The sequence below is a fragment of the Castor canadensis genome, chromosome 10, assembly GCF_047511655.1.
Source record: "Castor canadensis chromosome 10, mCasCan1.hap1v2, whole genome shotgun sequence".
NCBI lineage: Eukaryota > Metazoa > Chordata > Mammalia > Rodentia > Castoridae > Castor > Castor canadensis.
Window position 1 is genome coordinate 82,660,486 of NC_133395.1, and position 60,948 is coordinate 82,721,433.

General features: G+C 43.0%; 1 protein-coding gene across 1 annotated transcript; it reads right to left on the reverse strand.

Annotated features, from left to right (window-relative positions):
• Positions 1-21,575: 21,575 nt before the first annotated feature.
• Positions 21,576-57,830, reverse strand: Fgf9 (fibroblast growth factor 9). Its single transcript, XM_020152445.2, has 3 exons — positions 56,860-57,830; positions 46,573-46,676; positions 21,576-23,270 (listed from the first exon to the last, which is right to left on the reverse strand). The coding sequence occupies exons 1-3, from the start codon at positions 57,134-57,136 to the stop codon at positions 23,025-23,027; spliced, it is 627 nt and encodes a 208-aa protein (XP_020008034.1). The 5' UTR covers positions 57,137-57,830; the 3' UTR covers positions 21,576-23,024.
• Between the last annotated feature and the right edge of the window lie 3,118 nt (positions 57,831-60,948).

Genomic DNA, 60,948 nt, shown 5'->3' on the forward strand with positions numbered 1-60,948 from the left:
CTGCCACTCTTAGCCGAACCTTATCCTCGCTAATGTAAATTCTCATCTAATATATCTGTCCCCGTGTCCTAACCATTTCTTAACCATTATTCAAACTAAGCCACATGTTGTTCCCCAAGATGGCTCTACTTTCCTGACTACCTTTACTCACACCAATCTGGATTGGTTTTCTCTCATTGAAATTCTACCTTTTAACCAAGATTCATATCAAATCTCATATTCAGTCCCATAAAATCAAAATCTTCATTCTCTCTCTCTTTTTCTTCTTCTCCATCAACCCTCTCCAACAGCATTTTCTGTTTCTCTTTTACTTCCCCTTGCTCATGTACACACAACAGCTTATGCCCCAACACGGCCCACCCTGTGCATATTGAACAGAGTGAGTCTGTGAGACTATTTGTTTAATGGAATTGAAAAAGATCACCCCCAGGAGAGTAAGTGGCTGAAGAGTGCACATGGAGGATGTTCCCCAGTGCCTTAGGATGGTTCAGGGCAAGGCTTTATCCACATCTGTGAGCCACGGTTATTGTTGATGGACACACCAGCCATTAAAGCCATCTCTATATCACTTCTTTGAATCATGTCCTTCCCAGATCATAGGAACAAACAGTCACATGGCATCACCACACCTTGCCCATGGATCTCCCCTTGCCATACTCCTGCCCACTGACACCTAAATGAGAACATCCCTGGTATTCACCACTTGACCAATGGGCTACTTTGACTTTATATTTGATCAAATGCACATTTCACAACTTTTGGCTTGGGCATAACCTCTGTTGCACCCAAGACCCATGCTTCCTTCCTGATTTTTCTTTTGGAACCTGCTTTGAATAACAATAAGAATAGCTTGGCTTGGCAGAGGGTCTGGTTAGGATTACATGACATATGGCCCTGTTGGACACAAGCCACACAGTCAAATTATCCAGGAGGCTAGTCTTAGTACCTGTGAGCGGCTTACCTAAGTGTCGTCAGTACCTCTTCTCACTAGAGACCTTTGACAAAAGATGACATTTGAGTAGAAACTGCAAAGAAAAGCATTTGGAGAGAAAGCAGACAGACCCTCTCCTCACCCCAGGCTACACTGGGGCTGAGCCTGCCAGGGAGTCAGATGATCACTTCACACGTATCCCCAAGTGACATATGTTATCCCAGGAGCTGCTTGACTCTTCAGCCAGCTGGGCTGGAGGTTAGTGCCATCGCTACACACAGAAACTTCTCAAACCTGCCTCTGTCCTCACTGCACACCTTCAGAGTTGCTAAACATGGGGTAGGGCTGATGGTGAAAGTGGATGAGAAGAAAGGACAGAGGGGCCTGTCACCTAAGTGAGCCTGCAGGAAGGGACAGAGCTCAGGAAGAGTACAAGGGGGAGGGGTTGATCTCCAGAGGTTAAAAAACAAGCCTCCCTAAAAGGCACTCAAGGTCAGGCTGCCTGTAGCTCCCGCTCTCTCTCCTCATAGCCTCTGATCTCGGCCATTGATCCTGCTGTCACCATAGACACAGAGAGCATTCTTCCAGACACTTTCAAAGCGATGAATTCAGACAAAGACCTTGGGTTAGACCTTGAGCTTATTGTTTTTATTATTTTTTGTGTTTTTCTTTTTATGTACTACTTTTTCATTTATTTTATCATTTACTTCTCTTGATTTTAATGAGGACAAGAAGTGATGGTTTAATGTGTCAAGCACCATATAATGGTGCCTCTAAGAGGCCTTAACTCAGAGCTCTGAACACTTTCTCTGTAAAAGTCTGCACTGGCTTTGCAGGCCACACAGTCTCCCTTGCAACTACCCTGTTGTCTCATGACAAAAGCAATCACAAACAAGACACAAGCCAATAAGTATGTCTGTGTTCCAATAAAACTTTATTTACAAAAACAAGCAGCCAGAAGATCGGCCTATGGGCTGTAGTTTGACAACCCTTGCCTTAGATCCTGAACCAACCCAGATATGAGGAACCTAAGTAAACAGCCAGAAAGCCAAGTGAAAGCACTCATCTTGTCACCCTTTCAAGCAGTCATTTGTCCCTATTCCCACCCTCCCAGGTCCTGATAGTAGGACCATAGAAACTCTTTGCTCACATCTTAGTCTCTTAGTAACTGTACATTTGGGTCTTCAGTAATCACCCAGAAACTCCCCCACCAGACCAGCAACCCATGCTCTGAGCTTTTTCTAAGATACTTTTCTCCCAAATTAAATACCCCGTTAAAAACTCCTGCCCATCAGGTCCACTCCTTCATCCAGCCTTCCCTCATTGTGGCCCACAGACCAGGACCTACACTGCTGCCTCCCAGTGATGGAGACTTTCATGACCCTCACCCTGTGAGTACAGCTGTCCCAAGGGGCTCCTTCTATATAAGTGACTGTGCCCCACATGACCAGATCTCCTGTCCAGAGTGACCAGATGAAGGTGGGCTCCTAACAGGCCAGTAGTCATCAGGCCTGAAGAACTGCCAGGTGAAAAAGCTCTGATGGAACAGAGATGAGCTGGTGCTGGACCAATGCCATTTCCTGTCTTGGAAATCTCTTCAGAGCAGGATGCAGAGCAGATCCTGGCAAGATCAGGTATGCAAACACCAACAAGTGTTGTATGTTGCCTAACAGTAGGGACCAAGAGCTGGAGTCAGGGATCCTGTTGGTAGCAGCCCCGAGACTACCCTGTTACTAGAGTGTCCTTGGATCAGGTACAGCTTCCCATGTCCAGTTTCCACAGGGCCAGGTCTAATTCACTTTCCATTATCCCTAAGAACTCTATCTATAGGACTGTTCCCTGCTCCTGGTTTTTTTTTTTGTTTGATTGTTTTTTGTTTTGTGGTTGGGGGATTGAACTCTATTCCTGGACTCTTGTGAAGTCTGTTACTGCCTCACAATCCAATTGCCATGCCTAGTCATCCAGAACACAAGGGAATTTGATTAGGAGTTAATTCAATAAAATAAAAAGGCCTAACACACACACGTACTCACCGTCCTCAGTCCTGTTACTTGAACACCTGCAGTGTGTTCAGCCTTAAATAAGCACTTTGATGTCTTCTAAAACTTTGCATATCCCTTAATTTTGCTTCCCTCCACATCATTTGCTTCCCCAGGACAGGGCCCATGCCCATTTCTTTTTCATCTTCCTTATCGCAATGACTGTGAATCAGTTATTTAGCCTCCCAAGCACCAACATTCTCATTTCAAAAGTAGAATCATAATGTCACTGCTTTTCAGGCTATTTGTGAAAAATAAATGAGAGCATGTGTATAAAGTGCTTGGCACAGTATCTGATACACAGAGAGTGCTCAGGAAATGCTGGTGATGGTGATGGTGGAGATGATGAGTATGGTGGGGGGTGCTAATGGGACGATAGTGATAACGATAGTAGGGGAAATAGTGACAGTGGTGGAGGGGCTGGCAATGACGACGGGAGGATGTCATGATGATGCTATGGGGTGGTGATGATGGGGGAGATGATAATGGTGGGAGGATGGTAGGGTGGTGGCTTACATCACACAGTTCAAAACACACCACAGGTAATTTAGAAATACTTTTTGACATATGAGTTGTTGGTGAACTTATACCACATGAGTTATAAAGGAAATTAGAGGTAGAAAGAAGTAGACATGAAAATCAAATTTGTGAGTCACCTGGATGGATTTTGAGTGTTGTATAGGGCATTATTTATACCTCATAATAATTCATTGGCAGAAAACCTAATTTAAAGATGAAAAGCTAGGATCCAATAAATTAAATGAGTTGCCTAATTTTACAAATCAAAGAGATAAAAACACGTGAGTTCAGATTCTGCACACCATCAGTGACGTGACCCTGTCCGCTGTGTGATGTGCACACAAGCCCATTGGAAGTTAGAGGGTAGAGAGGGGAAGTCCTGCCATGGGTCTTCAGTACAGAAGTGCTTTCAAGGTACTAAGTTTACTTTTTCTCTTAAGAGAGGCTTTGTCTCTCTTAAGAAAGATATTTGAATCCCCCATTTTCCCTTCATTTTCAGTATTCACCTGATAGAGGTTGCCATACGCTCTAAGGGTGACAAGGCTGAATTATTCTGTTTCAAGCTTGACATAAAAAGAGTAGGAGAGAGTTGGTGGAGAGACTCAATGGTAGAATACCTGCCTAGCAAGCGTGAAACCCTGAGTTCAAATCCCAGTACCACCAAAGAAAAGGAGACAAACAGTGAGGTGTCAAGAAAGTGGCCCTAGCAATGAGACTTGGCAAATAACAATCAAGTGGAAATGTCCTTGGGTACGCATTAGAAAACTCTCTTCCTCAAGTTTTAAATGTTTGAATTCTCTGTCTCTGCTCTGACAGGGTCTGTCTTGCTGAGTTTTGCATTTGCATTCTGGTTTCTGCAACTCCTAAAGCACATTTGCAGGCAGTGAACTTCATGGGGGGGTGGTACTAACATTGATGGATCACCCACTACTCCAGGGACTCACCTTCATTCACTTGTTTAAAAAGCTCAGTGGTCCTCTGAGGACTCACATTTTCTCAGGATGAGCAAATGGGGCCCACACAGTACTTGTCATATTCCTCTGACCAGATGCTGAAATGAAACTTCATTCCAGAGCTCCGTGCACCCTGTGCCACAGTGCTCACAGCACGACTACTTTATCTCTGCCTGCCTCTCAGGTCCCCTCATTAGAAGCACTGGTTCCAGAGAGCAAAGGCTTTGAGCCAAGCTGGCTTGGATTCACATCCATCAGTGCTACCTCTAGCTAAGTGTCTTCCAGAAACTTACCCAACATCTCTGATCCTCAGCCTGCTTGATAGAAATCTTAAAAGTATCAATGAGGAGAATCTATAGATGAGTCTCAGCATACATCCTAGCACATAGCATTTGACACATGTGGTTACTATCACTAATTATACTACTTGTTACCATTTGGATCTTGCACTCCCCTGAAAGGCCATCTTTTAAAGGCTTAGTTATCAGTCTGTGGCACTTTTGGCAAATGGTAAACCTTTAAGAAATGGGACCTAGTAGAAGGTAGTGGGGTCTTTGGGGCATACCCTTGAAGGGGATATTGAGACACCAGCTTTTCCTCTTCCTCTTTCTTTGCTTCTTGACTGTCATGAAGTGAGCAGCTTCCTCTGCCATGCACTCCCACCATGATGCACTGAGTTGCCACAGGCTCAAAGGCAATGGAACCAACCAACCATGGACTGAAACCTCTGAAACTCTGAGCCAGAGTAAACTTCTCTTCTTTTCAAGTTGTCTTGGATATCTGCTACAGAAGTAAAAGCTGACTGACAAAACTTGAACTATTCTATGGGTTTCCGTTCTCAATTTCTTTTTCTTCCTCTTGATGCTGAACCCTGACTAACACTTAAAAACTAGTAAAACACAATGGAGAAATCCCAAAGCCAGCTTATACATTGAGCAACCTCTCAGGCTGAATGAAAGAGCTGGTGAGGTGACAGTGAGAGAAGCATTAGATACGACTTGGTTAAGCTGATACAGCAACAAATAGCTAATGCAGTTTTGGGCTTTGTTCCCAACGGCTTCATCAGCAATGAACAGAGGTGAGTCTCCTTTTAATAGCCTTTCTCAAGCCCCACCTGGAAAATTACATTAAATTCTGGGCACTTCAATAGCATAAAGATGTAGGAAAGCTGAAGGGAGTTCAGGGAAGAGTAATAAAAATGATGGGAGGTTGGGAGACTTGATTTACTAGGAAAGATTAAAATAACTAACTATGTACAGCACGTCTGGTGGTGAGTGCTGCAAAGCAGCAGGGAAACCTAGCAGCCTATAAATAATGGGGACATATAAACACCCACAGGAAGAGTTACTCAGCATGGTACGAGGAGACACAACCCTGGGTAATGAGGGAAGATAGAGAAAAGGACAGCTTATGAGGAACATTGGGAAAATTGCATTGTTGGGAACCAAACAATTAAAAATACCAAGAGGTAATGTTCTATACGTCAGCAGAAGAAATCCTACCTTTCTAAATCCTGAGAGCTCCCAGTCTCTGCACCCCTCTCACCCCAACTCCTTCCCACAGATGATAAGTGCAGGGTGAGTGGAAATGATTTGGTTTTGGTCACTGCTAATGTCCAGCTCCTCTGAGCCCAGCTCATAAATACAGGCTAAAAGACAAACTAAATGGATGACCCGTTTTCAAAGAAATAGAGTGAAATAAAAGTATTTATTGCCAAAACTGATATGTAGCATTGATTGTTTTAAATCATTGGCAATACAGTATGTATTATCATTATGGGGTGTTGTAGGATATAGAAATTGAGGGCTAGATGAATACTATAAGGGGGTACACTTTTGCACACAATTTAAAGCACACGATGCATTTCTCACTTTTTCTTTCTACCATCAAATGTGTACCAGGTAGAGTCTTGTCCCTCATTTTCTCCCAATTTATTGTGTAGTACTAAAATAAACTCTTGCTTTAAAATTGTTAACAGTTGATGGCTAAATGGATAAAGATGATGTGGCATATGCATACAGTGGAGTACTATTTATCCTTCAATAAGGGCCATCCTGCCGTTTGTGACAACTAGATGATCCCAGAGGGCTTATGCTAAGTAAAATAGGCCAGACACAAAAAGACACACATGATCTCACCTATAACAGGGTGGGTTTGGGGAACTATTGCTCTTCAGCGATGCTGGGCAGAGGGAAAGGAAGGAGCAAATAACTGTGAAGAAGGCACCCTGAAGTGGCAGCTTGGAGATCAGATTGGAAGTTGCTGTGCAAGCCAAGGGCACCATGACAGCTCCTAAGCAGAGAGCAGCACAAGCCTGCAGGAATTTAATGAAGGATGCACAATTAAACCCCAAAAGGCTGAGGACATGAAGAACCCATTCTTAACAAATTTGGCAACACAATCAGACTCTATCTGACCTGCACTTCTCTGAAGCTATGTGTGCACTTTGCTTCTCTACTTACTGTGATAAGTTTTCCTGTGCAGGTGTTGGAACAACCTGCTTGGGTGCTCCTTAATATTTGGTATGCACATTAGGTCACCTTCCTAGAATCTGGGGCCTTCCAAACACAACAGGCCCAGTGACACAGGACTGCAGCTCTGTGCCACCTTGGCAGCTCTGTGAAGGATGGAGGGGAAGCCATGAGTGGAGCTGACAGTTTCAAGTAAAATAAGGAAGACCTAAACTGGGATGTGGCAGAAGGAATAGAGAGAAGGAAATGATTTTTTAAAAATAATTTGGAGACAAATCAGCAGGATTTGGTGATCGTCACTCGCAGGGCTGGGGCAGCAAGGAGAGACGAGGACTCACAAGTATTCTCTTGACTGCTGCAGTGGGAAGCAGTGCCTTCCTGGAGATGGTGCTCCCAGGAGCGGGAGCAGCTTCAGAGAGCAGCATTGTAGGTTCAGTTCCCAGCATACTGAATTGGACGAGACAATGTAACTTCCAGACTGAGCTGCCTGCACGGTTATGAGTGGCACAGCAGCTTGGGAGAGGTACTTGGCAATGCAGAATAGATTACAATTTCATAGATGAGATTCCCCCATGAGCAAAAGAAGGTGGAGAGGAGAGGTGTGTCAGAATTCCTTACCACTAGGCAAGAAGAGATGACAGAGAACCCTGGTCACACTCGCCAGAAAGTCCCCAGAGAAAGTCTGTCATGTCCAGGCCAGGCAGATGCCAGAAGTCAAAGAAGAAGCTCTTGAGTTGTCTGAATCTTCTGTCCCTCCATTCTGCCCGGTGCTGGCCTGCTCACATACAAAACTGCTTGCTCCTATCAAACCAGATTAGCACCCCATCACCTGTCCTTGTATCCTCCAACTACCTGGCAACAGCTGTCAACACCCTGCCTTCTTAGGTCAATTCCAAAGAGGCAAGTTATAGGGAGCAACATGACAGCAATTCTTGACTATTCTATGACAAGAAAAGTACTGACATTGTTGGTTTTTATGTTCTTTGAGTGTTGTTTTTTTTTTTAATTATAGAGGTGGAAGAGTATAGATTGATAAGGCATCACCTAGTGTCCTAAGCTGGCTTTGAACTAAGCATAGGTAGACTAATAAAAAAACAATTTTTTACCCTCCTGCCACCACACTTCCAGTGCTCTATTTCTTGTATGCAACCTTTTTTTTACTCTTCCGGGTACTCTGTGATTTCAAAACTCATTTAGAAAATGTGGACATGACCACTAGCATAAACCACTGAATTCCAAACACTGAATTCCATGACAGTTTGCCTAGCAAAGGTCCCTAACAAGCTAACTTCATTCAAAACTGTAACTTTAGCAAAGATTGAGAAGCCATTTTCCAGGAAACAAATTTTTCCCACACAATGAGCCCAGATGGGCATCACTGTTCATGCGCTTTTTTTTTTTTTTTTTTTTTGGTTTTGTGTTTAGAATTTGTTGTTCATTTAAAGTGGAAAATACTGGCTGGGGATGTAGCTCAGGGGGATGTGTGCAAGGCCTGGGTTGGATCCCTAGCATGATAGATAGATAGATGATAGATAGATAGATAGATAGATAGATAGATAGATGATAGATAGATAGATAGATAGATAGATAGATAGATAATTGATGATAGATAGAGAGATGATAGATGACAGATAGATAGATGATAGATAGACAGATGACAGATAGATAGATAGATAGATAGATGATAGATAGATGATAGATAGATAGATGATAGATAGATGGATAGATAGATAGATGATAGATAGATAGATAGATAGACAAAACTCTTGAGAAAGATTCTGCCAAAAGCTTCTAGAGATGGAGGACGTAAGGCCCTGTCTCAAGTAGGAAAAAGGCCACAATGAAATAAAAAGCCAGTAATCTCAATAATATGTACTTGCAGAGTGGAAGAGTTTTGTCTTTATTTTTTAATTTATAAATAAAACATTATGCATTTGTATGCATTGTGGAATGGCTAAATCGAGCTAGTTAACATATACAATATCTCACTTTTTTTTTTTTTTTTTTGCAAAAACAGGACAGCAGGAGGAGGAGGACAGGGAGACGCTGGGCCATTGTGCTAACTTAGGGGTTGTAGGGAAGGTGAGACAGTCCATCCACTACTTTGCATTCCAAGAGGGACCGTCACTTGCTAAGGACACTCTGGACCCCACATCTCACCTGCCAGTCACCATTAGGAGTCAGGAAAAACGCCATGCAGGACTTTCCTGAAAGTAGGAGCATTATGGGAGAGTGCCCCTCTAGCACTGCAACGCCGTAGAGAGGAGGACAGCTAAGGCGATGTCAGGAAACTGGGGTTCAAGTGCAGATGTAGTGTGAGCCAGCTAGTTCATTACCCATACAGCAGGGATGATCACAATCCTTCTTATGTTATTTTAAGGATTCAAACAAGAAAGTATTTAAGAACAACAAAGCTCTGATGAGTGCATACTGTATGCCAGGCACGATTCAAAATGCTTCACAAATCTTCACTTACTTAATTCTGATGACAACCCTACAAACACCGGGGTAGAGGACCAAGATAAGGCACAAAGGGGAAGTCACAAAGTTAGAAGAAATGGTGGAGATGAGATTTGAATTGAGGTGACCTGATTACTCCCATATCTTTGAACACTGCAAAACCACCTGATGGAGAATGGTGCTTAAACAAATGTGGAAGAATAACATTATAGTGTAACTTCCATGATTCTTCAAATATTGGTGTTGACCTTCTTCGGTCAACATCCCATCTGATTAATATTTTAATGGGCTTCATTCTCCTTTTTAAGCAGCACATTGGAACATATAATTAAGCCCAGTAGATTCCATTCCATGTTGGACACAACACTACATATTGCAAGGCACAAAATGGACCAATTTTTATCCAGATGAATCCTAGCCAATCTGTTTACTGCCCTCCAAATAAAGAGCTTTCATATCCAGTCATAGAAAGCAAAATTGAGACTGTGGACCTCCTCCCCTTTACACATAACTTGTTTTGGGGCCCCAAATCTATAACTTTAGCCTTGACCTTTGCGTCCTGTCTAAAATAACAAGTCCTCCAGTCCTAAGGACGGTTAAGTCACTGCACTGTGTGTTCTGTTCATTCTTCCCTCTCATTGCTCACCAGCCTCACAGCAAATGTCTCAATTCTTATATTTGCTTCAAATATTCAGCGCCTCAGAGAAACCAGTAACTAATCGAATAAGTTTATGATTTGTTCGTATCCTTGCCACATGGCCCTTAATATAGTTTCTGAGTGTGCTCTGAACCATCGAGTGTGGTTCCCAATTTAGCCTCCTGACAGTCACGTGTTTCTGAGATAAAAACAGCTAACCAGGAATTTTGATCTGAACTAAAAATACAGAGCTAATCATTACAAAGCACATAAAAGATGTTCTCTTTGATGCTGCATATATGACTTATTTTCTCAGTGTTTGTTTTGCTTGCACACACATCTCCTGAATTGCATTCTTTCTCCTATGAAGGGGTGGTTTCGCAGATGGAAGTTTGGATCAGAATCTGAGCAGAAGACTTTTTCATCTTCTCTGTCAGGAATTAGTCTCCCTTGCCTCCAGATTCACCGGCCTCCTTCTCTTAGAGCTCTCTGGTCCATAAAGCTGAATTTTAGGAAATGAAACTCCTAATGCGTTTCCCTTCCTCTGAGTCCTCCCTATGGTTACTGCTTGGCAAATCTGAGCAACTATTCCTAGACAGGAAACCATCAAAGTGCAGTTGTAAGAAAAAGGAGGTGGCAAGTGGATTCCCTAATGTGACAAGACCCCCCAAATGAATGTTCATTATGTCACCTACATGACAGCTCCGGAAGGTTGATACCTGGAAGGTTTGTGATCATTTCATATCATATTTTCTAATTTGTTATCAAGGTGTAATTGGCATCCAATAAACTACGTACAAGTTTTATAACTTGGTATATTTACACACCTGGCAATCAAGGCTGTTAACATTATCCATCACCTGCAGAAGTCTCCCAGTTCCCTGGAGGCCCTCTTCACCACTCTTGCCCCGCTCACCCCCAGGCAAATACTCATCTATCTAGACTCTTCATTAGCTGCAGTTTTCTAAAAGTATATTTAAAGGAAGCATACAGCATGTACTCTTCTTTTATCTTGCTTCTTTCATTCGGCACAGTAATTCAAGATTCATCCATATGTCAGAATGACTCAGTAAGTCATTCTTTGTCATTGCTGGGCAGTGTCACATTTTAGACATAGATATACCATAGCTTATTTATTCATTCACTTGTAGTGGACACTGGAGTTTTACACAGTTTTTGGATATTAGAAATAAAACCATGTATCTTTATACAAACTTACATTTTTAATTCTATGGGGTACATGTGTAAGAGTGCTATGGCTGGATCACTCGGAAGCTTTCAGAAACTCAAAATGTTTTCCAAAGAGGTTGTACAATTATATATACCCATCAGAGGTATGAGAGTTCCAGGTCCTCCAAATCCTTGTCAACTCTTAGTGCAGTCAACTTTTCAAATTTTAGCCCTCTTAATAGGTGTGTGATGCTAGCTCATCATGGTTTTATCTTGCATTTCCTTAATAAGCAATGGTATTGAGCATCTTTTTGTGTGCTTGTTTATCATTTGTATATTCTTTGGTGAAGTCTGTTCAAATTTTTGGCCCATTTTGGATTGTTTATTTTCTTGACTTTTGACAGCTCTTCATATGTTCTGGATGTAAGCCTTTATCGGACACATAATTTACAAATACCACACTGTTTTAATTACTACAGTTTTATAACTAATCTTGAATTCAGGTAGTACCAGTCCTCCAAGTTTGCTCCTTTTCTGAGTTGTTTTGGCTATTCCAGATCCTCTGCACTTCCATGTGAATTTCAGATCAGTTTGTTAATTTCTAAATAAAAAATGCTTGTGAGACAACAATGGGATTGGACTTTGAGCACATGATAAAAGCGAGAGCACACAAGGGAGGGGTGAGGATAGCTAAGACACCTAAAAAATTAGCTAGCATTTGTTGCCCTCAATGCAGAGAAACTAAAGCAGATACCTCAAAAGCAACTGAGGCCAATAGGAGAAGGGGACCAGGAACTAGAGAAAAGGGTAGATCAAAAAGAATTAACCTAGAAGGTAACACCCACGCACAGGAAATCAATGTGAGTCAATGCCCTGTATAGCTATCCTTATCTCAACTAGCAAAAACCCTTGTTCCTTCCTATTATTGCTTATACTCTCTCTACAACAAAATTAGAAATAAGGGCAAAATAGTTTCTGCTGGGTATTGAGGGGGTGAGGGGGAGAGGGAGGGGGTGGAGTGGGTGGTAAGGGAGGGGGTGGGGGCAGGGGGGAGAAATGACCCAAGCCTTGTATGCACATATGAATAACAAAAGAAAAAAAAATGCTTGTGAGAATTTGATTCAGATTGCCTTGGCTCTATATATCAATTTGTAGGAAACTGAGATCATAACACATCCAAACATTGTATGTCTAGTATATTAGTCTTGAACATTTTTGTCATTTTATCCATAAATATTTTATATTTTTAAACCTATTAAATGGTATTTTATGTCAATTTGCAGTTGTTTATTAATAAGATGTAGAAATGCAATTAATTTTGTATTTTGCTTTTGCATCCTGCAATCTTGCTAAGTTCACTTGTTTTTCTGCCCTATCTACATAGTATTGTGTACCTTTTGGAGGTAGGGCCATGAGAATATTGACCATTTATTTAAATTTTTTGTGGTACTGGGGTTTGAACTGAGGAGTGCTTCTACCACTTGAGCCACTCTGCCCGCCTTTTATTTGTTGGGTATTTTCAAGACAAGTTCTCATAAACTTATTTGTCTGGGGCTGGCTTTGAACCACAATACTCCTGATCTCTGTCTCTTGAGTAGCTAGGATTACAGGCATGAGCCACCAGCACTCAGCTCACTTTTTAGTTCCTCTAGCTTTGGTCAAGCTTTCTACCTAGATGATCACATTGTCTGCACCATGTCACTTTCCTGCGTGGATACCTTTATTTTCTCATGCCTTATTACACAGGATAGGAGGAGCTCCAGGACAATGTTAAATGGAAGCAGTGAGAATGGGTATTCTTGCCTTGTTCCTGAGTTTTGGACTACACACCCAAAGCTTCACAAATATGGCATTCACTATAGATTTCTCACAGACACCTTTTATGAGGATAAGGAAGTTCCTTTCTATTGCTAATTTGAGGAGTGTTATCAGGAATGATTTTGATTTTATCAAATGCTCTTTTGAGATGATAATATGATGTTTTGTTTTATAACAAAGTGAATTACACTGGTACTTTTACTTTGCTTTGGTTTTTGAGACAGGGTTTCACTATAGAGCAGTAGGCTGACCTGGAACTCTTGATCCTCCTGCCTCAGTGCTGGGGTTACAGGCATGGCCACCACACCTGGCACTGGTTGATTTTTGTTTTTTATTAAGTCAACTTTGTATTTTTTTGAGATAAACCTCACTTGGACATGATATATTTTCTTTTCAAAGTATTGTTGAATTCAACTTGCTAAAATTATGCTTAGAATTTTTGTATTCCTTAGGAATAATGATCCAGGTTTTTCCTTCTTTTAAGGTCTCTCTTTGATTTACTTTATGAGTTTATAAGTATTCCCTTCTCTTCAATTTTCTGAGCTTATCTTAAAAGAGAATTTATTTTTCTGCTCAAATCTTTATATTTCCTTTATTCTGCATACTTTAGGTTTAATTTTCTCTTTTTTTCTGATTTCTTAAGATAAAAGTTGGAATTACTGATTTGAGAATTTTCTTCTTTTTTAATGTGGGAATTATTGCTATAAATTTCCCCCCAAGTATTGATTTAGCAATGTTACAGAATTTATATACGTTGTGCTTTAATTTTTACTCAGTTCAAACTACTTTGTAATTTCACTTTTGATTTCTTCTTTGAACCATGAGTTAAGGTATGTTATTTAGTTTTCAGTATTTGGGAATTATCCATAGACCTTTTTACTATTTAAATTCCACACATCTAAGAGTATATTTGTCTGACTTGAAACTTTTTAAATTTATTTGTTTTATAGCTCAGAACTTGTGAACTTGGGAAAAGCATGTATTTTGCTGTCATGTTGGTTGATAGTGTTGTATAAATACTCTATACTCTTAATGATTTGCTCTCTATTTGTTCTAGCAACTATTGAGAGATGGTTATTGCAATCTTAAATTATAACTATGAATTTGTCTACTTGTCACATCCACTTTTGTGTACGTTGTGGTTAATATGCACAAGTATTTTGGACTGTTACATTCTTTTCACTATAACAGTTTATCATTTATCATTACAAAATAACCTTATTTATCGCTGGTAATTAGTTCACAGCAAAGGTGAAATCAAGCTTGTCCAATGTTATTATGGTAACCCCTTCTTTCTTTTGATTGATATTAGCATGATGTATACATTTTCATCCTTTTACTTATAACCTATCAGTGTTTATAAAGTGTATTTCTTGTACACAGCATATACTCTGCCATGTGAAGACCATTTATAATTGATAAGATTATTAGTATACTTTAGACCAGTTACGTTTAATGTGATTATTAATGGCTAAGTAGAAGCATATCATCTTTGGATGACAGACACTGTGCATTTATTAGTGCCTCCTGGGTGCTGGATTTTTTTTTCTATAAATATTACTGAGCTTTGTTCTGTGACAGTTAAGTAACTTGAAAACTTTTGGTTCTTTCTAGTGCTGCTTTTTAAAGTGAGATTGAAGCTGTGTGTAGTCTAGGGCTAATTATTCTCCACAATGGAGACAAAACCCTTCTTTGTTCTCTACCTAATGCTCTGTGAGTCTTGGGGGTTTTTTTAGCTTGTCCAGTAGGAACAGGCACTATTCCCGGATGGTGATGCTGACCCTATCCTCAGACAATTTCCTTATATTTCTGTGATAATCAGTGCAGAGTCCCTTTGTAGAAAGTAGTCACTAATCAAATGTATTTATAAATTACTCATACATTTGTCACGTTCTCCTTAATATAGTCCCTTGAGTGTACTCAGACCCATTGGGTGTGGTCCCCAAACAGAATAGCCTCATGACAAGATGTCACATGCTTCTGAGATAAAAACAGTCACACAGGAATTTTGAAACTTAAGTGTTACTCTGAACTAAAAATATAGAATTAATCATTTTTAAGCATGCCAGAAAGGTAAACTGCTCCGTATTGATTGTAGGTTTTATGTTTTAGGAACACTTTTCACTTCAAAGTCAAAACAAAAAGGAATACCATCCCAGACCCTTTCTCCAGGAAGAAGTAGTATTTTTCATAAAAGAGGCAGAGTAAAAACTCATGACAGTTACTTCACAACACTTTCACAAGAGGCAGGCATGAGCCAAATGGAAGAATCTGTATTTTATATGAAATCAGTATTAATAATTGTCTCTACTGTCCTGGAACATAGTACTTACCAGTAAGCTCTTGCTGAATAAAATAATGAGTTTCAGTGAAAAAGTCCCCTCACTTGAATTTTGGTCAGACCCATACATTGTGTGTTACAGATATGTTAAAAAAAAAAATCATGGGTTTATCTAAAAATAAAACTCAATTTTTGGCCAATTTTTGTATGTGTGGGGGTGGGGGCTGGGGTTTGATCTCAGGGCTTCACTCTTGCAAAGCAGGAACTCTACCGCTTGAGCCACACCTCTAGTTCATTTTGCTCTGGTTATTTTGGAAATGGCCTGGAGAACTGTTTACTCTGGCTGGCCTCGAACCTTATCCTCCCAATCTCAGCCTCTGAAGTAGCTAGGATTGCAGGAGTGAGCCAACAGCATCCAGCTAATTTTTGGCCAATTTTTAGAGGTATATTTTAAAACATCAAATATAATCCATGACTGAAAAAATAAATTTTATTGTCCAAGCTACAAGAAAAAATATGTTATTCATGTTTTATTTTTAACTTTCCTATAAACTGAAAGTCTGATGTTTGAAAAAAAAATTATACAACCCAAGTGTCTATTGAAACCAACTTGTTAGGACACAAAACAACTCATATGAATGTGATTTGGCCTTTACAAGGTACTTATGCATTTGAAACCTATTTGGGACCAGAATACAGAAATGGAATACAGAATGGGGCCAAAACACTGAAATCTATTTGGGACTCTGGATATGGACCAGACGGTATTTTCAAGCAGGTTAATTCCTGTACTTCATCAGGAAGCACTGTAAATACAACTCTCCCGTGAATAAACTGTATCTCAGTAGGAGTAAGCATTTTACATCTGGAACAAAACAAGGACTCTCAGATGAGAATGGTAGCATTTAGCCTGCTTGCATGGGAAAGATGCCAAGAGGAAGAAACAAGAAAAGTTTATATAGGGACATTCGAATCACCACAAAATTTTAAGTTGTTTCTTTGAAGCAGATCATCAGAAGAAATGGCTTGAATTTTAATTTCATACACACTCACCAGAGTCATTCCTAACTTTCATCCATCTCTAGATGGCACTTTGGAGGCTAGGGTACTGCATGGCCGCCTCATGGAAGTGTTTAGCCCATAGGCTTTACCCAGCCAGGCTGTCATGAAACATGACATTCTTGCCAATACATCCTTTTTTAAATACTGCTCTAATTAAATTAGCTCTCATTTCCAAAGCCAAATTTAAGATCATAAAACTCTTCTGGGGAAATTATAAAGACCATCCCTCACACTACACCAGTTCTACTAATTCTGCAACATACCCTTAAACATGTGTACTCTTCAAATGTGGGGTGGGGGTTACAGAAAAGAAAAGGAGAACAAGCCACAAGGAAGCCAGAAACCGACTGGTTACCAATTTGTAATCCTGCTAAAGACAAGCAAAATGAAGGGTTTTATCCCTCTAATCAAGGTGTACAGTTTTGCCTCTCTCCCATAATAAGCCCATGGTTAGATGCCCACTTCTGTTCAGTGAGCCAAGATGTAGCCAAGCCTCTTCAGTTCTTTAGTTCAGTAAGTGATGGCTCTCACACTGTCATAGGGCATCACAAATCCATACCTGATAAGGTTTGGGGGTTCAACTGCCTTTTGCCCTAGATCTCCACTTACAGTGTGGAGAACAGTTGGCTCCATCCCACTGATTTCTGAAAAGACTCATTTACTGGCAAGATGGTCAAATTTGAGGACATCCTCTTAAGCTACTGTCCTACTTAAAATAATAAGGCTGCTCCTGAGTTCTTATAAGTCAATGTAAATTAAAGACATTGTTAAAGGAAAGTGAAGTTTGTAGAAAATTACCCAAGTTGTCCTACTTTCCTTATCATGTGGTCATCCCAGTCTCACAATGCCTTCAGTGGTACCATGTGCCTCTATAATCCCTGAGGCTGACTCCAACTTGGTATTTAAAGATCAAAATGCTATCTGTTTTGCTTTTTTGTTCTTGTTTTTACTACCTTGTTCCTGGCACTGTTTAATGTCATACAGCAGTTACACATTTTCTTCAAGACCAAACTGGATACTTCAAAGATCACGTTATATTTTTACCTCTTTTATTTTCCCATGTTTTCGTGGTTATTATGCTGCAGATTTTGTCTGCGACATGAAATAACTGTGAGGTGGAAATTAAAGTGAGTAGTATTACCTAACGCTCAATGAGCCAGCTTCCTCTGGATAGGAACATATGAGAGCACCAAATGACATTCTGAAGGAGGCCATGGGTAAGTCCGGGCAGTGGAGCTGGTTTGACTCAAAGTCCACCTCCAGGAGCCAGTGGCCCTCAGCAAGGCCCAGGAAGCCCTGCAAGGCTGGAACTGGCTACTCAGCCTGCACCTCTTCATTATTCAGCTCAGCCAGTTATGTGACTAACATCAGGAAAAGATACAACGAGTGCAGATTTTCAAAGGACAAACACTTCGTTGGCTTATCTAGAATAGCAGTCTGTATGTAGCTCTCTTTTCTGTAGTTCTTGCTCATCCTTCACATACCCCATGGCCCTCCGAGGTATGGGTCGTGTCCACAGCCTAGACGCTTCCTTATCCCAGGATTCCTTACAATATGCCGAGCCATGGATTTGGTTAAACTCCGTGGATGGGCGCCTTCAGTGGTTTTGTCTGTCTTCTGTATCCTGCTGCCAGTTCCACGTAATGGATTGGAGGAAGGAGGGAAGGGACTGAGGGGGAAAAAAAATGACTGCAAGAGAAACCATGCAGTCAGCTGTGGAGTTTGGAGTCTCGCCTCCCTCTGAAAGAGCAGCTATAATTCCGCTATCCTCACAGTCTAGGAAAAGCAAGAAGCAAAAATCTCACAAAGCTGGCCCTGTCACTTACCAGCCCTGTGTGTACGCATATGCTAGAGGCCAGAGGCAGTGGCACGGTGGAGTTTATGGTGTTTCACAACCTCCCACAACAGTTAGGAAAAAGCTTGCCTGAGTGGAAGAATGAGCTTCACCAAGCTGGGCCGTGAGCATCACCAGTAACACCTGCCCTTCCCCTGTGGAAGGAAGGCAGCCCAATTGTTTAGCACTGGCCATTCCCCTTACACGACTTCTAAGTTATTCTTCGCTCCTGGTGTCGAGTCCTCCTGGCTAAGTCTGCGCGTGTCAAGAGGTATCAACCTGAACCACAGCATACGTGATAAGACCTTCTGAAGGGAGAGGGTAGAAAAACGAGGGCCAGGTCCACATGCAGCTCACCAAGGGCTTTTCGGACATCCAGTAAGCCTGTGAAATATTTTAACTAAAATCAAAATTCAAAAATGCTTTGCATGAAATAAGCAGAACTATAGTGGAAGAATAAACAAATTTTAAGTAAGAACTTCCTCTTTTACTGTTAACCAAGACAGCAAATAAACCTCCAACAGCCAGATGCTTGCCTAGCACCCTGATGACCATGGCTGGTGGAGGGGCAGCAAGGAGAAAGTATAGTAAAAGCATCATTTTCATTTTCTTTCCAAAGAAGATTATAGGAAAGTCTGTTTATTATTTTTACAAGTTTGGTTTTTTTTGGCAAAGAAAGGTTATATCAAAAATTTTTTTTGAAAGACTAAGGGCAACCATGGAGATACAATGTAAGTAAAAAGGTGAAAAATCAAACCTTTAAGACTTAAAAACTGATTAAAAAGAATAATTGCCTATGAAATTGGAATAGTAGGGAAACTGTCATCTTTGAATTATATACTGCAACTACAATAGAAAGAAAAAGTGTTGGAGTTGCCTAGATTCCTTTTTGCATACATTTTAAAAGCATTGTCTATATTGAAAAGGTATTGTTCTCAAAAATAAAAAAGAAATGCGCCCCTCCCTTCCATAGCACCCTAAAAAGGAAAAACTGTACAAGTTTTATGACTATGTAATACGAATACTAGTAATAATAATTAGAATTACAATATTAATATATAAAGAACTTCCATTGTCCAATATGGGGGGGAACCACACTTTGAAGCCTCTATTCACATGTTTTTAACCAAGCTTTCCATGACTGAGGTCCATTCTACAAACTTGTATTCCTGAGTTTTGGGCTGTGTACTAAAGGAGGTAGAGAAAATTTATTGCTCTAATTCCTTCCTAATCCAATTGTAAGAATAAAATGTCAATTTAAAATATGGACTATCTACAGATGCACATGGGTATTGTAGTAGTCTGTGGACCACACATGCATACCCCTTGAGATAGGCTCGGTGGCTAATTCATCTTTTGAATCCATCTGGCATATTACCCCACCCCCACCACTTCACTGCCTTTTCCTGCAAGTGACCACGAGCAGTGCATCTAAATTTGGCACATTTCAAGGCCAAGTGATGCAGCAAACAGAATTTGACCTCAAACAATGTGCCTTTGTCCCTTCACCCATCCACGTAAATGTATGAACGAACTGTGGCTGGCTTGCTGCAAGTTCAAAAATCTTCATCCCAGAAATGTATTCACTTCCTCATCGAATGTTTACAGACAAGAAAAGACATCTGGATGCATTTGTTCCTCCCTCCATCCCTCACCCCACCTTCAACCCATCAACACATATGCACAGCTGTTGAGAGCAGGAGAGTGAGTTTTAAATCCCATTGGTTCATATAGGCACAGAATCTGAAGCAGCTCCAAAAGGGACATCAAATAAAAAATACCAGTTTTCAAAAGTCTGTAATTATGTATTTACACAAATTACATAATCCTGTATGTATTTACACACGATTACAGATTACCAAGTAAATAACACAATGTTGTAGTGTTAATGAGATGAAATAGAATGAAAACACCATCAACTGAAGCCATTCCTTTATCTACAAAACAGGACCTGGCAGGGCAGGTTCCCCAACGCTGACCTGGCATGTCCTTCAACACTGCTTGGGACATTTGCGTGACAGATGGGAAGGTGGTTCAGTCCATGCCGGGTAAGTCTTTGACCGTGGTGCGAGTGTTGGCACGAACAACAAGAGACTGGTTTGGCTATCTGAGCATCTGTGGTGAAACTGGGACCACCCATTCCATAGTGGCTTGGGGCTGCCATCCAACTGGCTTTGGGATGCAAACCCAGACTGCACCCAACAGGACAATGCCCACACCCAAACCCTGAGCCATCTACTCTCCGCAATGCCTATTTACATAAATTGCATAAGTCAATATTTATTTATTTACAGACCATTACAATTTATTGTATCAGTTGCCAAAAGCATGTAACATTTTGCTTTTATTTTTTTAAAAAGTTATCAAAACAAAATAATTCCAAAAGTAGCCTTTAAAGTAGCATTTTCTAGGAATGCATAAAGGTTTTCACAATGCTTTCTCATTCGTTTAGGCTGATGATCTGGAGTCTCCTGCTACTTTAAGATTACTTTTGACTGTCTTCCAAAATCAATTTCCTCAGTGCTAAGTATTATATCTATGACATCCTGGAAATTTGCTGTGGTCAAGATCCCTGTGGTCAAATGTTCAATCTTTTTTCAGCCTTTTGGAAAAACTACAGCCTGACTATGTGCACATTTTAGCAGCAGCAAAAGGTTAAATAAAAAAATAGGAATACTACTTAGAATTAAATGAGCTTCTGTTTCCAAAGTTAAAGGAAAAAAATTCCCAAGAAAATAAATGATGAGGACATTCTGATCTTTATCATTAATCAGCTATTTTACAGTGCTTCTGTTCCCTCCCTCCAAGGTATTTCTCAATCCCAAATATTAGACTTAGTTTTTCCTTAACGTTCAGCAGCAGGAGAACAGTGCCATGGGCTCCAACTTGGACCACAGGAGGCTACGTGTCTTCACTCACAACAGTAAGTCATGCGCGTCTCACTTCTAACAGCTTGAACTTACTTGCCAGTGACACGCTTTTATTTTTCACAGAGAATGTGCATCCGAGCAAAACAAAGCTAGAATATTAAATTTTAAAAATAGTTACATAAATCCTGACACATTTGTAACTGTCACTTTCAATTTCCCAATGAAACTGGCTAGAAAGTGTTTTGTATGGATGAGAATTTGTTAGAAACTCCTTTTAAGTATTGCTTTAAGAATTTGGCTCTTTTCACCTTAGTATAGTAAGAAAAATAGTCTCCCTTGCCCAAGGGCAAGTTCCAAAATTATTGCTACCAAAGAAATATGTATTCTTTATGCTTTTCAGCATAAAATGTTATAAAAGTCTTGTAAAAGATATTCTATATAGTAACCTCCCCTCTAAAAAAAATTGAGTGCTTTAAAGATCATTTTTTAAAAACAACAAAACACAGCCAATGATTATAATACCTTCCCCCTCGATGTCATTATTGATAAAGATTTATTGGTTTCATGTTGCAAGGTTAACTTGAAGAGTGCTATTATCATGGAATTATGATGGTTCACACCAAAAGCAATTTTCTATAAAAGATGTTACAATGACCCCCAAGGAACTTGTATAATTTCAAATCTGATAGCCAAATGTACAAATAAAAAGTTTACAAGAATGGTCCTGTTAATCTGACTTTTGTCCCTTAAAAAAAAAAGTGTCCTATGTAAGCTTTTTATTTTTAATTCATTGTTTGTGAATTCTACATCAGCACAATGTTTGGTGTTATTCCTACTGTTCTGCAGATGGGCTACAATAAAACACAGTCATTGTTTAGCTTTGGTATATCCTGTGATAGATTTAAACAAGTAAGACATATACCAACCCTCGTATTTCCAACCATGAAGTTACAGAAATAGAGTCACTTAGGAGAGAGGAAAATTACAGACACAGAATAAAAGGTTGAGACCCAGTTTATCTTTAATCCTCTGGGGTAAGCTATGAAACAAGCAGTCTGAAGAGTGAAGACTCAGTGTCATGAGCAATGTGCATAAGTTTACAATAATACGGGCACAAAATAGATTGTCGCCTTTAGTACATTAGGGTCACTGGAATTTCTCATTAGGCCTACTTGCATGAAGTTACCACAGGTTCATAGCAGACATTGCCATTCAATGCTTACAGAGCCTAAAGCTTCCAAAATGCCTATCTGGCCTGTACATATTTCATTAAAAATAAACTCTATATAATAAATAAATATATAAAATAAATAAAATGTTGCCTTTGGAATTTCTATAAATAAATTTAACTTTTTTTCTTTTTTTTTCTTTTTTTTTCTTTTTTTTTTTACTTTTTTCTGGGGTTTTTTTTTGTGTTTTTTTTTTAACTAAGAGGTCTTTGTTTTAAGGTCACTGGAATGATACCAGTGAGAATTAACTGAAAACGTTTTTTTAAGTAAGCCTGCACCCTCCATGCCTTTGAAAATGCAGCCTACCCTTATGCAGGCCGCCAGCCAAATAGCCTGATGAGTCGAAGTATGGCAGCTGTGCTGATACAGGATGAAGTTCAATTGATCAAAAATGTAAAAGCGTGTCTATTTCCCAGCATGCATCAGGCTGTCGTCCTCTGCTCTCGGCTCACTGATTTCCCCTGCTGCTTGCCCATTCACACACTCACACTCTCTCATTCCCTCTCTCGCTCCCCTTCTTTCACAATAAATCAAGCAAGTGGCCGTAGGCAGCCCTCCAGGAGGACCAGCCTTTAAGTGCAGCACAAAATCAGCATGTTCCCATTCAAGCTTCCATCGTACACTATGCATGCGACAAAATTTGGCAACAGTGGAGCTGAGGTGATGACACAGTAATTGACAAGAACCCACCGCATGGAACCAGTTATAGTGGTTGCTTTTCTAAGGGCTCAAGTGAAGAAATTGTCTTTGTCAACTTTGGCTTAGAATATCCTTATATAGTTCAGGTACTTTGTCAGGGTCCACTGGTCTAGGTAAAAAATGTGTGAATTTCTGGTGCCTTTTAGTCCTGGTCCCTTCTCTTGGAGTTCCATCTTTATTCAATGCAACATAGTATCGCCTTCCAGTGTCCACGTGTTTATATAGGTTGGAAGAGTAGGTGTTATACCAGTTTTCTTCAAACTGTTCTCTGAATACACACTCTTGGGTTAGTTTTTCCTGTTTAAAAAAAACAGAGAGAAAAAAATTAGTATGTTGAAAAATTAGCTACTTTCTACATTAAAAGCCCTATTCCACTGTTACATAGGACAAGTCGAGCATTGCTTATTCAAAATGCTTAGGACCACAAGTGCTTTGGATTTGGAGGGTTTTTTTCCTTCAGATTTTGGAATATTTGCATATACATAATGAAATAGCTAAATACAAAATTCATTTATGTTTCAAATACAGCTTATCCACATAGCCTGAAGGCAAACTTATGTAATACCTTTTCATGAAAAAAAATGTTTCGTGCTACGGACATTTTCCACCTGTGGCCTCAGGTTGGTGCTGGAAACATTTTTGGATTCACTATGGAGTTCAGTTTTCCAGATTAGGGATGATCATCCTGCATGAGACTGAGAATATTCTGATTTCTTTAACCAACTTTAATGCATTCTGCTTCACCCTATCAATTCAATGACATTTTAATTTCTTATTCACAAATGCTAAACCACGAAAGAGCCTTCATATTTTCTAATGTGGTGAAACTCCTCCATCTGCCAACTATTATACTCAAAGGACCACTAACACATTGGGTTGTCCTTATCTACAGCAATTAGATGGTGACCGTTTCTGGAAGGGCTTTGCCAAAGCCAAAGGCCCAGAAAACCACCTCATCTTTAATGTACTTTTTAGAAAGTACTTGCTGTGTAGAACCACACTAGCAGCATGCCCAGAGTGACCTGCTGTTTTCTGCCCTGTAAGAGTCTGTGTATTACTCTCCAAGGCCATTTCCCAAGCTGCAATGTGCAGTGTTATCTCGAGACGCTTCTTCAAAATGCAGGTGTCTGAAGTACCAGTCTTCAAAATTCTGATCCAGAAATTCCCACAAGAACCATTTTTTGACAGGCCCCTGCGAGAATTCGAAGGCAGGTAAGCCTCAGTCCATATTTTAAGGTACACAGTCATTCCTTGGTATCCTCACAGGATTTGTTCCAATACCCTCTCAACGCCAAGGATAACAAAATCCACAGATGCTCAGAACCTTCCCCCATGCTCCTGTACACTTTAAATCATCTCTAGACTACTTACCATGCCTAACGCAATACAAGTGCTGGGGAAATATTTGTTATACTGTATTATTTAGGGCGTAGAGGCAAGAAAAATGTCTGTACATATTCAGGACAGATGGGACTTTTTTTTTTTTTTCAATCCAGGGCACAGTCTGTGGATATGCAGGGATCACTGCCAGGCTTTCGATCATGATTGAGTGAATCTTCCTGAATACAAAGATGTAAGAACAAATATTCTGTCCCTCCTAGCTCCCGAACTTAGCTGGCAGAAGAGCCTCCTGATTTACAAAGCCCAGTGCTCAGGCCAGCAGAAGCCAAGAGAAAAGCTGGGCTTATCCTTACATCCCCAGAGCCAAAGAGGTTCCCTGTCTTCTGAAATGTCTTCCAATTCCCCTCCACCTGAGCTGTGTGAAAGTGGTCCCATTTAACCCCACTGCCCCACTTGTGAGCAGTAAGGACTAGAAACAGCACAAACATCACATCCCAAAGTCACCAACACACTCCAGGCAGAACTGTGTGCCCTGAAGCAGGCCCCTGGAGAAGTAAGGCAATGAGGTGTGAGGCCTTTGTGCTCTTAACCTCACTCAATTGGAACTTTCTAAGACAATTCTATTAAATATAAACACTAAAACAACCTTTTAAAAATATTTACCTTGATCTTGTCCACCCAGCACCTTACTTAAATAAGAAAACATATATCTCATACCTGCGAGTTCTTTGTCCATGGATTTAATAATCACAAACTGGAAATGTTTGGAATGCAAGTTGCAACTGTACTGGACATGTACAGACTTTTTTCTTGTTGTTATCCCCTAAACAATATGGCCTAACAACTATTTATTGTATTAGGTACTAAAAGTCATGCAGAGAGGATATGCTTAGGTTCCACACAAACATTAAGTCATCCTATACCAGGGACTTCAGCAGATCTAGCATTTGAGGGGGCTTCTGGAACCAATCCCTAACAGAGATCAAGGGATGTCTGTAATCAAATACACATAAGGGTATGTGACATCCTTCTGTTTCTGTCATTCAGACCCAGAGGACAGAGAGCAAACATTATACATCAACAAAATACCAACGCCCTTTTTCACATCCCTATAGCTGAGACAGTGGTTTAATACAGTGAGTTCATAAATACTGGCTCGGTAGAATTATCTTCCATTGCTTGAAGAGAAAATCAAGGGAGCAGAGAATTTGTCAAAAGGGAAAGAATTTGACAAAACCAATCAATGGTCCAGCATGAGGCTGGCTTCTCTGTCTCTTCTTTAATCCACAGGCTTAAGACATACTCCAGGGCTCCTGCAGCCTCAAACTTCCTCATAAGCACTCTTCCAGGTGGCCAAGAGCACTGAGCAAGATGATGTTCTTTTATTTTGTTTTGTTCTGTTTCATTGTTTTGTTCTTGCGGAACTGAGCCCTGGGCCTTGTTCATGCTAGGCAAGTGCTCTACCAGTGAGCCACTCTTCCAAGTCCCCAGGTTTTTAACAAACATTATCTCATTGCACAAATCTTTGCTATGTGAATTGAAACACTAGAAAGCAAAAAGAAACAGTCGCATCCAGGCACAGTCAAAAAGGACAGTAAAATGTCAAACCACTAAGTCATAGGGTGAAACAAATGGCAGAAAGTAAGCAGCTATCCACAGCCCCACTGCTAGCTGGACTGCTGGTTCTGAGGCAGAAGGGTCGCCCTGCTCTTTCTGTGTGGATCTAGAAGGGCCTTCTTTGGGGGGAAAAGCAACCCACACACACTCTGCACACGGAAGAGCCTTGTCTGTACGTGATTATTTCTCTTCTCTCTCATCTCTATGAAACCCCATGAAACAAAAAAGTGTGGGAAAGCCATTAACAGTTATTTTAGTCTACTTCCATCAGCACAATAAATAGTATCCTAACAAGCAAGATTATTCCTGGCTAAAAATGGCTGGTTTTAGTTTGCTGTAATTAAATACATTTTCTAAACAAATTATGTGCATTCATTTGTTTTCATTAATAAAAAGGACCAAAGAATGGAACTGAATGCAGAGCCTTCAGTTCTATAAAGGACAAGAAGAAAAAAGTTTTTGAATTAAGTTTTCTTTTTCTCAGCAGGAAATCAGATCACCTGCCAAACTTTACAAAATTAATAGTTATTTTAAAAATGGAAAACAATTCCTCCTCCTTTTGGAGCCATGAGTGAAGCACTAGCTTGTATTTCCTTTGGTCCTCAGCATTCCTATAGCACAGTGGCCTTTCTTGGATCCTCACAGGAGATCTAGTTTGCATATGGGGCCAAGGCCTGGCTCTGCTGGGAAGCCTTGCCCCATCCCAGCTTCACCCCACTTGCTGGAGGATGTTTACAACTACTTACATCCATCTCCAAATCTCAGGATCTCATCTTTGAAACGGGTTAGTGCAAGGAGGGCATCCCTAAACCAAAATCCAAAATCCAAATGTGCCAAGTTCCAGAATTTTGGGGGTATCATGTTGGCACTCAAAAGGCTTCAGATTTTAAGACATGTTAGTTTTTAGATTTTTGGATTGGGGATGGTCAATTGATAAAGTCTATGCAAATATTCCCAAATCCAAAATACTCCAAAATCTGAAACACTCATGGTCCCAAGCATTTCGGCCTTAATAAGTATCCTGAGAAAGGGAGGTAACTCAGGCGCAGTTACAGAGTAGTGCTGGGCACGGAGGACGACCCGTAAACAACCTTACTGATATTATGTGAACATCATACCCCAACAAGCATAGGTCACTTTCATACCCAGAAAACAGCATAGGTCACTTTCCATTTAACATATGGGGCAGCCAGGCCTGGATGGGGGGATCCACCCTATCTGTGCCACAGAATCTTGTCATTCTAATCATGAAGCAAAAGTTCCCAAGGGACTCCAAGTTGCTGTCCCTTCCATTTCTCACTTTTCACTGACATGCCCTGTAGATCCTATTGCCCTGCTCATCCAGGGACCTAGGTGCTGCTTTCCAAAGGGCAGCACTGTGGGGAGCGGAGGGAACTTTGCAGGGGAAGGGCTGGGGTTCACAGTCTGCATTCAGGAATGGAGTATGGCAGCTTTTCTCAGAGTCATATGTGCTTCCTTTGGTCTTTACCCCAACATACGATTTTTAAAAAAAAAGCAGTATTCATTTTGCAAGAGGAAGAGTTAGAAAGGAAAAGAAAACAGAAAGCTGGAGCAAATTTCTACAGTGGCAGAGGTGTCAGCATCTATGAACAGAACTCGAATTTGCTCTCTGTTCCAGTGTACAGGATTCCCAATGTATACTTCATAGGATTTGAAAAACCTCCTTAAAAATAAAGTGAGAAAGCTGAGAAATGGAACTAACTTCTTCACTGTTCAGTTTAAATGCCTCTGTTTTCCCTCACTGGCTATTTTAGCATCATTTATACACACATAATATAACTTTCTAGAGAACCCAGAAAATAAACTGAATTATTTGATTATAAGCAGTATAGTCTACAGCCAGCATTTTTCGTCATTGTTAGGAACTCAAAGAGAGAGGTGCAACTTTGGTTAAGTGAAATTATGCTGACATTACATTGTAAAGCCACTGATAGATTTTGTTTCCTGAAATTATACCAATTATGCCACTGCATAGCATGAAAGTGTCAATTATCATTAAAAACTAAAGACCATGTGACTTTCCTACACCATGTATATATTTTAAATCACTTTATTCTTGTATTTGGGATTATGTCCATGTGTGATCTTTTTTTAAGACAGCATATCAAGATTTTCAATCACACTTCAGTTCTGAGTGATGAACTCTTTAGCTGAGGTGAATATATTTAAGTTACATTAATTCTATTCTAAGATTATTTTTTAATTAAAAATAAGTAGTGAATGCAAACTGGAACAGCAAAAAAAATGTATTGGCCTATATTCTTACATATGTGGGGGGTTGTCTGCCTCCAAATAAACTATATGCTTTAGAATTATAGAACTCAGATGTTTTAAAATTTACCACGTGTTTCCAATGCAGACAGTTTATAGAGTATTCCACTATAAAGTGATCAATTCTTGTTTTATTGTATTTCCATGTTTTAAATTTTTTAGATTATTTAACTATAGCTGTTTATGGCATTCCTATCTTTGAACTGTTGGATTATATCACTAGGCTTGGGTGGAGAGTGCGGATTTCAGTCAAACGTCCACTAAAGCCTCTGCTTTGGAACAAAATCTGGTGGATGTTAGCAACTATGGAAACCGTTTCATTTTATATCATCAAATTCTGAGCAATGGGAAAGACTGAAATTAAAACTTCAAAACTTTTACCATTCCTGTTAAATCCAGAGTATGAGATAATGATGTGAAAATTATAGTACAACCCAGAGGACGCTTAGGAATGCTACCAGACATAGACTTACACAGACACTGACTTAAAATCTTAGACCATGTGAAACAGGCAGTCCACATGGGTTTCATGATGCCCAATTCACATCTATGCCTGTTTGAAAAATGAAATCAGAGTTGTTCCAAAATTTGAGACTCAGTAACAGTCCTCATTACAAACATGACTTTGTGTCATGCTGCTATTTTAAGGCATGATATCCATATTAATAAGTCTACAGCTTAGCTTTAACCATGCTATCCAAATGGTCACATTTATTCAACTCGATAGGTTGATTAAATGACTTCCTGCCACAATATAAGCCACCATAGCACATAAATACATGACCAGTGACTACACAGACCCCAGCTTAATTGTAGAGTTGCTGAACATTTCATAAGTTAATGACTCTGACGTTATCATTCATTCTCATACTACTGTTTATTATAGTCTAGTATTTAAACCTGCCTTAACCACAATTACTCCAGCAGATGTACTCTTTCTCCTTAATAATCCAGCAGTAAAGCCTTAATGGGAGTTGTCACAAAGACCAGGGTGATTAAATATAATGACTAAAGGACCATTAATAAGAAGCCAGGTCTTTTAGCTTTTCTCTCCTGGGAAAAGTCCCCAACTAGACAGAAAGCAACAAACACAAGGAGAAGAGGTAACAGGGCATTACTCTTGCTCTATTAGAAGTTCCAACCTGCGTGTAACCCCCATGTGCCCTCAACATGACTCATCTTAAGTCCTGTTTCTCAAACCCCTTTAACTTTTCCCAACATTCCAGATGAGTCTACCTTGATATCACATCACCTCTGAAATTGTGGGAACCATGGAACTGGATGCATCTGGGATCAGTGTAAACAAATGAAGCAAGTAGGTAGGCAAGTATTCATTTTGGAAATATACAGGGGAGGAGAGATGGGGAAAGGTAGGCCATGGGTTCTACATTACAGCCAGGAGTAAGGCATTCTGGTATGCCTGTGCAGTCAGTGGCTGTAGAGAATGGTAATATACTGTATATTTCAAAAAGCTCAGAGGAAGGATTTTAATGTTTTACCGCAAAAAAAGTGATAAATGTTTGGGATAGATATACTTAACCTGACATAAACATTACACAATGGTTTAGGGTATAACTTAGAGATACAGTATACACAAGGCCCTGGGGTCAATCCCCAATATTGCAAATAGTAGTAATAACATAAAATAAGTATGACATTATATATACATATATCAAAATATTGCATCATATTGTGACTTTTATGTTTCTGTGTACCAGTTAAAAATAAATTTAAGCCAAAATGGTGGCTCACGCCTATAGTCCCAGTTCCTTGGAGGCTGAGGTAGAAGGATGGCTTAACCCTAGGGGTACAAGGTCAACCTGGGCAACATACAAGACCCTGCCTCAAAAAACTTTAATCATAACTTCTCAGTCTTTCGGCCAAGATCAAGGGTAAAAACATTAATTAATCAATTAATTAAATGCAATAATAAATTTAAATAAATCCTCAAATGTTTTAAATTAAATTAAGTATATATTTAATTTTTTAAATTCTATAAAAGTCTATATATAAATATATATGTGTATGTGTGTGTGTGTGTGTGTGTCTGTGTGTGTGTAGTTAAGAGTTTCTATATTCTTTGCATTCCTCTCCTACTTAAAAAAATTTATACAAAGAAAAAGAAAATAGAAGACATCTCCCCAAAAGCTGGTTACTTCAGTATTTGGGGACTCACGGATCAAGGCCCGAGTCTGAATCTAGGCACACACGCATACATACACACACACACACACACACACACAGAGTTTGTCCTAGTTGGCAAGTCTGTCCTGGGAGGCTTGGCAGCTTACTTATTGGCATGGTGGGTGAGTGTGCCACACACACTTACACAGAGGTACACACACACGGGGGGGGCACTTACACACATGCACACAGAGACACATGCATACACACACACCTTCTATGCAGCACGCTCACCCACCATGTGGCAGTAAGTGAACTGCCAAGGATAGACCTGCCAAACAGAGCAAACACACCATTCGGGAGGCTTCATCAGAAGCTAGGGTAAGCAAAAGCCTTTGTGTAGCAAAGGCATCAGCTCATGACTTTCCATATGATTCACAGCTCCACAAAGGAAAGAAAATCAGATTTGAAAAGTTCAGTATTCACTTTAAGGGTATGTGGCTTATGTAATGCATACCTAATGTATATTTAATTCTTCCACAGACATGCCTACGGGAAAGTTTCATCAATTTTCTTTTTAGGATCTTAGAACACTAAGTTGAAAAAAGTCACATTACATTCCCTACTGGAGACTATTGCCTGATAACAACAGTAACGCCACTTAGTGACCACTTGAAGTGCATACTGAAGATAAGGAAAAGTTGAGAATTATTCAAATCAAATGTTCCTTGGTAAAAACTGAGAGGAGGGTGCCCTTGGAGGGTCAGACTGGCAGACACTGGGGAAAGAGGAGGCTGCCAGGCCAAGGTAAAATGAAGGGCCTAAGGAATCAAGGTCAACATCAGGCCAAGACAACTGAATCCACCCATTGTGTACCCATGAAAATTGTCAGACATTTTGAGGGGAAGGAATAAAAAAAGAAAAATGAAGTAAATAGTTTCTATGATACACACAGAGGTTAAATTCAGCCCATGGTTTGGAGAACTAAAAGGAGAAATGTCAAAAGATTAACATAATAACAGAATAGACCCAAAGCTAAATTTTGAAGAGCTAAAAGATACACAGAATTTCCATAGAAAAGGCATGCCAGCCTTTCAGGAGCACATGCACGTGGGAGAGAGCCGGCCTGGCCTCAGTTTCCTTCTCTGCAAAAAAGGGTGCACTGGATGAAGAGCTTTCTAAGGATTTTATTGTTTGTTTGCATTTTGTTTTTTTAGGGGGTAGATTTTTGGGAGGTTTGGTTGGTTGATTTTTTTGGGTTTTTGGTTGGTTGGTTAGTTGGTTTATTTTTTGCTGGGGATGGAAACCAGTGCCTCCCTGCATTCTGGCATGTTCTCTGCCCCTGAGCAACACCCCAACACTGGAAGGTCCCTTTGGACTCTAGTGATTCAGTCTTGGAAACATCAAAATGTAGAAAGCACAGCTATCCACATACCTCTGCAAGAACATACTGAACAGGAAATGAAAGAAGAAGCTGCTGTGGAGTTGGAAAATAGGGAAAGAAACCAAATAAAATGTGTGCAAGAGGTGCTCACTGCAGGAGGCAGGGCAGGGATCAGCTGTGCAGCCTGGAAGCTATGCAGCAGTCCCATCCCAGACAGCTGCAACTAGTTCAAGGAGGAAAGAAGGACAAAGAAGGTCGCTCTGACACAAGGGGCCCTGCAGCTTGCTCCCCCGGAGACCTCTGGGAGAATACTCTTCTTGTGACTGTCACTACCTCCTTGTACTTGGTGGCTTTCTGCATCCTCTTCCCAACCTGTGCCTTAATGAGCATGGCTCATGGATGAACGGTCTGCCTGACCTATGAACTCCCCTATATCACCAACTGCCCTATGAGAAAGCAAAAAGTTAGCAACATATCAGACACTCAGTTCTGCTGGGAAATCAGACTGGGCACGGGATAGAGAAAATGCAACAGCAAAGAGGTATAGGCCAGGGCTCCCCAGGTCCACAGGACCTTTGAATTTCTCAGCACCTCCAGAAGGTGTTTACATCCCTCTGACAACCCCCCATCTCCATCCACTGCCCACCTGGTCAGACTGGAAGGGAGAAAAAGCCTGTCCCTGGCACCCTCTCCTACCCCTTGCCCCCAACCCCTAGCTCCCCCTATCTTAGGTCAGCCCACATATTTCCGGAACTAAACCTTTCCTCCTGACCCCACCTTGTGACAGGTGAAAGGTCCTTCCGTCACTCAGCACTGAGGTGACATGCTACATCCCTCAGGCCCCTCTCTGCTAGAGGGCAACAGTACTACCATGATTAGCTAATAATTTTCCTCCTCCAAAACCCGAAATACATGTGCTGATGGGACCTTTTACAAATGCGCCTTAACCCACAAAGACTGCTCCTAACGGCAGGCATGCAGGTGCTGTGACAGCCTTGTGAACTCACCAATAGGCAAACGTTAAAAAAAATGATGGTAAGTACAAGGTAAATGAGATCCCTGATAAAAGAAATGTCTTCAACTAAGTGGATAAAATAAAAATAAGCTATACTTGAGAATAAACTATGTAACTTTAATCTTGATAAATTCAGTTTTATGGTTGACATTTCTTAAAGTAAAATTCAAGGGATACCATATTTTGATCTGTAGGGAATTTTTAATTTATTTTTGGACTATGTCATGAGTCTTAACTTCAGAATTGAAACTTGCAAGGAAACACAATGTCAGCATATCTCTCTCACAGTGAGGACAGTCGGAGGTCACCAGAGCACAGCACTGCTCTTGCAGCCATACACAACCATAACTAACATCAAGGGAACAAGGACAATCTAGGCAGCTATGTGAGCTAGCACTGTGCTGGCCACTTCACAGGCTTCGTCTCCTCCAGTGGTGACAGCAGTGCTATGAAACAGCCCCCTTTTACAGCCTCCTCTCAGTGTGACAAGACTGCCCAAGGTCACATGGCCCGTGAGACACACAGCTGAGATTCTAAGCCCTGGCCTTCCATTAACTCCATTCTAAGCTCCAGACTACAACACAACAAACTGAAAATCAGCTTGAGAGATAGAGGAAGAAAAAAAAACACAAGCCAAGTTAACACAACCAGGACAAACAGTATCTGAAAAATAGAAATTCATATGGAAAATGGAAGAAGGTGGTGGGGCAGGGAGAGAAGGAGGAAGGCAGGAGAATAGAGAGAGACCCAGAGCTTCCGGGGACAGCATATTTCATGAGAATGACCGATGCAACACGGCAGCTCACTAGGCAAAAATAACCCGATGCAGCAGCAGAGCAGTCACGTTTATGCACCATCAGGATGTCTTTGGCATGACCTTGGCAAGTCTATTCTTCAAATGCTGCATTGAGCTTTGGCCACTTTGTAACAAAGGAGAAGCAAACTTCAATAAAGATGTCAGTGAAGAATTACAAAAAAGAAAATGACAGATGAAGAGGGATTCAACTTCTGTCAAGATATTAAGCACTAATAGAAAGCAGGAAAGGGACAACTCAGAGCGTGTCTCTCCCACTTAGCGCCATAACACTTTGATCCTGGGGTGGGCAGGGGGAGGCCCGCTGTGGTGGGGGTGTTAGGAATGCTGGCTTTTTCCTCAGCAGGTTGGTTGTCATTATACTGCTGAGGCATGCCAGGCTAGCAGGCTGACAAGTGATGTTTCTGCACACCTGCCAGGCCATCCCAGGTTGGAAACAGCAGGAGGGACAATGCGGCCTGGCCACTGCTGAAGCTGTCTGAGGGCAGTGGCTCCCACTCCTCTCCAGTGGGGTGGTCTTTGTTGTTAGACTCAAAGGTACCTCCTGGCGCAACATAGTTGGAACATCCCCCAGGAGGTGACAACGCTGCCAGAGGACAACCCTCCAAATGCTGGTGGCAGCTGGGACAAACAGAGCAGAGACAAGACCAACAGTCACTCACCAGGTTTCTCCACCTTCAGCAAATTTGCCTTTTCTGTAGACAGGCTGTTTTCTCTGCCCAGTCCTCTCCATCTCTGTGGGTGACCCTGACCTTCCTTCCAACCTGTAGATTTCAGCTCCCTCCTTCAAGCTCTCTGAGCCCGTTTTATACCTAATTCTACTAGAACACTCATTGCACTGAATTATAATTCTTGCTTTACATATCTGACTCCCCCAGCAAAGTTGCCAGTTCTTCCTGAATTAGTTCTGAGATTACCCACAAGAGGAAACATATCCGCATTTGTATGTACCATCAATTCTCATTATTCATGGTAGTTAAATTGTATAAAATCTCCCAGAATATTGGGACATTGCTCTGGGGACAAACACAGAGTTAGGTTTCTGTAAGCCTCTAGTCCTACCATTTTGTTAATCAATCAGTACATTCTGTTTAAAGATACCTTATTTAGCACATATTATTGGATCACTCAGGCTGAATGAACCTTCTCTAACGAACAAATTTGCTCCATAAAATACAACATCCCCTTTTTACAGGCTTTTAGTAGCACTGGACAGCACTTCAGCACTATGTTGGGGACATTTCGTAAGGCAAGATCACACAAAAGGCACAAAATATGAAATACAGAGCTCCAAAGGACCCTGTTCATAGAGAGACCTAAGACAAGAAGGCAGAGGTTGGCCTTCTTTGACCTCAGCTGGGAACGTTGGTGTGAAGGAGACACATTGCTTGTTTCTCTGCCCACATCCACAAACAACCAGGAAAGTGAGACCAATATTGCTTTGAGGGTTACAAGCAAACTTCAGTAGACAGGCAAACTCACAAACATAGAATCTACTGTAGTGGAAATCAACTGTATTTACAGCACCTACTAAGATTCTTGAAAGGTATTGATGGTAGGTGGTCCATAAGTTTATCGACTTTGTGGAAGAAAGCGAGAGAGAGAGTGTGTGTGAGAGAGAATGAGTGTGCGAGTGAATGTGGAATGGAAGAGAGTATGAGAGGAAGTAAGTGTGAACAAGACAGTGGATGTGTGAGTGACTCAGTATATAAACAGAAAAATTACAGCGAGTGCATGTGTGAGTGAGTGTGTAACACACGGACTATATGAGCCCTAATTAAGAATTAGGCTGTAATCAGGCTGTATGAATTAGGCTGTATATCCAATAGCATCAATTCAAGAACTATTCAGGGGCTCTATGATTTAAAAGCAGTCTAAGAAACTGAGGCTTCCATTTGTGGGGAGCTTAGGGGTCTGCGAGGCCAACACTGTATGCTGAAAAGGGGGTGACACTGAAGAGGTGAGGTGGACAGTCATAAGTAGTGGAGAACAAAGAGTGTCTGGTTTTAGGAAGTAGGTGGGGTGGAGAAAGCTGGAAAAGCTTCAAGGCCACAAGCTTGTGCTTCTGTGGTCCCTAATTTTGTTGTCTCCTAGTTATACTCACAGACCCCTACTTACATACTCCTTGGACTTCCCTGTGTGCACCGGAGCTCAGGACTTGGGGAAGCAGGAGTCGGCCCTGTCAGTAAGCCACAGGAATGGAGATATCCACCAGGCAGACCTGTGACTCCTCAAATGTGTATGAACTAGTCCATAACAATTCATCTTACAGTGTCCACGAATTAACTGGAGTTGTTGTCACATACAACTTGTATGGGGCCCTAACACATCTTATCCCAAGGGACCCTTGCACTCAAAATGGTCAGAAACTCCTTCAGCTCTCAAATGCGTACTCAGAAATTAAATACTTACAAGCCAGGGTCTGTTTGGTCTTCATTTTAGAAAAGAAAGGGAGAGAGGGGAAAGAAGGGAGAGAAGAAGAGGAGAGGAGAGAAGAGGAGAGGGGAGGGGAAGGGAGGGGAGAGGAGAGGAGAGGAGAGAGGAAGAAGAGTTTTGGAGCCCACTGGCAATGTATTCATTCACTCAGTATTTACTAAGTACCAACTGCATGCAAGTCTGTGTTTTAAGTACAGACAGTACCTTGGAAAGCTAAAGTCCCCAAGTCCCTGCCTTCCCAGAGTTTCTGCTTTAGGAAATGGTCAGCTTCAGTAAATGTCTGACCCAAAGCCTTCCCAAACCACTCTCCCAAGCCTTCCTCATCAAGCATCAACTGAGGTGAGGGAACTTCAGAAAATGCAGCAGGAACCCAGAGCTTCATGCATGCTAAGTGAATGCTCTACCACTGAACCACAGTGCTGCCTGGGAAGGCTTTAGTTTTAATCATGAGTTGCTCATGAGAGGCTGGAGGAGAGAGGTTTTGAATCCCCCTGGATAGTGTGGCTTTCACATGTGGTCCTGACTCCACTTCCACCCTCCTGCTCCATACTAACTGCTGCATTTTCTTTTTTATTCTAAAAATTTTTTATTAGGATATATTAATTGTAGTGACAATTTCAATTAGTCTTATATTGTACATTATTTACATTTCTCTCATCAGCTCTCCCTCTCAGCCCCCTCTTCACCCCACTTAAAGCAATTGAAGAGGTTTCTTAGTTCTGTTTCATATAGGTATATGAAGTCCATCTGCCATATACTGTCACCTTAATCTCCTTCATTCACCCCCCCCCACTGCCACCACACACTGTGCCTATTTTACAGTCCTGGTTTTCATAATTAATATTTTAGTTGACGTTCAAAGGGGTGTCTCAGTGTAGGCCCACTGTGAGTGTGCTTTACTTTGGTCTGTCAAAAATCTTTTTTTTTTTTGGCAGCACTGGGGTTTGAACTCAGGGGCTCATCCTTGCTAGGCAGGCGCTCTACTACTTGAGCCACTCTGCCAGCCCTTTATTTGTTAGGTATTTATTTTATTCATAAAAATGGATGGCTTCCCTTAATATGCATGTGTACAGGATAAGAATTCCTAATTTACCGATGTTCAGATCACTTGCTATCTATGTGTGAGCTTAAGTAAGTCAGTAAGCAATTAAAATGCCCCTCTCCTCTCTAAAACAAGGCCATTGTGTCACCATGGCTATCATACTGTAGATATGAGAGCTGTCATATGCTCTGTCTTCCATCAGCTAAGGAATCACTCCTTATCCTTTGAAAATTGGCCATGTACTTAGGAACTGTACGAAGGCAATACCTTATTACTCAAATACCTGTTGAAAGCCGCCCATTTCCAAAGCATACCTGATATCAGGTTGACGACTCAAAAAACAAACCTCTTCATTTCCTTCATATGAATCACATTCTTTGAAAACTCTTTGTACAAAACGTGTCTGAACGGCTTCCATCACAGCTATCAGAAGTGAACCACCACAATGACAAATTATTAAATTTAGTGGTGCCTTGCCATTTGGTAGGTTCTCGTGTTCTATGAAAATTGCCCTGCAGAGCACATGCCAGGTGAGTTCCCACTGAACACACCCAGACCTCCCTGGGCCCAGGGCTTCCCATCTACAGCTCTGGCTTTCAACACTGGCAGCTGCAGGTCCCTAAGAGACATAATCTGGGGGCCACAAGTTCTCTACAAGAACATTTTCACTGGATTTTTTCATTTCGGTGCAAAAGTAAAGGGATTCTTTCAAGAATATTCTATATCCTCTACACAGCCTCTGCATAACCATGTATTGCTACCCAGAATGTATACTTGGCCTTCCATATCTGGAAGTTCCATATTTGTGGATTCAACCAACCACAGAACAAAAATATTTTTTAAAAAAATTGCATGTGAACACTTAGCGACAGTTTTTCTTGTCATTATTCCCTAAACAAGACAGTATAACAGCTATTTAGATAGTACTTACATTGCATTAACTATTATAAGTCATTTAGATATGATTTAAAATCTATGAGAGGATTATGTAGGTTCTATGCAAATACTATGCCATTTTTTTTGTAGGACTGGGGTTTGAACTCAAGCCTTTGCACTTGCAAAGCAGGTGCTCTACTGCTTGAGCCACACCTCCAAGACCATTTTTCTCTGACTATTTTGGAGATGGGGTCTTGCAAAAACTATTTGCTCAGGTTGGCCTTGAACCATGATCATCCCAATCTCAGCCTCCTCCTGACTAGCTGGAATTATAGATGTGAGCCACCAGCACCCAGCTTTATATGCCATTTTATATAAGAGACTTAAACATCCAATGATTTGGTATCCAAAGGGCCTCCTGGAACCAATCCCCACCCCCTAAATACATAGGGAGGACTCATTTGGGTTTAAAATTATCTTCAGTGCTAAATAGTTCTACTTTCACCATTGGGTCTAATAGGAAAAGGAAAAGGCATCAGCAGTAGATTTGAGACACATGAAGACCAGATAATATCATTTGGTCTCACAGTAATTCAAATCCAAGAAGTTGGGGAGAGTCCAGTCGTCCTCAGTGCTGAGAAGAACAGGTGTACTGAGCTTAAACAAGGCTGAACCAAGCCGTCAGAGCCATGTTTGTGGTGAGACAACCTTCCATCACATTAAACCAACAGGGTCTATTTGGGGTCTACTGGCCATGTAGTTTAGCTTGAATTTTAATATAAATATGTTTTGAACTACAGTTGTCAAAGATGTGTGAGTATAAGGAATTCATTGTCTGGTTTAACATTTGTACATACTCAGATGACATAATAAAAATTATTTAAGTCAATATGGGGTCCTCAGGATCTTTGTATCCATGGATTCTGCACCCACAGATGCAATCAACCATAGATGGAAAAATTCCAAAAGATTACACTAGTACTGGGCATGTATGCACTTTTTTATTGTCTTTATCACCTGAACAATACACCAACTACTTACATAGTATTTACATTGTATTTGGTATTATCAGGAATCTAGAGATGATTTAGGGATCCTGTGTATAGATACTATGCAAATATGATGCCATTTTACATAAAAAGACCTGAACATCCACAGATATTGGTATCCATAAGGTGTCCTAGGAACAAGGAACAACTATACTTCAGTTTTCCTTTTAAAGAGGTTGATACATTACTCAATTCTGGGACAGATGTGTTCACTGGACTCCTCCCATCTGCCCCGCAATATGCAAACACCATGCAAGGGAGCTTTGGCTCATCTAGTTCTACCCAGCAGAGATAGCTTCCCCTGATTAACGTGCTTATTAGAAGAATGTGTGTGTGCACTGGAAACACAGTTGAAACCCATCACATCTTAGGTATTGATTATACAGATCCCTATAAACCAGGGTTCACTCATATCCCCGGAAACATAACCAAACCTACTGGCAAACACTTGTTTTAACAAGCACCTGTGTCCCTATAATGGTAAGGATGGCTCTGAGGCCCCAGCCTGAGGCTGTGAGAACCATGCCTGCATCCTCAATTTCCATCTATAAGTTCCAGGCCTTGGGGCATGCCAACTTACCTCTCTCCTTTTCATTTTGGTGCTTGAATAAGCTAGCTCCTGTGGAATTACCTGGACTTTATATGCAGACAATTATATAGCTCAGAGTGCTATTACTGCGTGGTGCTCAAATCCAGTAGACTGTGTGTACATGGTCCAGGATGGATTGGACAACTGGGCCAATGAACATTTGCCACATAAAGTGCCTGGCTGAGGCTCTTCTCCAAGACTCTAACTCCATAACCGTCTCCAGAGGGGACAGACCAACCAGAATTCAAATTCCAGGCAGAAAGGGATGCAAACCAGAAATGAAGCACTTCCTGACCTGGAAGCTGACCACTGGCCTCACGTTGGCACACCCCACACTGTTGGTTCCCTCAGAGTTTTAGTGACTGTCATACCTTTTCTTAACTGAAAAGATCCAATACCTTTTGATAAATGCAAACTTCTTGAAGGAGATCTAGTTTTCACAGCATTCTTTTTAAAGAAGACATGTGTTATATCCAATTATTCTTGATGTTTTAAAATATATTCATAATACTTAGACAATTTAGATTAAGCCCCTAAAAGTAACTCTCTGAGCCCTATCTCTAGCCTCTTTGATAAGAACAAAAACGGTAAGTGTAAACTAATACTATAATTCTCACGTATGTGCCTCAATGCAGTCTAACATCCACTCTTAAATTTGAATTAAGCAAAATATTATGGCTCTTTATGTTTGAAGTTTTATGTACCCTAGCCTGGGTACCCTTCCTTTGCTGAGACTCCTATTCATTCCTCAACATTTTCCCAAGCAGTTCTTTAAACACTCCTCTGAGTCCCCGAGACATTTGTGCGTTCCTCAATTATAGTGAATTCCACATTGCACTAAAGTATTTACAAGGCTGTTTCTCCTGCCAGATTTTGAGATATCTGTTCTGTGGTTATGTACTTATCCCGCAGTTAGACACACAGTAGATCTGACTGCCTGTGAAATACATGAATGAAGAAATGAGCGAAAAAAGTGCATGGGTAAATTAACATGTGACTGCAATAATCAAACCCCACTCAGAGTGGTCATTACTTAGGTCCTTCTTCTAATCAAACTGTGATATATGTTAGTAATATAGGTTTTCCTATTTCCATGCTTTAATAATATATCAGTATCCTTTCTATGTTTCTGAGAAGTATTATCCATTTGCTTCTGTTCCTTTAGCTCTATTCCCAAGGCGAACCAGAAGTCAAAAAAAAAAAAAAAAAGAAAAACCCAGAGATGAAAAGAATGGATTAATCCCCCAAATGCAAAAAGTGAATTTTTGCTACATTTACACATTAGCTTTGTTTATAAAAGTGACTCGTATTCCCCCAAATCTCCTATTTACTTGCTTTTATAATGAGATCAGCTTTTCCAAGTTTTCTCTAACACAATGTACAGGCTTAAGGAACACACACTTTTCTCGTATAACAACGAACATCCTCATGCCTGTGGGACTTCACTCAGGCAAGGCTGCTTAAGCCCTAAATCTTAGTGTGTTAGTAATAGAACCATCGCCTGTTCCTCTTTCCTTGCATCAGTCTCATCATAGTGAAAATGAGACATCTTGATCACTCCTCATTCCCATCGCCACACCAGCAGGATGGAAAATTCTGAGGTCCAGGCCCCAGAAGAGCCAGCCTTTCCCCCTTGCTCACCACCTCACCTGCACGAGGCACAGATCAAAGCAAAATGACCTGCTGCCAGGTAGCTGCCTCTTGGCTCCACATGACAAAAACAAAAGATCTTGGTGTACAAACATTTTGTGTGCACAAAGAGAATCTTGGGAGAGGCAGAGAAGGCACAAGACTGAAGCCTGGAAAATCCAAACTAAAGAATTGTTGAGCTGTATCCAAAGTGAAAGGCACAGCCCAGATGTCTAAGTCAAGCTCTTCATCGTAGCGATGAGGAAAGAGAGTGCCTGGGGCCTGCTCAGTCCCAGACACAGGAAAGCTCAGCCATACTCCTGGCACTGTGCTAGCTATGTTTCTCCAGCCCTGGCCACACCTCCCTCAGGCTACACACACCAGGGACAACGCGAACACAGTCTAATTAGGACAGGAATGGAAGACAATGATTCTTCCTTCAGTCAGAGTCCTGAATCTGCACTGACCACACAAGGAGAGATCTGTTAAGGCCCAAGCATCTATCCCTAATGAAAGAGACAGAGATTAATCACTACTTTCAGTTTAATTCTCTCCAATGAGCACTTACTCACCACCTCCCAGGTGCAAGGGCCTCTGCTATGTCTGTGGCAACATTAAGAAATAAAAGGAAACCCCTAAGATTTGGATCCATCAGGGATGGAGAAATGCACGGAGCCATACTACAGATTGTACTGCAGCCTATGTAATGGTGGAAATGTAAGGAAAGTTTTGTTGCCGTCCAGAGGAACATAGAGACACGCTCACTAGAACAAAAAGGCTGGATTTAAGGGTGTGAGGAAGGCTTTGCGGAAGAGGAAATTTTTTTTCATTAAACCTTAATTAAAGAGCACTACTTGCGATGGGGACATGGCTCAAGTGGTAGAGTGCCTGCCTAGCAAGCGTGAGACCCTGAGTTCAAACCCAAGTATGGTCAAGCAGAAAAGGCAAGAGAAAGGCATTCTAGAAAGAGGAATGAACTTGCCACATGTACGAGTCCAACTGCATGACATGTTTAAAGAACAACAAATAGATGGGCAGGGCAATGCAGAGCCAAGTCAAAGTGGCCTTGCAGTGCCAAGTGCCACCCTAAAGATGTGGTGGGCATTTATCCTTCAAGGCAGGTAATGAAGGAGTCTCAGTGCAGACAGGACACTCGCAGCTGGGTGCTGGAAGTAATCCTGTCCTCAGTGTGGAGGACAGATTGATAATGGTTGATCTGAATGCAGAGGAGCAGCTGAAAGTATGTTTCCACAAGAAAAGCCTGACACAGAAAAGAATGCCTCCTAGTGCACTCTCCTCAGGGAAGTTTCCAAACCTGAAGATACCTGTCCATCACATGAGAAGATATTTCTTAAGCACAAGAAAGAAGAGCCATGTTGGGCCAGGCATGGTGGCTCACACCTGTAATCCCAGCTACTCAGGAGGCAGAGATGAGGGGGATCACAGTTCAAGGCCAGCTCAAAGCAAAAAGTTAGTAAAAAGTTGTTAGACCAACAAGCCAGGCATGGTGATATGTACATATGGTCCCAGCAACTCAGGAGGCCTTAAGTAGGAGGACTGAAATCTGAGATGCTATCTGAAAAATAACTAAAGCAAAGAAGAAAAAAAAAAGGTCTGGGGTGGGAGGAGCTCAAGTGGTTAGCACTTGCCTAGCAAGTATGAGGCCCTGAGTTCAAACCCCAGTACTGCCATAAAAATCCCTCCTTTGCCTAGCTAGAATTCCACAGCTGACAGCTATGACTGTCAGCTAGCTAGAAGGCCATGCGGTAGGGAGGCAAAAGCCCACTTCTGACCACACAATCTGTACATGCTGAAAAGGCCCAAGAGAGGCAGCTGGGACTTACAGAAAAAGTGACAAGACAGTTTGTCTTGTCACCAGGCCACCTGCAAGATGATGCCCTCTGCTTTCCACCTCCTGGTTGCCACTCACTGCAGTACTGTCACTGAGATTTGATGGGAGACACTCCGTGACCCTCCCCACCCGTCCAGGCACCGTGCCTGGAAGTGGGGCATGTGTAGCCCATAAGGCAGCCACAGGGAAGGATGCAGATGGGGGCAAGGCCCTCAGCTGCCGTCTTGCGGGCAGCCTAGCTGAACACAGAATCACATGCACTCTCCAGTTAGCCACTGGACCACAGGAGTCCAGCCATGCCAGCATTCCATCTCCCAGTCTGGTCATCACTCACTGGGTTTGATTCTCAGGGAGGACACGCAAAACAATCCTTGGAGCAAGGGACAAACAGCCCGGCCCTGACTTGGGTGTACTCATTCATCATATCCTTCAGAAATAGTTACTTGGATGCATGTTTCATAAAATAACATATATGAATTATACTCTTACATACACAATTTAAAATGTATGCATTAAAAAGATGCATAGTAAAAAAAATGCCTTTTTTGGGTGAGGATATGTGATCACAAAAATTTGTAGACCATTGTGATAAACCCATAACCATCACCCACTTAAGGACAGAACTTCTGTTCTATATGCAAAAAAGCATCTTATTGGGTTCAATTGGGATCAACTTAATTAAATCTACTTTACATATCTAAAGGGAAAAGATTGAGGATATATCAAAAAGAGAACATCACTTTATACTTTGTAAGTTTTAAAGCTTCCTTCATATTGTATCTGATCTTTCTTTGCAGGGCATGGTGGTACATACCTATAATCCCAGCACTTGGTAGGCTAACGAAGGGGATCTCCAGTTCGAGGCCAGCCTGGCCAACAAAGAAAGTTCCAGGCCAGCCAGGGCTACATAATGAGACCCTACCTCAAAAAAAAGTTAACAAAACTCAGGTAGGAAAAAATAGCTTTGCCTAAATGAAGAACAGTATTTAAAATCTTTAATTTTAATTTTTAAATGCTAAATTCAATTTATATATTTCAAAATAATTTATTCTTGAAAGATGCTTTTTTTTGTTTTTTTTGGTTTTTTTTCATTTTTCTTTTATTATTCGTATGTGCATACAAGGCTTGGTTCATTTCTCCCCCCTGCCCCCACCCCCCCCTTACCACCCACTCCACCCCCTCCCTCTCCCCCCACTCAATACCCAGCAGAAACTATTTTGCCCTTATCTCTAATTTTGTTGTAGAGAGAGTATAAGCAATAATAGGAAGAAACAAGGGTTTTTGCTGGTTGAGATAAGGATAGCTATACAGGGCATTGACTCACATTGATTTCCTGTGCATGGGTGTTACCTTCTAGGTTAATTCTTTTTGATCTCACCTTTTCTCTAGTACCTGTTCCCCTTTTCCTATTGGCCTCAGTTGCTTTTAAGGTATCTGCTTTAGTTTCTCTGCGTTAAGGGCAACAAATGCTAGCTAATTTTTTAGGTGTCTTACCTATCCTCACCCCTCCCTTGTGTGCTCTCGCTTTTATCATGTGCTCATAGTCCAATCCCCTTGTTGTGTTTGCCCTTGATCTAATGTCCACATATGAGGGAGAACATACGATTTTTGGTCTTTTGGGCCAGGCTAACCTCACTCAGAATGATGTTCTCCAATTCCATCCATTTACCAGCGAATGATAACATTTTGTTCTTCTTCATGGCTGCATTGAATTCCATTGTGTATAGATACCACATTTTCTTAATCCATTCGTCAGTGGTGGGGCATCTTGGCTGTTTCCATAACTTGGCTATTGTGAATAGTGCCGCAATAAACATGGGTGTGCAGGTGCCTCTGGAGTAGCCTGTGTCACGTCTTTTGGGTATATCCCCAAGAGTGGTATTACTGGATCAAATGGTAGATCCATGTCTAGCTTTTTAAGTAGCCTCCAAATTTTTTTCCAGAGTGGTTATACTAGTCTATATTCCCACCAACAGTGTAAGAGGGTTCCTTCGAAAGATGCTTTTTAAAAAATATTTAAATATCTAAACCAATCAACCCAGAGTTTAAAATTTTACCAAGACATAAAATTACATCGCATCCTGTGTCATAAAAGTAGTATATGTATATTCAAATTGGATAAGTTATAATTTTTTATCATTGGAAATATTTAAGCAAAACTTTACTATACACACAGCATTTACATATACATGTATGTGTATTTGTGTGTATTTTTTAACTAGTATATGGATAAGAAAGGAGTATATCTACAAAAGATTTTGCCTTTTGTTTCTATCAATGAAGGACTCCAGAACTTCAGAACTTTTTCCAGTCTGAGTTTTTCTCTTTTTATGAAATTCGAACTCAGGGCTTTGCACGTGCCTAGGCAGGTGCTCCACCATGTAAGCCACGCCTCCAGCCTTTTGCTCTGGTAATTTTGGAGATGGGGGTCTCAGTTTTGCTGAGGCCAGTCTGGACCGCCATCCTCCCATCCTGTGCTTTCCTGCTACTGCTAGGATGACAGGCATGTGTCATCACATCCAGTTTTTCAGCTGGGCTGGGGTCTCATGAACTGCTTTTGCCTGGGCTGGGCTGGACCCATGATCCTCCCAAGCAGTTAGGATCACAGGTACAAGCCACCAGTACCAGTTCTGAGCTTCTTTTAATTTCCAACTGTTTGCAGACTTGAATCAAAGTTCTCATATTATCAATAACATGGATTAAATTGTCACTTGCCCATCAATAATTGTAATGAAAAACTAAAGATCACTTTCATTACAAATTTTAACGTGAAACCCCAAGTTATTAAATACTAGTGATTTGCCTAATCATTTAACAAAAATTGATTAGGCCCATACTGCGTTCCACACAGTGTGATTTGCCTGTGGGGTAGTAAGGAGCACAGAGATGCAAGGGTATAGACTCAGCCCCTCCCCAACCAGAGACTTGGTCTCATCCACAGCTATCTCCAGCACCTACCACCAAGCACCCAGTAAGGCACACTGCCTCTCCCAAGGACCTTCCAACATGGTAGGGGTGGGAAGTGAGACAGGAGTGGGGGAAAAGACAACTCACAAAGCTTGCGAATAATTACAATGCTGTTATATTCATCTTCACATACGAGAATATCTGACAATAATTTCCATCTCCCTTCTCTCCCTGTGTCGTTTAGAGAAAGGGTTTAGACTTCACTGCATGGTCTATTTCTAGTTTTAATTACAATGCCTGGCAAAGCTTGGGAGATCATTTCAATTCATTTCAAAAATAACTCTCATTCAATACAAGAAGATGGGATTTTTCACGCTTGTGAGTTTTTTATTTACTTGATAATGAAGATGGTTTGGCATCTAAATAAAGCCTTTTCTTAGCAACTCGGGTCTGGTGAAGATGCAGTTGAAGAGCTATTAATAAAAATGAGATGGCTTGCCTCAAACAGTAAAAGCTTACATTCGCCTTCCAAACAGACTCACTCTCGTTTCCAGCTCTTCTTCATCTAGAGAAAATGCAGCTCCAAACAAACGTGGGACACAGAAATTGCAAAAGTCTCTCCTGGTACTTACCGATCCATACAGCTCCCCCTTCTCATTCATTCCGAGGTAGAGTCCACTGTCCACTCCTCGAATGCTGACCAGGCCCACTGCTATACTGATAAATTCCAGAATCCCTGCAAGACATCAGCAGGAGGCAGAGGACAGTTAGTGCTGGGGCACCCTCAGGGTCTCCGCATCCCGCAGCTCTGAAGCAGAGCTAAGTCCGGCTCCCAACCTGGAGAACTTCATGCACTTAAAGAGGCATCTTCTGCTTAAATTGTCTGAAACCACCATAAGACAGGGACTAAGGTAGAATGAAGAAAAATAGAGGAGATGAACTAATTGTGGTTGTAGTACAAATATACATGGAAATGTCACAAGGGAACTCCCTGTGTAGCTACCTTTATCTCAAACAAGCAAAAATGTCATTTTTTTTTCTTTTTACCTCTACAAAATCGGAGAAAAAGAGAGCAGAACAAGTGGGGGATGGGGTGATACCAGTGGGAGGAGGGAGGGTGAATATGGTGTAAATACTGTGTACACATGTATGTAAATGCAAAAATGATACCTTTTGAACCTATTCCAGGAATGGCGGGGGAGGGTAAAGGAGAGCAAGGAAGGAGCAAATCCAAGTACGATATATTTGATACAGTGTAGGAGCTTTTGTAAAGGCCACAATGTACCCCCACCCAGCAAAACAATAAATTAAAAAAATTCCCTATAAGAACTGATTTTCTGATCAAATTCTATCTTACCATATCAATACAGAAATATTTATCAACACAAGCTGGTCTCAGTGTGCACACCTATAGGCCCAAGTATTAAGAAGGCTTAGGCAGGAGGACAACTTGAGCCCAGGAGTTTGAGCTCAGCCTGAGCAACACAGTGACAGCTTGTCACAGGAAGAAAGGTAAAAGCAAACAAAACACCTATCAATGTGACTTATAACTAAAACATTTTACAGATTAAAAAAAGCTAGCATCTACGTAGACTCTGTAAGAAGTAATAGGACAAACCAATGAACATGTGATGAAACTAAGTGCACACTGAAGAGAGAACAATGTACTTCTACTTTACATTCGCAAAATTAAGTGTATGTCAAGTATTTTGACCTTGGACTTGCCAGCCTCACAAACTGTGAGAAATAAATATCTATTACTTAAACCAGAAAAAAAAGCATTTGTGTACAGGCACAGATCATTTTTTAAAAATCTATTCAGAGGATGGTCTTATGGCTCTCAAAATAAGAGAATAGGATTCTGATTAAAGGCTTGATTGACTTCACAGGAAATTATCCAGCTCTTAATTGCATAACTTCATTGATCTCCACATGAAAAATTAAGTACACACACACAACCTAAATATTTTCGCTTAAATAAGCATTGATTGTGTGTGTGCATGTGTGTGTGTTTGTGTGTGTATGTGTGTGTGTATGGTGTGTGTGCTTATCTAAACTTCAGAAAGATAGTTAAACAATTAAGATAGCATAGCATAATATTCTAGAGGGGAAATGTTGGTTCCAAAATGACCCTGGTTTTAAACAGGCATGGAATCCCAAAATCAAATCAACATGATGATAGTCCTTTATTTCCTTCTTTCTCCTTACTTACTTCATTTAGAATAACAACACCTAAGCCGGGCATAAATCCAGAATTTTATGGCCACACCACCGCACCTTCTAGTCTTCTAAGTATATTATTGTTTTAAGATAATTATCCCACAATATATCCAGGACTCTGCTAATATCCCCTGTGCTCAGCCATTTTCCCATTTTTGTTATAGATTAAAGTGCCACACTTTGTGTTGACCTTGTATGAACACAAACCAAATAGAGTTCTTGTTTTAAAAAATGTCTTCAAATATTGAAAAAGACCTACTTGCATTTAAAAGTTGAGAAAAAACTTACAGTAACACTGTGCTATCGTCAGTCTCATGTGACTAATAAAAAGCACTTACATGGATTTTTAACAATTAATTTTGCAACTCTCACAAAAGAGACTGTGCTGCAATCCAATGAAAACCTGAGTTAAATAAATCTAATGATGCAAAGAATTAAATCCGAAGAAACTGCTGCAAAATGATACAAAAAAAGCAGCAATGTCTCTCCTAAAAGTATATTCCTAATTCTTTTATAAGCACAAAATGTTATAAATTATCACATGCATATGGTTTGCACATGCAAATTTATTTTAATAGAAGGTGAAATCATACATGGAAACAGTGAAATTACATATAATCTTTTAATCTGATAATCTATGATTCTATCATGGAAGATATTCTAAATCAAGCCTTCTCAACATCACAAAGCAAATGGGAAGTTACAGAAGGCAATATTTTCATGAGATTCATTTCACATGACATGCACTTTTTTTTTGATGCAATCATTTTATTCCACTGTACCATTTCTAAATCTTATGATTCAAAATCATCAAAATTATGGCATTTTATTACTGTTGGGGCCACCTATACAGAACTGTCTTTGCTACCTAGAAGTGCACCACAATCTAGGTCACACTCATCCTGAAATTACCATGAAGAGTTAAGTCATGTCCAATTTTTATGATAACATGAAATACAGGAAACATTTTGCCCCCTTTGGGGTCTGAACAATTTAATTTACCAGGTTAATGTGGAAAAGCTTAATTATCAAACTACAAGCTATTTGTGTCCTCTAAGATGGAATGTGGTGACCTTTCTGTCTTCCCTCCATGAGGCAGCTCTGAGAACTAATAACCATCAGGTCCAATCAGGAAGATGATTTCACAAAACCATCTCACTGGCTGATCTAAAGAACTCCAAGAATGACTGTAACAATGGTGGTCCTCTAATAGCTAGAATAAGATGCTTTTCCATTCAGTCCTCGAGACAATCTTGGCCATTCCAAGGTTTTACTCCTGAGTGGACAAATAGAGAAAGTGAGACTTCAGAAGGTTACGTAACTTGTCTTTAACTGTTATGCACATCTCACATTTGGTTCAACCTTTCTTTTTCATTTATCTGTGATTTCTGTGCCATTTTCATACAGTTAAGTTCTGAAATTACTATTATTATATAAGTTGGGAATGAAAATATTAAGATATTTATCTTGGGCTTTTTTTTCTGATATTGACAAGATAGCTGAACTTCATATGCATTCAACTTATTCACTGAACAAACTATTACTAGCTAGGCATGATGGCAGAAGCCTGTAATCCCAGCTACTCAGGGGGCAAAGGCAGGAGGATCAGAGTTCCAGGACAGCCGGGCAAAGATAGTGAGACCCTATCTCAAAAATAAAATAAAAACAAAAGGGCTGGGGGCATAGCTCAAGTGTTAAAGCACACACCCAGCATGCAGGAGGCCCTGGGTTCAATCCCCAGTGTTGCAAAATAAATTAAAAGCAAATAAGGATGAGTAAGATATAGGGGCTGAACATGTGGCTCAAGTTACCACTAAAGCACCTGCCTAGCAAGTGCAAGACCCTTAATTAAACCCCAGTATCACCAAAAACAACAGCAATAATAAAAGAGTAGTCGTCTTGACCTCTCCGAGATGACCCACTTTCACCTCTGCAAGTGTTTTTCTAGTGTAATAAAGTGACTTTTTACTACTGCGGGGGAGGGGAAGATAAGTAAGGCATAGCTTAGACCTTATCCCCCCAAATTATGCACTAAATAGTAGCTCCCCTTCTCTGTGTGAAGGGGTACATTCCTTGGATGCCTGAAACCACAGAGTGCCAAGCCCTATATATACAGTGTTTTATCCTCTATATACATACCTATGATAAAAGTTTAATTAAAAAAAAGTTTATCAATTAGGCACTGTAAGAAACTAACAACAGAAACTAGTAATAAAATAGGACAATTATAATATGTTATAATAAAAGTTAATAGAAATTAGCAATTATTTATTTCTAGAATTTTGCATTTCACATTTTCTGGCCATGGTTGACTGTGGGTAACTGACACCTGCACAAAGTGACACTGTAATGGGAAGAAGGACAACTAAACAGACAACTGCAGTAACATGTGGCGAATGCAATGAGAGGCAGATGTGCAGCATATGGACAATACCCAAAGATGGGTGCCTCACTCAGTTATGGGAAAGCAAGTCAGAGATGGCTTCCTGAAAAATACCCAAGGAAAATCTCTGAGGAGCTATCCTAGCAGGAAGGAACCATCCAGTGACCCCAGGTGGGAAAGATTTCATCACTTCAAACCACCGTCCATATCTCTATGGCTCCATAAAAACAGAGACCTCAAAAGAACAGCCCAGATTTATATGAGGTCACCTCCATGAGCCAAGGACAAGCAGAACACCCAAGTGTATGAGTCACCATCCTTCTCCCACACCCAGAGAGCGCCAATGTTGTTAGGTCAGGGAGACCTGGCAACCTGATAACAGGACACGCCCCAACCAGACTGAAATCCTTATCATTCCTGGTACCATCTTGTCCACAATGAACTCCATAACTCAGCCAGGTCAACTTAGCCCTCGCTGGACCAAAGTCGGTGCCCCCTCACTGAGCACTCCCCATGCCATCTACTTACGCACATGATGCAAGCAAGACTGCACAGGGTGTGACAGCCAGGAGAAAGCAGACCAGGAAATGCTTTATGATCAAGGGGAGAAGGAAGGGAAAGACAGAAGAGGGGAAGGAAGAGAAGGGAAAGAAGGTGAGAAAAATTTTAATTGTGGTCCTCCCATGTGTAACATGCGGCCTGTCTCTCCTGCTAGCAGACACAATCTCAGCTCAGAAGGGATAGAGACAGACTTACATTGTAAGAAGTATTTAAACTGCTTTTGCTGAAAAGCACTGAGTCCTTTCTTGGGCCCACAAATTAACTAAAAGCAGAGAAAAGCCTGGCATCCCTGCCTCCATTTTATATCTGTTTTTCCTTAAGCTGAATACTTTGTATTCACCTTGGGCCCCAGGAAGAATAGGACTGATGGATAACATGTTTATGACAAGGGACCAAAAGTACCCCTAAGGAACAGCAGAGCCTTACAGGACAGACCACCCCCGCCCACAAAGGAGCACAATTACCTATAATGATGAGGCTGCACCCTGGAGCTCCCCTCAAGTGATGACAGCAATTACAACTTCTCCAGAGCCCTCAAAGAAACAGGACTGAAATAATGGCCAACCAGGTCCCACACAGCCAATCCTGAGACAATGAGGTGCCAGACCACCACCTGCCTGCCCCCTCCTCTGACCACAGGAACACACCTATGACTGGAACTGTTTAACTATGCATACCTTTTTCCTCCTGCTAAAGTTCAGGCCTGTACCCTGAAAGATGACTAAGGATGAACTGAAGTGCTGTCTTTCTGCGGCCCACCATGCCTCTGCCCTTCACCCTGTCTCTTTATAGGGGCAAGTAGCAGGACCTGACATGGGGAATCCCAGGAGTTTTGATCTGGGGTCTCATCTCAGGTTTCAATACTGTCCCAAGATGAGGAACTAGTGTCATTTCTCTGTTCTGCTGGAGCCAACAATTCCAAATGAGGACTTATTTGTGGGGCCTCAGGGGGTCTCCACAAGAGAGTACTTCAGGAAAATGATCACATCAGACCTTCCTCCTTCTCCCAGTCTCACTGGCTATTAGTGACTAGAGCTTCCCTACCTCTGTCCAAATGGGCCACTAACCCAAGATTGGCCCAGCCTCCTGGCGCCACCTGTGTTGGGCCTCACCTCTGAGGCCTAACAAGGCCAGCCAGGGGAAGAAGGAGGGCAACAGAAACTGCTGGGTCCTGGCCTGCATTAAACAACCACCCACCTAAAAGCCCCCGAACACTTATGGAGCTGCTCTCCTGTACCAGACAATAAAAATACATGCAGCAGGGCACAGGGGCACCTGCCTGCAAGAGGATCCCTTGAGGCCAAGAGTTCCGGGCCAACCAGGGCAACATAGTGACCTTGTCTGCAGAGAGAAGCATGACATGAGGATATCAAAGTGAACAACTGAGCCCCTTCTGGGCAGAGATTCCAGCTTACCCTGCCCATAGCTCTCAGGGCTCCAATCATGGCAGAGCCTGCATCCAGAAAGTTCAGTCTGTAGCAACATCACCAAATGTGAATCTACCTAGGAAATGGACAACTGAGTGGTCTGAAGAACACAGTAAGCTTTCAAGAATCTGAAGCAAGCTTAAAAGAAGCCCCTTAGACAGACAATACTGAAAAGAACAACACAAAGGATAGGATTTTTTTAATGGAAAACCCTGGAAATAAGATTTTTTAAACCTTCTATTTAAGATAAATCACACCATCCTATTTCTCCCCTCTAGTGCAACCTCCACCTGACACGCCTGACTCCCTTTGGGTGGGGAGGCCCTATCTCCTCAAATTGCTCACTAATTGGGGTACTCATCTGGGGTCCTGATGAAGTCCAGCTCTACCACCCTATCCCAAGACCCCAAGATGTGAGCCTGCTTAGGTTTCCTCAGGCCTAACATTCACTTTTTTGTTAGTCTACATAACCATTGCCCCCAACTAATTTTCTGTTCACTTGTTTCCCAGCTAGCAAAGCGGGAGTGCTTTAAGAGTGAAAAAATATCTGTTTAAAAAGAAAAGAAAGGTCTCTCCCAGCCTATTGTCCAGAAGCAGGATCCCCTTCCTCTTTTCTTTGCTCAACCTCACCTCCACACCACCACCCCCAAAGGAAAAAACAAAGAGCTCTCTGAAGGTCCCACCTACTGCCCCTACAGCAGCTCCTTCCAGAACAACGGTAAGCCTCCCCCACCCCCACGTCCCCTGCACTGCCGCTGCGGTGTCACTGCCAAGCCTGCCAGCAGCTGCAGTCACCTGCGGCTGCATGGGGGCGGCAGAAATCCTTTTTCCAGCACGTTTCCTTCTGCTTTTCCATTTCGGGTAGAAAATGCACCTTCTATTTTAATCAAGGTGTAAACCCACCCCTCCCCCCATGCACAGCTACTGTGAAACAGGGTAAAGACCATGTCCCCAGAGAGCAGCCCGAGAGAAGAGCTGGAGGCCGCTGCTGGGGGAGGAGGGCAGAAGGTGAGGCTGCGGCGGCGGCGGCGGGCAGGAGCGCCAGGTGTGACGAGTGCCGCAGCCCCTCGGTCCCCTCCCTGCGCGCGCTCCCTCCTCCCACCCGGTTCGCGCCCGCCGGCCGCCGGGTCCTAGCGCCGTCTAGTCACCCTCCGGGCGGGGCTGAGAAAGCAAGGGCTGGAGGCTCCCGGCACGCGCACCGCGCTGCAGAGGTTGCTAATATTGGAACCTGCCGCAGCAGAGGCAGCAGCAGAAGCAACAGCGGGAGACCGCGACACTGCTGTCACCCCGGGGGCCCACTTCTCATTGCAACCGGATGAAAGACTTAAATAACCCTCCTGCCTCACCCTCCTGCCCCACCCCCACTGCGCACAGCCACCCACTCAGCTCCATCCAAACGAGGGTGAGTGGCACCGCGGAGCGCCATGCGCGCCCTTCCCCCGGCTAGCTCGCGTCTTGGCACCCCGCGTGCTCTGCATCCTAGGCTGGGGTGTCCGCCCCCTTCCCACTCAACACTTTCCTCTACACTCTCCCACCCCCCAACACACAGTGCGGAGCGAGTCTGATTAAAGATGTCACTTCTTGCGACATGTTTCTCCAACCTCTAGGATCAAGGAGGAGTGAGGTGATCTAGCTTTGTGTTTGATGGTCTCTATTCAGCTGCTGTACCTGTAGACCTGGTCCGCTGACCCATGAACGCGCCTCTCCCGCTCTCCCCACCCGCGTGGTCCCACCCTTGAATCCTTGCTGTCCTTGATGGCAGAGTTACTAAATTTCTGATGACTCCATTGCGTGTGGCAAACGTCCTGCCCTAAAGGTGACTGCACCAAAAAAAAAGCCATAGGGGGAGGTGTGCGTGGAAGAGCCCCAAATGGAATGTCCTATAATCTCTCCACGTCTGGGCCCAGTTGTGCTTCACTCGGGATTCCGACCGGGAAATTCACACAATGAAGCTGGCCCTGGCTCGCCGCCGCGTCCCTGCTGCTGTGCGCCCCCGCCGCGCTCCGGCACACACTCGGCCTCCGGTGGCCGAGAGGCCCGAGCCGAGTCGGGGTGCAAAAAAGCCAGCCCGCGGGCCCAGAGCCTGACTCTCGCAAAGCTGTTAACAATAGCATGCCGCCCCCTCCGCCGCCTCGGCTGCCCTTTGTCCCTCCACCCCCACCCTTTCCCCAGTGGCTTTGGCTTTGCTGGGCCAGGGGGCCCCCGACCCACCTCCGGGGCACCGCGAAGCCCACCGACTCTCCAAACCCAGGCTGCGCGCTTCAGAGAGAGGGGGAGGGACACAGGATGAGACTGCGGAGCTCAGGGGTCGGACCTCCAGCCGGTGCTCAGTCCCCGCCACCAACTCTCCGGCTGTGGCGCGCGCCTCCACCCGTTCCCACACCGCAAACCACACCGCGCCACCTGGGGCGGCGGCTGTAAGCCCCGCCAGACCCGCACTCACACACAAAGAGAAAGAGAAGGGACTACGCTCGGGCAAAAATGAAAAATCAGATTCCCCAAACACGGCCACAAGTGTGTCAGCACCTGCCCGCCGCCCCCTCCCCCCCCCCCCCACAACCAGCGGTCCCCGCAATACTGAAGGGCGCACTGACGCCAGGAGGGAAGGGAGCTAGAGCCGAGCGCGCTTAGGACCGCGCGGAGCTGGGCGGCCGGCTGCGGAGAGCGCCGCGGGGCCCTGGCCGCGGAGCCCGCACCTGCCGGCTGGAGCGCGGGAGGCCGGGCCCAGCAGCCGGGCGCACCTAGGCCGGCCGCCCACGCCGCTCGCCGGCAGCCGGGCTGGTGGCCGCGGCGGCCCTGGGACACGCTGGCTGTCCTACGCACGGCCGCCCACTCCCTGTTGTTCTGGTGTAGACGCTAGGCACGGTAGCAGCCCTTAAAGCGGCCAGCTAAAGAAGCACTTTTGGTAAAGTTTAGTCTCCCCTTGGCAGCAATCGGGAGCTACGACTGCTTCTGGGAGGGCAGGATAGTTGTGTTTCAACCCAAGAGCTACAACTTCTGTTTTTAAACACCAAAGGGAGATGGCCAGAGAAATTTACTAGGTTCAGCTTTGGGCTCAGGGTCAGCAGTGAGAAAAGGAGAAAACCCTGGGCCTCGTGGATCTGGAACTGTCCCCATCCCAGGTCTGAACCCTCCTCACCTTCAGGCATCACCTACGGCCCCACAAAACTAAACATGTAGTTCAAATTGTGTCCAACATCTGGCATTAAAGCCTGAGAAAGAAAAATCACCCCCGGACTTTGTATTTTACGACCCAGTTTAAGCGTTGTCAGGTGGGTTTCCTCCGAAGTTAACTCCTTCCAATGGTCTGGTTATCCGAATTGGCGCTGAAATTTTTTTAAGGAAGGAAAAAAACCGACATCCACCCCCCTCATCTCAACCAGGACGGTGTTAGCTGACTTCGGTGCTGTGGGCTAAAGGTGCCCCCGCAGGCACGTGTATGCAGACATGAAAGTGGGCAGAGTCACCTCCCTGAGTCTGCAGCCCTCAGTGCTGAGTCACAAATACCCTCCTTGGAAAATGAAACCCTCCCAATGCCCTTTAAAATGAGCTCGCAGCTTTTGCACGCGCACGCACACACTCACACCAGAGAGCCACCCAGGAAACCCGCACCGGGCTGCACACTTATGGACGTGTAACAGGAAAGGCTGGAACTTGATGGTTGCAAGAATGAGCACTCTTCCCAAGTCATTTTTCCCAAACTCCTCTGCCCGGACGCTCACCGAGTCTAAAATATGACTTCAGTCCTCCTCCCAGCAGAACAATCAGTCAGCAATCTTCGCCTACGGGGCTTTCAGACCCGCACGGGGCGGGGATGGGGAGGGAATAAACAATACACTTAATTTACAATTCAAGCAGAATACTAATTAGAGAAAAAGGGAAAGGGAAAAGCCTTAATCTGGACAGAGATACCTACTGCCTTCAGGAAACCGAATGCATTTTTAAGTTCTTAGTAGTTAATGATTAAGGGTTTAAACTCGTGGAATCCATCCATTCAAAAGAAACTTCCTAAACCCGATCTTCCCGCGTATCTGATGCAAAAGAAGTAGGGATTTGTGCTATATTCACAAATCATAACCCCCCTTTAAAAAAAAAGAAAGAAAAAAAGAAAAAAGGCCTTTCAATGTAGACTTGCACCAGTGCCAGCAAACAGATCTGCAATTCCGGAGGCTTTTTTCCCCCTGAGCTGGAGAGGGAGGAGGAAGAGAGAGAGAGAGAGAGAGAGAGAGAGAGAGACCCTTCCCGCATCCCCCGCCCAGCCACCTTCCTGATAGTTACAGTCCGAGCATTTCATCGCATGGACCCTAAGGGGTTAACGGTATACCTACCAAATCGGCTGTGGTCTTTCCTGGTTCCCTGGATAGTACCATTGGGGAAGATTTCTAAGTGAAATCCAGTCCTGCAGTATAGCTGCCTCCGCCTGAGAATTCCCTTTAAATGATCCAAGTCCGTGACTGCGGGTCCCCTGGGTAGCCCCCCTGCTTCAGACTGACCCAGGTGGTCACTTAACAAAACCGGGCTGTCCACCGGCAACACGGGCACATTCCCGAACGGTACCGCATCCTGCACACCGAAATAGTTCCCAACTTCACCTAAGGGAGCCATCAGGGGACTCGGCTTTTGGAGCACAAGAATAAACAATAATGATGGTGTCAACCCAGGAGATATTAGGCGAGGTATATCCAACTCCCCTCCCTTACTGCAGTTGCAGAAGAGAGCGAGAAAAAAAAAAGGTTCTTTTCTTCAATCCATTAAATGCATAAATAAAAGTAATCTGCTGTTTCACTGGCACCGGTTCAAGGTCAAACCACTGATAGTCTAAGAAACCACCACTTTATACTCACACACTGACATAGTGATAAACATATCTATGTATCTCTATAGATAGATCCCCAGCTTTTAGCAGGCAGGAAGGTCTTCATCCCATCCGACCGTAATAAGGAAAAAAAATCCGTAGTTTCTCCATTTGCTTTGAGATCAGAATGACCATAGCAACTTAAATGCTTAGGCGTTATTATAGGGATTTTTAAGATGCTCGGGCTACGTCAGAATTTACGGATCCTGACTCCAGGAAGGCATGCGCTGTTTTTACTCTCTAACCGACTCTGCAGACATCAGCATGAATCCTTCAAGGGGGAAAAAGATCTCTCGGTGGTGGCGGCGACCAATCACCCCTCCCAGTCCCCCCTCCAAAAAATAATAATAACAATAAAACAAAAAGAGGAGAAAACTTTAGGCATCCAAAGCTAGTATCCAGAATTCTCCGGAGGCTCTGCGGAGGTCCATGGGCTTCACGCGGGCGGCGGGCGGCGGGCGGAGGGCGGCGAGCGAGGAGAGCGGGTCCGGGGCTCGCGCGCGGCGCGGGCTGCCGCGAACAGGTGTCGCCGCGCCGGCTCGCAGCGGTGTGGCCGGGCGGAGCGCTCCTCCTGCGCAGCCCCCGCCGGCGCGCAGAGTGGCGCAGGCAGCGGCATTGGGCTGGGTTTAAGGTAGCGCCGCAGCTGCCCGCGCTCCGCCCGGTCCTAGCGCCCGCCTGGCTGCCCGCGCCGCTCTGCGGCAGGCCGGGCGCAGCGCGGCAGAACGCGGGATTCCGGGAGAGACAGCGAGGAACCCTTGTTTGATGAAGAGGAGCGCATGGAGGATGCGCTGCCTGAGGCAGGAGGAAGAACCCCTGAGTCTCCTAAGGCTCAATGTTCTCCTACCGAGCATTAGCTGGTCACAGAAAAGCTAGGTCGCTGTGCCGATGCAGGTTCAAGTGAAACTGGAAAAGTAGTTTTCACCTGGACTGTGCATCCTGCATTGCATTGTAAAATAGGACCTAACTGAGAAAGTTGAAGGGAAGGAGGGTTGGTTCATAGAGCTTGGGTGGACGTGGCAGTTTCTCTTTCATTCTTCAGCAGACACACGGGAGCGCAAACTATACTGCAGGTAAGACGGATGGATGCGAGTCACAGTCTCTCTCTCTCTCTCTCTCTCTCTCTCTCTCTCTCTCTCTCTCACACACACACACACACACACACACACACACACAAGTAGTCACTATTTCAGTTTTGTTAGGGGCATTTTGCATGGCATCTGTGAACTGGGGCTCTGTTTAGGGCCCGCCCTCGCGCCCGGGTCCCCGCGGCCTGGTATGGATGACCAGAGGTGGGGGGGGAGCGGGGAGGCGGCGCCAGAGAACCGCCAGTGTCCGGGAGTTCGACCCGCACCGGACTCGCGCGCGCGTCTTCTGGGCGTCAGGGTGGTGACAATCGCTCCACTGAGTTCCCTTGTCACCCCAAGCCAGCTATTCAGGGCCATCCTGAGCCCCGCTTTGGCTCAGAGAAGCGAAAGACAAGTTCCAGTGTCTCCCTCCGGGTCCCGAAGCTCACCGCGGAGCCTGGGGAGCCGCGCGCGAGATGCTTGCTGGGCGCCCGGGCTCCTCTCGGTCCCGCAGGGCAGCACGTGGAAGCTGGAGCTCCATTCCCGGGCTCGAGCTTTTGCTAGTGGCCAGCGGCCTTCGCGGCCAGCGGGAGGCGGGGACAAAGAAACTGGCTGCCTGGGCCACACGGGGCCCTGCCCGGCGGAGGCTCCCTCCACACCCCGGGTCACCCGCCCTCTCCCGGGTTCTTAGTGGCTGGCGCGCCGAGCGCTGCGCCCCCCCAACACACATCCACTCGCCCTGCAGCCCGGGCTTTTTCCCCTGCTCCTCTTTGTTCACATTGTCTTAGGAATGGCCCGATCTCTGGTCACGATGGTGAAAGTTGTCGAGACTTGAGCGCAGCTCCAGACCGCGTGCGAGCAAGAAGCAAAGTCCGAAGCAGAGGCTGGACCTCTGCTGTGGGGAAGCGAGTCAAAACCTTTTTTTTGGGGGGGGGGGTTGGGAGAAGTTGGACCCGCCTTAGAAGTCAGTAAAAGGCTGGAAGTGAAGCCCCGGGGCTGGCCCAACTTGTACTAAGCGGTTCGCAAGAAGATGAAAGCCAGCAATGAATTTGCAGATTTCGGGGGCGTTGGAGGTGCAGGCGACCTGCAGCGACCTTCCCCTGCCCCACCCCACCCCCTCCTTGGAAGTCTGGCTTCCGCAGCGCGAGGAAAGAGAGGAGGGCCAGGCGAGCTTCCCTGCTCTGCACTCCCACACCCCTTTGCCGCAGTCCGGGGTCATTGGGTATCCCGGCACTGGCTCGGCGCGTCCTGCGTACGAGTTTCTAAAGCAGGCGAGCCCTGCCGGGTGGTATTTACAGCAGTCACATCCGCAGTGCCACGGGGCAGGCTTTAACGTGAACTGCTCGGAGGCAGAAACGAGAAGCTGGGGCGGAAGTGCCACTTTTCAGAAGCCACTCGAATATCTCGCATGCTCATCACCCAGGCAAGCCAGCAGCCTCGGTGTACAACGGCTCGGATGCAATGCGCCAGGCTGGTTACTTTTAAAAAAATAAACTAAACCTGATGGAAGAAAGAAAGTGAGAGCGAGCAGCACTTGGACATTTCCACTGAAAACAGGTCTGGGACCATTTCCACCAGCTGTCTCTCCAACCACATTCTTTCAGTCTGAATTTAGACTATCATCCAGTAAGCAAAGACCATTTCCGCTTCTGGATCCTGCAGCGTCCTGACTGTCACTTTAAAAAAAGGATGCAGCAGTGAGAGAGGGCGAAGTAGCTGATGGAGCACTTTTTCAGGTAGAAGCAGCAGCCTGCTCCTCTGGGCTGCTTTCTCGCGTTGCAGTTGGTTTAGTCCACATTTCATCTGCATCTCTAACTCCAGCTGAAAGCAGCTGCCTGCTTCCTTGCCCCTTGGTCTTGCCCATCAGGTTTCTCTGCTGTTTGATCAATATATAGTAATAGAAACAATGTCCTTCCTTTCTCCTCTGACCACATCGCATTTCTCAGGACACTCTCGCACTCCATTGCGGCTGACATCATCAAGGTTCCTTCCCAGCTCTGCCATTACCATGAATTCCTATGTCCAGGCCTAGGAGGATGTTTTGCAAGCATTCTTCAGTTAGTGCGTAGATATTAAGCTCCAATGAGACTGTGGCCTTGCTTTCTAGAGACATGTGATATAGTTGATTTAAAAACACCTGCCTTGCAAGACTGATGTTCGGAATTTTTTTTTATGCACATGAAACAAACAGCAGACAGTGGGCATTCGAGACATAGTACGGTCATTATGCCACTCCTATACAGTTAGTCCGTCCGTCGTCCGTCCTTCCCCGTCCACTCCCCATCAATTTCAGTCCTGAAGTTCTCTTTTCCTATTTTCTCGTCAACTGTTTGAATCCCTCTTGTTTGTCCTTACCTGTATTTCCTGTCATGTTTGCCCTCTGTGTTTCCTGCTAACTATTTAGTACTTAGGCTTAGACAGGAATAAGTGACAAGTCAAGGGGGCTATGAGGAGGAATGAGCACTAGACTAGGAGTCCACAGATCTGGAGCATGCCCT

Bases quoted from the DNA above. Each gene is read 5' to 3' on its own strand.
- Fgf9 (XM_020152445.2), bottom strand. From the start codon at position 57,136: ATGGCTCCCTTAGGTGAAGTTGGGAACTATTTCGGTGTGCAGGATGCG. The intron at 46,677-56,859 runs GTAGGTATACCG...GATGTCTTGCAG, and splicing joins GAAAGACCACAGCCGATTTG to GGATTCTGGAATTTATCAGT. The intron at 23,271-46,572 runs GTAAGTACCAGG...TTTTTTAAACAG, and splicing joins AGGGGGAGCTGTATGGATCG to GAAAAACTAACCCAAGAGTG.